The sequence below is a fragment of the Vitis vinifera genome, chromosome 17 (genome assembly GCF_030704535.1).
Source record: "Vitis vinifera cultivar Pinot Noir 40024 chromosome 17, ASM3070453v1".
Taxonomy (NCBI): domain Eukaryota; kingdom Viridiplantae; phylum Streptophyta; class Magnoliopsida; order Vitales; family Vitaceae; genus Vitis; species Vitis vinifera.
In genome coordinates this window covers 17542234-17614322 of record NC_081821.1, presented here as the reverse complement: position 1 = coordinate 17614322, position 72089 = coordinate 17542234, and the positions used below count along the sequence as shown (strand labels likewise).

Here is a 72089-nt window from a genome sequence, read left to right as displayed (position 1 = left end):
CGTGACTATCATGGCACCAGGTGCCTCAGTAGTCTCGGTGTCCAAATGAATCTGACCCAAGGCCTGCTGGATGTCCTGAATCCCAACTGTCTCTGGAATGTGAACAGTCCCCTCTATGCGAGGTGTATGCTCTGAACCCCTAATGAAGTTGTCGGCCAATTGGAAGGTGTATGGGCGGAGGGGATAATCAAATGGAATGCCAGACATGCGAGCCCTCACCCTATCCCTGCGCAGCTGTGACATATAACGCGCATCAGCCTCTGTGGGTATGTAACCTAATCCGTAGGGTATGTCGTGATCAACTGTGAAAGTAAACTCGTGGGGCCCCTGCTGGCGGCGACCCAATCCCATACCAGGCAAATAAGACATGCCTCTCATCATGCTGAGCACCAAAGTGTTGTTGTGTTGGTCAAATGACATAGGTACCATATCTCTGTTGCCATCCTCTAAGCTGACAACCTGGACCTCATCGAACGTAAACCCGGTTAAATGTAAGTCATCCTCACTGTGACTGATATGTAATACTGGCTCAGACGAAGTGATAATATCTCTATTAGATTGTATCGTGATAATGCGCCCCTCGTGTATGAACTTCACCTTCTGATGAAGGGAAGATGGTATAGCACCGGCCTCATGAATCCACGGGCGGCCAAGAAGCAGGTTAAAGGATGACTGAATCCTTAAAACCTGAAATACTATGGAGTAACTAACTGGCCCAACCATGACATGTGTACTGAGTGTACCCATAACTGTCCTCTGAGTCCCATCATAAGCTCTAACAGTCTGTGTAGAAGGCCCAAAATCATCTGGTGAAAACCCAAGCGCAATGGCAGTAACCAATGGACAGACGTTCAGGGCAGAGCCGTTGTCCAATAGAACAGACGGCACACGACGGCCTAAACAAGCAACATCAATGAATAAGGGTCGAACATGATTTGATCCCTCTGGTGGCAAGTCATCATCAGAAAACACTATACATGTAGCTCTATCAGCTGTCAACATGTGAATAAGCCCCTCTGAGGTAGTAGCAGTGTCAACCCTAATCTGGCCAAGGGCTCTGACTAATGCATCTCTGTGTGTACTAGATGAGGCCAAAAGGCTCCAAATGGATATGCGAGCCTGAGTAGTGCACAGCTGTCGTAATATCTCATCATCCTCTATCTGAACCTCCTCTCTAGCAGCTATACCAGCAAATGGCCTGTCAACGGGTGGAGGTTGTGCCACCCTTCCACTCCGTGTAACTATCTGAACATCTCTATGAGGGGGCCTATATTCCTCTGGGAACAGAATGAAGGGTGTCATAGGTGGCACATGCTGTAAGTATACTGGTGATACTGGAGGCGGCCCATAAATCCTGTCCGGGGTCAAACTGAATGGCCTGGGGATCTGCTGTCTAGGTATATATCCAACAAAATCTGACTCCTCATATAAACTGATCGGCTGAGGAGCCTCTCCATCCCAACCCATCATAAATATCTCATCCCCTGCAAACTCAATCAAATGTACCCCTCCCGGGGGTGGAGGTACTGCTCTAGTGTCATGTGTAGGTAGCGGGTCAGTGGCTACACCCGGACGCCCCAAATCAACCAAGCCCTGATCAATCAAATCCTGAATGGCATGTCTCAGTGCTGAACAACTGTTTGTATCATGGCCTGCTCTCTAATGGTAGGCACAGTAAAGATCTGTCCTGAATCCTGGGGGGGTAGGCTGTAGTGGTGGTCTAGGCGGTAGTGGGGCAATCAGTCCCCCCTCAACCAATCTCTGAAAAGCTCAGCTTAGTGGCATCCCAAGCTGTGTGAACTGTCTAACTGGCCTCGGTGGAGGCGGTGCTCTATACTGATGATGGAACTGCATAGGCGGCCTCTGGGGTGCCTGTGTAGCATATACCGGCTGTGGTGGCGGATGTAGATAAGTAGGCCCTACTGGCCTGATGGGAGCAACTGGTCTGTACTGATCATGCTGTATCATCTGATAAGGAGTGCCTAAAAACTGACTCTGAAACGGAGGACGACGTGAAGACCGGTGTCCTGTCATGCCAATAGTACCAACATCTGAGGGCTTGGGGCCTGATCCCGACTTCTTCCCCTTTGAGTCTGAAGGGGAAGAATCTGCCCATAAACCTCTAGATATGCCCTCCTCAATGCCATAGAGGGCCTGCACTAAGGAGCCAAAGTCTGTCTAAGGGAAGCCCATGAGATGCCTAGCAAAGCGGGGCTGAAGGCTGCGCATAATCATACTGATTTGATCGCGCTCTGAAGGTCTATCAATAATCTGTGCTATCTTCTCCCTCCAACGGGAGATGAATGAAGTGACTGTCTCATCCGACCCCTGCCTAAGGGCCTCTAATTCCCTCCGGGATACATCCACTATAGTATTGAAAGAATACTGTCTAATAAACTCCTGTCCCAAATTAGCCCATGTCCTACGTCTCGAAGGGTCCAATGAGGCAAACCAACGCTGAGCAGCACCACTCAATGACAGAGGGAATAACATAATCATTTGGGCCTCATCCAGTCTATGCCCGCGCATAACAGTGCTATATAACTGCAAGTGAATACGGGGGCACCCTATCCCCGTGTATCTCTCAATGTCCGGCATGCGGAACTCAACAGGCAAAGCTGCTACTGGCATATCATCATATCCATCCCAACCCATAATCCTATCAGAAACATGTAGTGATCTCATCCTCTGCTCAATCTTATCAATACGAGCCTGGGTATCATCAACAATCTGTGCCGGTGCCACAACAGAATGTGGCGTAGTCTCAGTCTGACCATGCAACACAAATGCTCCAGCCTGGGGAGCTGACTGAACCGGTGGTGGTGGTGGTGGTGGAACTATGTAGTCCTGCTGTATAGTAGGTCCAGATGGCCCAGATGGTGGTGGTAGTGGTGGTGGTGTGGTAGAGTCATGCAGGGTGCTCCCTGGAATCGGCAATGGCTGGGCCTGGTGCCCATCAATCCTCTGACCCAGTCCTAAGATAGCGTCCCTAAGTGACGCCATGGTATCGGTAATCTCAGCCAACTGGTCAACGGTAGCGTACTGAGGGTCCATATCTCTATGATCTGATATCTGCTCTAACTGGCTGGGTGAATCTGATCCTCTAACCAGTCTATCTCCAATCCGGATCCAAGCTCGGGAACCCAGGTCGATCTCAATCAATAATCCTATAAAAGGAAAGGGGTACGTCAGTCCCCGTGACTATCAATCCTGAAATCAAACTAGGAACGTATAACTAAAATCTTCCGAGAGAATGAACTGACATGTGATGTCAATAGCTAAACTGATATACGGTTCCACAGGCAGGAACGGGATTCTGACATGGTGATACCTCAGGGGTAATGTGGCTCAAAAGTAAAAAAAAAAGAGAAAAGACAAGTCCTAAAAGACTAGATGACTGTACCCACAGGGATACGCAACCTAAGGTCCTAACTAACAATCAATCAACAATCAAAGTGACATGCTGGCCACGCATGTATCCATGAAATCCAGCTCAGGGCTATACAGGTCTTCATTGCTCAGATATCCATATTTTCCATAGTGCTCCCAAACATCGATATAGCTCTTATGCTAGACCCTATTCCAAACCCCTAGCTTGGTCGAAGGCGAAAAATTGGGAATGACTCCCAAGAAACACAAACAATCCATGAGGAATAGTTGACCAAGACTAGTGATTCGGAAGTAAGGGGATACACACGTGCCCCACAAACACAAGCAGCAAGCAGTCATGCAAGGGAAGGAGCAGTCATACAGCAAATAGTCATGCACAAAGAGATAGCCTACCACACATCTACACGCAATCTAATCATCTAAGTCTAATCCCAAATGTCATAGCTAGATACCAATCAACGATGAGCAAGCATGCTAGAATCCAACAGGTGAACACACAAGCAACAACACATCACAGGTGCAAGCCACATACCAGCCAACTACATGATCATTAGTCATCTATGTAGCCTAAGAGTCTACTTATCAATGAACCATGTGCTCCGATATACCCAACTCAAGTTCAAGCTTGATCCTCTTATGAAACCAGAGATTCTGGGTTCGATCCCCAGTGGAGTCGCCAATTTGTGGACCCTCACCCGATCCACCGGACCGACGCGACTCGCTTTTAAAGGAAAAGAAAGAAAATGAAAAAAAGTTGGTGTTTTCCAGTTTTGAAAAACCCGCCCCTGGTGAGGAACGGTGTTGTTTGGAGTCGCCACTTACTTTTTATTTTTGTTTTTAAAATGGGGAAAATTAAGTAAGAACAAAAACCCCTAGTGACCCCAGTATAGAAAAAACGGTCTACGAAAACTAGATTATGGGTCCGGGGATCAGGTTACCCATTGGGAAGGTACCTCATGCGAGGTAGCACCCCTCTAGGCCCGAAACTCGGTCTCTACTAATGAATTGGGTATGTGGGAGCATATGGGTCAAAGGTCAAATGAAACCCTAGGCTAAATAGATGTCATGGATCACACAATCCTAATTGGTATTTGGCATGCATATGAATTCAACCAAACAAAACAATGGGTGCTTACCTGTGGTCCCTAGCCAAGCGCTGCATAAAAGGTCAGCCAAGCACAAGCAAACACATAACAAACATTCAAGATTAGGCACCATGCAAGCATATGAATTCAACAACCAAAGCCAACGATGCGTACCTGTGGTCCCTAGCCAAGCGCTGCAGCAGAAGGTGAGTCAGTCACGCAACATGTATTCAAAATCAAGCATCAAAGATTGTGCCAAAAAGGAAGATAGCTGGTTGAAATGAGGTAAGGGACTCCCCAAATGCCATACAAATCGAACTAGACTCATCTAGACCACACCACCCATAACTTCAAAATTGCCCATACTAACTGAAATCAAACACTGACTTAAACCTTCAAGATGGCTCACAAGTGCCCTATAGCAAATGGGTTTGAGCCCCCATGGATAAGGGCTCGAAAAATGCCAAAATCGAGGGCTACCTAAAGTCCTCCAGCAGAACAGGTTTAACTAGTTCTCAACTGGTACAACCTATTGAGAAGAATTCCAAAATTTTTCTAGAAAACTCCTAAATGAGTGAGGATTCAAACAAAAGAAATGACACTCAATCCCGAGCCCGGATGAGTGAGAACTAGACAAAGAAAGGCAGGTGTTCCTTATGGCTGAAAGAGGCAGCCAGCTATGGTGCTGAACCGATTGAACACCAGTTCATCCGGTTGATAAAAAACCCAAAATTCAGTCAGAGTGTTCCTAAGTGATTAAGGAAACAAACAAAAGAAACGGTTCTCAATTCTGAGCCCGGATGAGTGAGAACAAGACAAAGAAAGGCAGGTGTTCCTTATGGCTGAAAGGGGCAGCCAGCTATGGTACCGAACCGGTTGAACCGGTTCCAAACCGGTTCATCCGGTTGGTAAAAAATCCCTAATTTGGTCAGAAAGTTCCTAAGTGATTAAGGAAGAAAACAAAATAAGCGGTTCTCAATTTCGAGCTCGGATGAGTGAGAACCGGACAAAGGAAGGCAGGTGTTCCTCATGGCTGACAGAGGCAGCCAGCTATGGTGCTGAACCGGTTGAACCGGTTCCAAACCGGTTCCGCCTGTTGGTAAAAAATCCCTAATTTGGTTAACAAGTTCCTAAGTGATTAAGGAAGACAACAAAAGAAGCGGTTCTCAATTCCGAGCTCGGATGAGTGAGAACCGGACAAAGGAAGGCAGGTGTTCCTCATGGCTGACAGAGGCAGCCAGTTATGGTGCAGAACCGGTTGAACCGGTTCCAAACCGGTTCAGCCGGTTGGTAAAAAATCCCTAATTTGGTCAGAAAGTTCCTAAGTGATTAAGGAAGACAACAAAAGAAGCGGTTTTCAATTCCGAGCTCGGATGAGTGAGAACCAGACAAAGGAAGGCAGGTGTTCCTCATGGCTGACAGAGGCAGCCAATTATGGTGCTGAACCGGTTGAACCGGTTCCAAACCGGTTCAGCCGGTTGGTAAAAAATCCCTAATTCGGTCAGAAGGTTCCTAAGTGATCAAGGAAACAAAAAACAACAATCATGTGTGGCCTTTATTATCCACACCCAAGCAATACAATCTTCATATCAAAGGGAAGAAAAGATGATGAGGAAGGAGAAAAAAACATATGAAGACGAGGAAGATAAACTATAAGTAAAGAAAATTCATCGTGCTTACCTCAGAATCTCCACCAAATATGATCCGTGCATGCCGATGATGACTTCCAAAACTGAGAGGCTAGCACTCTCCTCTTCAAAAAAAAAACCACAGTGCTGAAGCTTCTCCCACACTCTCAACTCAGGAGATGCTACTGACCTTTTGTTCTTCTCACTAACAGGATTTCCCCTCTCCAAAATGTCCAAGGTCTTTTGCTCTCCTATCCTCTCACCTTTTATACTCATACCCCTCTTAGAATTTGAGCCTCCTGGGTTCCTTCCCCTTCAACACCAAAATTCCCTTCATCAGCATGGGAACCACACCCCTCATTACTTCTCTTAGACTTACAAGGCCAGCTCATTCCCTTCAGTTTGTTTCAACTTACTTCACCACCAAGAATCCATATGGATTCGTGGTGGGCTGCAAGGAACCCAAACCAAGGCCTAAAATGGACCCACAACATTGCCCAAAACCAATCTGGAGCTTATGGGCCTGAGCCATGTAGGATTTGGGCCTCAAAATGACTAGAATTAGTGTTTTACCTCAGCTGACTCAATGAACCGGCTGAACCGGCTGAACCGGCCGAACCAGATGCCAACTGGTCGACCCGATGGATAAAAATTCTGAAAATTTGACAGAATGTTCCTAGTAGAGTAAGGAATCCATTAAAAAAACGGTGCATGATTCCAAGTTCGGAAGAGGGAGATATGATCAAAACAATTACCAAAAATCAGTGTTCTACACCGGCTGACCTAATGAACCGGCTGCCAACCAGCCGACCGGTTGCAAAAAATTTTGAAAATTTTACAGAATGTTCCTGGAAGAATAAGGAATCCATAAAAAGAAACGGTTCTTGATTCCGAGTTTGGATGAAAGAGATACGATCAAAACAAGCCCGAGTGCTCCGAACCTCAACATGCCCCTATAAACCCCAACTAAGCTAAAACATCGGGATGACCCCACTTCCTTCCTATAGCGTGATGTGAACGGCTAAGAAAATGGCCATGGTGACCCTCCTAAATGAACCACGTATGCACCACAATGGACCATACACAAACCCACACGAGGCTCGGACACCAACTAAGCCCAAAAGGGGCCCTAGTGGTGTCATATGCGAACGATGGGTGGATGTGACGCCAGAAGGATAAATGCCAGTGTCGAGGGACAAAATTGAGGGTCTACAGTAACCAAAATAGAAGTGAAAGTGCCAGGAGCTCCGTCACTCAACTGCAACTGACGAACTAGACACTAAAGCTCAGTCTCCTGATCAACACTAAGTCCACGAGTGATTCTCTTTGAATGCATCTGTGCCTCTGGTGCCCTCACAAAATAATCTGCTAAGATCATCCTGTATGGGCGAATAAGATAGTCAAATGGCATGTGGAGCAAACGAGCTCTGATTGTTTCCTTGTGTAGAAGTGCCATGTATCTGTAATCAGCCTCTGTAGGAAAAAAACCAAGACCAAAAGGAGTATCATGATCAACTGTGGCAATGAACTCTCTAGAGCCATGCTGATAATGCCTTAAACCTAAGCCAGGTAAGAAAGACATAGACCTCATCATGTCCAAAACCATTGTACTACCATGCTCATTAAAGGGAAGCACCACATGATCTCTACTGAACTACTTAACCTCCTAAGTTTGTATCTCATTAAAGGTGAAGCCAGTCAGAAATAGGTCATCATCGCCATGACTAATTTCCAATACTAGCTTGGAAGTAGAATAAGTGTCTCCGGTAGAATGTATAGTAATGACTTTGCCCTCATGTATGAACTTCACCTTCTGACGAAGGAAAGATGGTATAGCTCCTGCTCTATGGATCCAAGGTCGGCCCAGTAACAGGTTAAAGGATGTGGGAATCCTCAAAACCTGAAATAAAGCAAAGAATGTGACTGGGCCTATCTACAAATCCAATGTTAACGTACCCAAAGCCTCTTTACGTGTACTGTCATAAGCTCGAACTGTTTGAGAAGATGACTCAAAGTCTAAAGGTCCGAAGCCAAGAGCGACTGCTGTAGCTAGCGGGCAAATGTTCAAGGCAGAGCGATTGTCTAAAAGGATAAATAAACCTCGATGCCTAGAACAACCAGCAAAAATGTAAAGAGGTAGAGTATGGTCAGAACCCCTAGGGGGTAAATCGTCAACAGAAAAGACAATGCATGTAGCCCTATCAGTTGTCAACCTATGGATCAATCCCTTAGGGGATGTAGATGTCTCAGCTCGTATCTAACTCAATGCCTTAACTAGTGCCTCCTAGTGAGAAGTAGATGATGCCAAAAGAATCCAAATGGAGATGTGGGCCTGAGTGCTCTAGAACTATCTCAAAATCTCATTGTCCTCTCGTTTTGTCTTCTCTTGAGTGGCATCACTCTCTAAAGGTCTAGCAACTATGGGAGGCTGCTACCGTACCACCCTACCTCCATAGATGACATACTAAAGATCCTGAGCAACCATCTCGTCAGGATCTTGACTCAGTATAAACGGAGACTGAATGCTATAGCATGGGCAAATCAACGACCAACTATAGTCAACTGCACTGGTAATGTGTTAGGAACCAATCTAAATGGTGCAAACGCTTGTGTGTCTGAGATCACTCCATCAACCTCATAGCTCTCATCCACTACTATAGGCTCTGGCTTAGAATCATCCCAACTTAGCATGTGAACGTAATCATCAGGCTCAGTGAAATCCATGAAATGTATACTGTCGGCTGGAGGAGGGACTACATGTGAAGTATGAGCTGGCAAAGGGTTAATGGTTACACTTGGCTGAACCAAGTGAACCAAACCCTGATATATCAAGTCCTGGATGGCGTGCCCTAAAGCAGTACAACGATCGATCTCATGTCCTGGCCCCTAATGATATGCACAGTATAGATCCATCCTAAACTATGGCGGAGTGGGCTGAGGCAATGGCCTAGGAGCAAGAAGTGTCAATAACCCAGCATCCATGAGATTCCAAAGAGCTTGGCTTAACAACATGCTTAATTGTGAAAATTGTCTAGGTGTTCTCAAAGCAAAAGGAGCAGATGCCTATGGTGCCCCGAGTCTAGGGTATAAAGATGGAGGTCTCTCTATGATCCGTGTTACATAGCATAGTTGTACTAGAGCAGAGTATGGAACTGGAGACCTCTTTGTGCCCAGTACTGCATAACGCGACTATACTAGTGTGGGAGATAGGTAAGTCGGATCATATGGATGAGGAGGTATTCGTGGCCTATACTGCTGAAGTGGATAAGAAGGATAAGTCCCAACAAGCTATGGAACTGGCTAATGACGCCTGGAAGGTCTCTGACTAGTAGAAGTAATTGACCTCTGCCCTCCAATGGGTTTCTTCCCCTTAGCATCAACATGAGAAGAATCATACCATAACCCTCTTGAAATGCCATCTTCCACGTCATACAATGTTGAAACCAGATATCCAAAGTCTGTAAAAGGTACTTTAACCACATGTCTAGCAATCCTAGGCTGTAGACTCCTTAAAATCATATGTATATGATCTTTCTCTAATGGTCTATCAACAATCTCTGCTATCTTCACTCGCCAACGGGAGATGAAGGAAGAAATAGACTCATCTGATCTCTTTCTCAAAGCCTCTAGCTCTCTCCTCGATACATCTACAACAATATTAAATGAAAATTGTCGCAAAAAACCTTAAGCTAGGTCATCCCATGTCCTGCGTCACGAGGACTCCAAATATGTGAACCAACATTGGGCACCACTTAGAGATAAAGGGAACATGGTGATCATCTACGCCTCGTTTAACCCATGGGCCCTCATCACAGTATTGTAGAGTCGAAGATGAATACAAGGACAATTAACGCCCGTGTACCTCTCAATGTTAGGCATCTTGAACTTGATCGATAGACTAGCCACTGGTATGCTATCAAGATCATCCCAAACAATTGAACTATCAGATACTCTCAACTGCCTGATACGCTGCTTGATACGATCCATGCATTTGTGAGTATCCTTAGGGACTATGGTGTGTACTGTTGTAAATGGGAAAACCTCAGACTAATAGTGTAATAAATAAGGCAAGGCCTATGACACTGTTTGATCAGGTGGTGGTGGTGGTAGCGGTAGTGAATCATGAGGCACCTCGTCCTGAGCTATAGGTTGTCTACTCTATTGACTACCCATCTCTTGTATGAGATTAGTTAAGACCTCTTGAATGGAAGCCATGGTGGTTGTGAACTGGTCAACTGTAATAGATTGTTGATCCATGTCTGATCTCATGGAAGTACGAACCAATCTGCCCTCTACTCTGACCTAAGATGGTGAATCCAGATTGAGAATGAAAAACCAATCCTAAAGAGCATGAAGGCCCTCAGATGCACCCATGTGTAGGAAATGAAATCTTAGTCAAAGGATCTATGGCTTTACCTACAAGGTTAAGGTGGCTCTAAAAAGAAAAAGGGTGAACTTTAAAGGATCCTTAACAAAAGCGATCATACCCTCATGCGGTGTACAATCCTTTGAAAGCCTCTAAAGAGACAGGGAGCTTCCATGCAAGGTGGTCATCACCTCCACACATGCACTACCTCAACATCCTAGGGGGTTTCCTATGGTGAAAGCTCTCACAACTCTCAGCACTTAGTAGTCAACTAAAGTGCACAGTGATTGGTGTGGGTGCATACGACAAACCTATGAAGTTAAAGTAGAAAAAGAAACACATTGGTTGCACAAATATCCATGAAACCTAGCTCTAGGCTATATAGGTTTTCAAATATCAAACTCTAATCAGCATCAGTATGTCCACCTTCTCCAGAATCCTCCCAAACATCGATATAGCTTGTCGCTAGACCTTACTCCTAACCACTAGCTTGATCGAAGAAACAAGTACACACAAGGCCTCACACTTGCAAATGTAAGAACCGAAATGAAAGAAATGATCAAAACCAGAGGGTTGGAGGTAAGAGGATAGATGTGCGACCCACATTGACAAACAACATGCAATCACATAGGAAAAAAGCATTCATGCAACAAGCAGTCAAACAGGGCGCAAATATATCATCCATGTCCACATACAAGGCAAACAAGAACATGAAAATCAAGATGAATGCAACAAGAATGGCATTCTCAAAGATGATCAAGATAATATACGAGCAAGATGGTCAACATTAAGACAAACAAGATATATAACAATATCAACATACATGTCAAAGTGAATAGGATAATCATGGCAAGAGCATAATCGATCAATATCATCAACATGCTAATGTCGCAAATGGATATAGCAATCAAGCATAGAAAATTGCCACGTCAAAACTCTTAATGTGCTATGATCACTCAAGCATAGAAAAACACAAAGAGAAGCATCAACTGACTAATCAAACGTCACATTTGCCTCAACTCGAGTTCAAGCTTGACCCTCAAATCTCCCCAGCTGAGTCACCATTTTGGGGACCCCACATTTTTGCGTGATGTTTACCCACTCGATGGTGTGACTCGCTGTGGACCCCGCATTTTGGCTCATGCGTTTCCCACTCAATGGCGAGCTCGATTTTGACTTTGAAAAATGATTTTATTGATTAAGAAAAATTGACTTGGAGTCGCCACTTATTTTTGTTTTATTTTTAAAGGGTAACAAAATAAGAAAGAAAACCCTAAGTGTGACTCCTTATTTTGGAAAAAGTGATCTGCGAAAAACCGGATCGGGCTCGGAGGTCAGGTTACTTATCAGGAAGGTACGGTTATAAACCGTAGCACCCCTCTAAGTCCCTAAAGTTGGGTCTCTACTAATACAATGAAACTGATGTGGCAATCAACGACAAAGTCAATGGATACTCACCTAAATCATGCACAATATGGGAATAAAAGATAAAAAATAAACATGCAATGGAGATTCACTAGAATGGGAGTGGATGCGTACCTCGGCCACGAGCCACAATGCGCTATCAAGAAATGAGATTAGTACACAATTAACGAATACAAATTATAGCTCATGCATATCGGAGTGCAAAATGAAGATCAAGTAAAATATATTAAGCACAACAGTTGACAATCAATAGGGATCAAACATAGGGCCCCATCACCAAAGCCCAATTTATTATTCACAAACTAGTCTCACAAATTCCGTGTTTTAGAATTATGAAGAATTCACTATTGCTTATATAAAATCAAGAATACTGGAAGATTATTTAGGAATTGAAATGGGATTAAAAACTATTCGAGTGAAAACCAGATTATTGGAGCTTATTTGAAAATTGGAGTGTTTGGAATTAAATTTTGAAGATTAGAGCTCCGGTGATTAAATTGGAATTTGTTAAAGAAAATGAGAAACGGAATTTAGGAAATTGAACTGCGAGACTATAGACTTGTGAAAATTGAATTTATAATAATGATAGTAATGAGGTCTTGAGAGGTTGAATTAATAATAATAATTATAAGGTTTCGAAAGTCTGAATTAATGATAATAATAACAATAATAAGATTTTGAAGGTGTGAATTAATAATAATAATAATAATAAGATTTTGAGAATTTGGATTAATGATAATAATGATAATAATAAATAGATTTTGAAAGTTGAGTTAACAATAATGATAATAAGATTTTGAGAGGTGGGATCAATGATAATAATAAATAATAATAAATAGATATTGAAAATGTGAATTAATAATAATGATAATGATGAGATTTTGGAGGTTTGGATTGAGGATAATAATAAATAACAATAAATAGATGTTGAAAGTATGAATTTATAATAATAATAAGAATGAGATTTTTGAAAGTTTGGATTAGTGATAATAATAAATAACAATAAATAGATGTTGAAAGTATGAATTAATAATAATGATAATAATGAGATTTTTGAAAGTTCAGATTAGTGATAATAATAAATAATAATAAATAGATGTTGAAAGTATGAATTAATAATAATGATAATAATGAGATTTTTGAAAGTTCGGATTAATGATAATAATAATAATAATAAATAGATTTTGAAAGTTGAGTTAATAATAATAATAATAATGAGATTTTTGGAAGTTTGGATTAGTAATAATAATAAATAACAATAAATAGACTTTGAAAGTTGAGTTTATAATAATAATAAGAATGAGATTTTTGAAAGTTTGGATTAGTGATAATAATAAATAACAATAAATAGACTTTGAAAGTTGAGTTTATAATAATAATAAGAATGAGATTTTTGAAAGTTTGGATTAATAATAATAATAATAATAATAAATAGATTTTGAAAGTTGAGTTAACAATAATGATAATAATAAGATTTTGAGAGGTGGGATCAATGATAATAATAAATAATAATAAATAGATATTGAAAATGTGAATTAATAATAATGATAATGATGAGATTTTGGAGGTTTGGATTGATGATAATAATAAATAACAATAAATAGATGTTGAAAGTATGAATTTATAATAATAATAAGAATGAGATTTTTGAAAGTTTGAATTAGTGATAATAATAAATAACAATTGAAAGTTGAGTTTATAATAATAATAAGAATGAGATTTTTGAAAGTTTGGATTAATAATGATAATAATAATAATAAATAGATTTTGAAAGTTGAGGTAATAATAATAATAATAATGAGATTTTTGAAAGTTTGGGTTAATGATGATAATAATAGTAATAAATGGATGTTGATAGTGTGAAATGATAATAATGATTAATAATAATGATAATAACAATGATAATAATAATTAACAATAATAATAATAATAGTAACCATAATAATAATAACAATAATAATAATAATTAATAATAATGATAATAACAATGATAATAATAATTAATAATAATAATAAATGAATAATAATAAATAATAAATAATAATAATAATAATAATAATAATAATAATAATAATAATAATAAATAGATTTTGAAAGTTGAATTAATAATAATAATAATGATAAGAAATGAACTTTGAGAAATCGAATTGCGAGAATATAGATTTTGACAGTTGAATTAATAATAATAATAATAATAATAATAATAATAATAATAGTTAATGATAATAATAATAATAGTTAATAATAATAATAATGGTTAACAATAATAATAGTAATAGTAATAATAATAATAATAGTAATAATGATAATAGTTAATAATAATAATAATGATAATAATAAGAATAGTAATAATAATAATTAATAATAATAATAATAATAATAATAATAAAGCCCAAACCTAGTCAAGTCCAAGTCCAAATAATAGTAATATTAACCTAGTTAAGCCCAAGTCCATTAGCAACCCTAATAAAGCCCAAACCTAGTCAAGTCAAGTCCATCAGCAACCCTCAAGCCCAAGTCCATCAGCAACCCTCAAGCCCAAGTCCAACAGCAAAAGGGCTTTGGGCTGCATCTCCATTATCAGATCACACTCCGACTCCACTCTCCATTCGAAGTTGGCATATGCATTTTCCGACATCACCACCGCGCCAGCTTCATCATCACAAACGGAACCTGGACTCGCATTCGAACCCGAACCCGCATCCGTCCTCCGGTGACGCGACACCACCCTGTTCATCGCAATCATGGAAACTAAAAGAAGTCCGTCGTCGTATCATTCCCCATGGTTGGCTGTGTCAAACGGAGTCGTGGTTGTCGACGGTGATCGCCTCCATGCAAGGCTTGTCGGAGCTTGTATTCTTCGGGGACCCCAGATCGCGCATGTCGAGAGTCACCTATCGGCTATCAAGGTCGAAAGTGGTGCCTCCGCTAACGCTCCGGATTCGGCTGCTCCAGTCGTGGGTGAACTAATTCAAAAAGCTGGTGAAGGATGAGCTCAAAATGGTGGGTAAGGTATGGGTTTCACAGGTATTGAAGATTAGGATATAGTGGCCTGTAGAATGAGGATGTGTGGTGGAATGACACTTGGAGGTATGAATATGGGAATGGGTGTAATGGATGACGGTGGGTATGAAGGATATTGGTCTTGTTTATGGGTGATTCATTTGCATGGAAACGTCTTAAACGCGGATTGCCTATTATTCCATTTCAGCCTGGAAGTCTCTTGGAGTATATTATAAACGGAAACTCCATTTTCATGCAACACAAATAGGTTCAAGAAACCACAGTAAAAGCAAATGGGGCATATATGCACACAAACATATTCAACAACTCCAACCAGTAATCTTTGATGTTTAAACCGATCAATAAAATCTCGCCCAGGAATATGTAGGAAAATGTAGTAGAATCACGTGAAAACGAGGAAAACATGAAGCTTGCAAAGACCCTACCTGGATGTCTCTTCCTGAGCACAGCTTTCCCGTCCCCCTTCTTCCTTTTCTGTTTCTTTTTTTCTTCCTCCCCTTCCTTCCCTCTGTTTTCCCTTTAGCTTCTTTTTCTTTGGCTTCTCCCGCAAGCCTCTCTACTGCCTCTCCCATCAGCCGCCCCAAAAGCAGCCTACTTCAGAGGCCCTCAGAGAAACAGCAAAAATAATCATCAAAGCTAGCTCCTGCTCCTCGGGGGAGGGGGGTCTACAAATATGCCCCTCTTCGGTAGAGTTCACGAGTGCAAGGAATATGAATACTGGAATGAAAAGAAAGTGTGAATAGTGAGTGTAATGAAGTGAACTCTATCGAAGAACGAAGGAGACCCCCAAAAGGACACTAGTAAAATAAGAACTCACTCAAGCCAACAGATGAACACAAAGGCTCTAACCCTAAAAGAAAAGCACATCTCAAAACGCCTCTAAGGTTGCACCAAGGATCCACACTCTCTCTAAGATGTCTCCAAAAGTGACCCAAGAGATCAATGTCAAAGATGAGTAACGGTCGAACCACCCTGGAGTACGAGCAAGAATGCGCCCAAAGGGGACTATCCTATGTGGACTACGAGATGAATAGGCGATAAGCACAAGATAACGAAGTGAGGAAAGCCGAGGACGAATGCAAAACCCTGAAGGTAAGATGCGCAATGCCAGTGGACATGAACGCCAGGAGTTATGACTCTGGATGACAAGACCGACTCTAAGTACTAAACTGAGAAAATAAAAGCTTTGGAAGCCAAACCAAAAAGCTAACTCTAAACACTAAACCAAGAAAATAAAAGCTTTGGAAGCCAAACCAAAAGACTAACCCTAAAAGCTAAACTATGAAAAAACAGCTATGGAAGCCACACCAAAAACTAACTCTAAAAGCTAAACTAGAAAATAACAGCTCTGGAAGCCTAAACAAGACGACAATGATGGCTCTGGAAGCCTAAACCAGACGGCAGTGATGGCTCTGGAAGCCTAAACAAGACGACAGTGATGGCTCTGGAAGCCTAAACGAGATGATAGTGATGGCTCTGGAAGCCTAAATAAGATGACGGTAATGGCTCTGGAAGCCTAAGCAAGATGACAGTAATGGCTCTGGAAGCCTAAACCGAAAATAGTGATGGCTATGAATGCCAAAACTGAGAAGCGATGATGGCTCTGAACGCCACACTGAAAATAGTGATGATGGCTCTGAACGCCAAACTGAAAATAGTGATGGCTCTGAACACCAAAACTGAAAAGCGATGATGGCTCTGAACGCCAAAACTAAAAAGCGATGATGGCTTTGAACGCCAAACTGAAAAGCGATGATGGCTCTGAACGCCAAAACTGAGAAGTGATGAAGACTCTGAAAGTCGAAACTGAGGATGCGACTCTGAATGTCGATCTGAAAACCGATGATGGCTCTGAACGCCGAAACTAAAAAGTAATGACGATGACCATGAACGTCAAACTGAGAAGTGATAACGACTCTGAAAGTCGAAACCGAGGATGCGACTCTAAATGTCGATCTGAAAACCAATGATGGCTCTGGACGCCGAACTGAAAACACGGTGATGGCTCTGAACGCCGAAACTGAAAAGTGATGATGGTGACTCTGAACGTCAAACTGAAAAAATAATGGCTCTGGAAGCCAAACAAAAAAACTAACTCTAAATGATAAACCGAGAAAATAATAGCTTTGGAAGCCAAACCAAAGAGCTAACTTTAGACACCAAACTAGAAGAATAATGGCTCTGGAAGCCAAACCAAAAAAATAACTCTAACTGCTAAACTGAGAAAATAATAGCTCTGAAAGCCAAATCAAAAGCTAACTCTAAACACTAAACGATAAGGCCCATAGGTGAAGACCTACGGTGGTGATAAATCTGAAACAAAGGGAGATGCCCTAAGCGAACTGACAGTAGGGGGATGCCTTAAACGAAATGATAGTAGAGGGATGCCCCAAACGTAAATAACAGTGGGGAGACGCCCCAAACGTAAATGACAATGGGGGGGATGCCCCAAACGAAATGACAGTGGGGGGATACCCCAAACGTAAATGACAGTGGGGGGATGCCCCAAACGTAAATAACAGCGGGGGGATGCCCCAAACGAGTGGGGGGATGCCCCAAACGAGTGGGGGGATGCCCCAAACGAGTGGGGGGATGCCCCAAACGAAATGACAGTGGGGGGATGCCCCAAACGTAAATGACAGTGAGGGGACGCCCCAAACGTAAATAACAGTGGGGGGACGCCCCAAACGTAAATGACAGTGGGGGGATGCCCCAAACGTAAATGACAGTGGGGGGACGCCCCAAACGTAAATGACAGTGGGGGGACGCCCCAAACGTAAATGACAGTGGGGGGACGCCCCAAACGTAAATGACAGTGGGGGGAGGCCCCAAACGTAAATGACAGTGGGGGGATGCCCCAAACGAAATGACAGTGGGGGGATGCCCCAAACGTAAATGACAGTGGGGGGAAGGCCCAAACGTAAATAACAGTGGGGGGATGCCCCAAACGAGTGGGGGGATGCCCCAAACGGAATGACAGTGGGGGGATGCCCCAAACGTAAATGACAGTGGGGGGACGCCCCAAACGTAAATAACAGTGGGGGGAGGCCCCAAATGTAAATGACAGTGGGGGGATGCCCCAAACGTAAATGACAGTGGGGGAATGCCCCAAACGTAAATGACAGTGGGGGGACGCCCCAAACGTAAATGACAGTGGGGGATGCCCCAAACGTAAATGACAGTGGGGGGATGCCCCAAACGTAAATAACAGTGGGGGAATGCCCCAAACGAAATGACAGTGGGGGGATGCCCCAAACGTAAATAACAGTGGGGGGATGCCCCAAACGAAATGACAGTGGGGGGATGCCCCAAATGAAAAGACAGTGGGGGGATGCCCCAAACGTAAATGACAGTGGGGGGATGCCCCAAACGTAAATGATAGTGGGGGGATGCCCCAAACGAAAAGACAGTGGGGGGATGCCCCAAACGTAAATGACAGTGGGGGGATGCCCGAAACGTAAATGATAGTGGGGGGATGCCCCAAACGTAAAGACAGTGGGGGGATGCCCCTAACGAAATGACAATGGGGGGATGCCCCAAACGAAATGACAGTGGGGGGATGCCCCAAACGAAAAGGCAGTGGGGGGATGCCCCAAACGTAAATGACGGTGGGGGATGCCCCAAATGAAAAGACAGTGGGGGATGTCCCTAACGAAATGACAATGGGAGGATGCCCCAAACGAAAAGACAATGGCAATAGGGGGGATGTCCTATGTGATAACTCATAAAGATCGACAAATGGGTCCGACAACCATAAAATCAACACGAGACACGGTAAACCCAAAGAGAGGGGGTATGCCCCAGTAGAAAAGCACTAGAGGGGATATGCCCCAGTATGACATCAGATGTACCCGATCTGTCTTAATGACCCGAGAATAACACCAATGGGACGCATAACAGATCTGATATGTACCCCTCTGGGATGATGATGCGGGAAATCTAAGCACCAGAGACAACTCCATCCAGGAATCACGACTATATCAAAGGGTATGAACCTGGCTGAATGACTCAAGAGAGGCTCCTCGGAGTATCCGGACAAAATGAAATCAAACATCGACCTGGCATGTATCTCATAACCGTGGATGATCATGTAAACCAGTGGGGATCTATAAATCTCGATCAAGATGGGGAATGTGCCCCAATGTGGCATCGAGAATGCAATACGTCGAAAAATCAGATGAGCTCAGGTCATCCATGCCTGGCTAGATGGCTCTCGATAGGCTCCACTAAGGAATCATCGTGAGGATAGCGAATATATCATCATCTCTGCATACATCTCGCCAAATAAGGATAAGCACGCGACTCGCTCATGATCTGTAAATCTCATCCGAATCGAAATATGCCCCTGTATGGCATCGAAATGTATGATAGGTCGGAGATCAGATAGCATGGAATCATCTATCCTCGAACATGTGACCTCTGCGAAGATCCATAAAGATCATCCGAAAAGAAATATGCCCCAGTATGGCATCAGGTGCGCGACAGGTCTGAAGAACAAATGTCATGAAAACCTCCATCATTGCACATGTGACCTCTATGAAAGTCCGTAAATCTCATCCGAAACGGAAAATATGCCCCAGTATGGGCATCGGATGCACGACAGGTCAGAAATTGAGCGATAAGAAATCATCTGTCATCGAACATGTAACAATGGTCGTCCGAATCCATAACTGAATCATGCACACATATCCAAAATGTATCTCCCAGATGGAGAGGCATGATGGCATCCAAGTGTCGAGAAGTGCGGACCTGGCTGGGTGGATCTCAGAGGCTCTATAAGGTAACGATCATGTCCACGTCTCGATGAGCATCCAGTAAGTGATGATCGCGCAAGTCCGTGAGGATCCATGAACCTCTAAATGAAATGGGATATGCCCTAGTGTGGCACCAAAGGTATGATAGGTCAAAAAAATCAGGTGACACCAAATCAATCATCATCAAACTCACGATCCTGGTAATCCGAACACAACTGAATCAGACCTACACATCAAAGAGGCGACTCCCAGAAGAAGAAGCATGGCGATATCTAAACATCAACTAGATCTCAATCACCTGTCCAAGTAGAGGCTGCCGAAGACGACATCTGATCCCATGGCCTCAGGGTGGTCTTAAGACACGGGACGTAACGTAGGCCAAGGTGATAGGGTGATAGAAATGAAAGGAAACTAGGCTCAAATACCCAATGATCCAAACTCAAGCCCTCATATATGAAATGCAACATGTATAGTGAACCCCATGAGCCATGGACCTGAGAATGCCTAACGTGAATATGATATCGATAAGGAGACAGATGAAGCAAAATGAACTGGTAGTGATGTGTGTAATGATGATGCGAAGTATCGAACCTGAGATGGGTCGCTGTAAGGAGAGAATAAGACGCGAAGGGAATGAGATGAATCACAAGCAACAATAAAAACAATAGCGAAACAATGAATACGTGAAGAAAGGTAGTGATCGACTCAGATCAAACATGAAGTGAAGTCACATCAATAATGAATGTAATGATGGGAAGGACAATGAATCAGAGTCCTTAGGAGAAGGTCACTCATCTCTCTCACAAATAGATATGACGAAGCAATACAAATAACATGGGATCTCGGAGAGCTCACATACGAACTCCCAATAATGAACATACTCGATAAAAATGACCCCCAGACATCAATATACATACTCAATGATCGAGAACACTATGCACATACACACATGTGCTAATAATAATAATAATGATTTTTTTTTTTTTTTTTTTTTTTTTTTTTTTTTACATATATACAAATACACATACCCTGAACATGAACAAATGAACCCCAAAGGTGATGTCGATAACGGATGGACACCGACCCAAGTGCTAAGGCAACCCGAAACTCTCTCTAACGAGATGACCTTCTCAAACTAAGAATCTCTAAACCAATGTCCGTGAGATAGATGGTGGAAATGATGTGACTATCCTCCATGTGATGAACTGAGGAGGCTCACCACTCAGGGTGGAGAGAATATGAGACAAACAAATAGTAGATAGGATAAGGAAGAAGAGATGAATAGCATAACCAATAAGATGAGATGAAAATGCAGAGGTGTAGTGATAGGAAAAGATAATGAGAAAAACATGCCCCTAGGTCCAAAGCTCATGAAACTACCAAACAATGCATGCATACATTAAAGGGCCCCTATCCCGGTGTGAAAATGTGAGCAAGGCGATAAGAAAGAAAGGTTATAATGCGTATGCGAGGCTCAATGGGCTAGCAACGGACTATGTATCAAAAGGAATAACAAGGTAATGGCTAACCGAAATAATGGCCACCCATCCTGCGACCATGGTCTCAAACATAGTACCTCTTTAGCTGATCCACATTGGTTGGCTCTGAGAATCGATTTCCATCTAAATCCATCAACCATGCAGCGCCTTCTGGGGTCAACTCCCTGATGAAATAAGGTCCGCTCCAGTTGGGTCTAAACTTCCCTCTAGGATCTCTGATCAATCCCCTGATGACTTTCAGAACCAAGTCACCTATTCGTAATGGTCTGGGCCTGACCCGCTTTCTGAAAGCGCGGGCCATCTTCCTCTGATACGCACGAACATGGTCTGCTGCTCTCAATCTCCTCTCATCTAGGAGATTGAGCTGATCAAATCGAGCATGAGCCCAATCTGCCTCGAGAATCTGCTGCTCTAGTGCTACTCTCAACGAACCCATCTCAATCTCAACGGGTAGCATCGCCTCCATGCCATATACCAAGGAGTAGGGTGTGGCACCTGTAGAGGTGCGAAAAGAAGTCCGATAAGCCCACAATGCAAATGGGAGCTTCTCTGACCAATCCCGAGAAGTCTCGACCATCTTCCGTAATATCCTCTTGATATTCTTATTCGCGGCCTCTACTGCCCCATTCGTCTGCAGCCTGTACGCAGACGATCTATGATGCCGGATGCTGTATCTCTGTACTAAGGTGTCAACCTCTGCTTTGAAATGTACTCCTCTATCTGAAATCAACTCATGAGGGACTCCATAGCGACAGATAATGTGTGATCTGATGAAACTAGCGACTCCAGCTGATGTCAACCTCACATATGAGGCGGCCTCCACCCACTTGGTGAAGTAATTGATGGCGACCAAGATGAACTCATGACCACTGGAAGATTTTGGTGAAATCTTCCCGATGATATCAATACCCCAGACAGAAAATGGCCATGGTGAAGTCAAAGCGTGCAGCTCGGAGGACGGCACGTGAATGAGGTCCCCATGTATCTGACACTCGGGACATCTCTGAACAAACTGGCAGCAATCCGTCTCCATGGTCAACCAGAAGTAACCGGTCCTCATGATCTTACGGGCCAACATATGTCCTCCCATATGTGGTCCGCAGACTCCCGCATGAACCTCTCTCATCACTCGATCGGCGGAGGCACGGTCCAAGCACAATAATAGCATCCCATCAGCTGATCGTCTATATAGGTCTCACCACAAATCACGAATCGGGCGGCTAACTGTCTCAATGCCCTCCTATCCTTGGCCATGGCTGCCTCAGGGTACACGCCAAGTCTCAAGAAGTGATATATGTCATGGTACCAGGGCAGACCATCATCTGGCTCTACATCATCGATCAGGCAACAGTAGGCAGGAGCAGATCTCGACTCGATCAACAAAGGTCGAACAGTGGCGTCAACGGGAATATCGATCATGGAAGCTAGAGTAGCTAAAGCATCAGCAAACTGGTTCTGCGCTCTAGGCAGATGGGTATATCTCAAATCATCAAATCTCCCAACCAATAGCTCCAAATATGCATGATAAGGCCTAAGCTTCACATCTCTAGTCTTCCACTCGCCCTGAATCTGTCTCAACACCAGATTAGAGTCACCAAACACCTCCATCTGTCTGATCCCGAGCTCGAGGGCTGTCTCTAATCCCAAGATACAAGCCTCATACTCAACAATGTTGTTCGTGGCAGGATGTCGATCCAAGAATGCCAACCGAACAGATCTGGGAATGTGATCACCATGAAGGGATATCAACAGGATGCCTAACCCGTATCCAGAATGGTTGGCTGCACCATCAAAGTACATGCGCCAACCTGACAGACTAGTCACAGCAGCGACATCCTCGTCTGATAATCATCGTCAATAGCTCTGGCATCAGAAACTGGTAATGAGGCTAGATGATCTGCTACAATGCTCCCTCTGATGGACTTCTGAGTGACATAATGGATGTCAAACTCAGTCAGAAGTACCAACCATCTCATGAGGCGACCAACCAGAGCGGGTCTATCAAACAAATATCTCAGAGGATCCAAGCGAGATATCAAATGCACGGAATACTCAGTCATGTAATGTCTAAACCGGCGAGTGGCCCAAACCAATGCCAAACAATAACGCTCAATCATGACATACCTCGTCTCATAGTCTAACATCCTCTTACTCAAATAGTAAATGGCTCGATCCTTGCCCGAATCATCGAGCTGAGCTAACATGCAACCCAAGGCCACGTCTGATACGGACAAGTATAAGAGTAGAGGACGGCCTGGTGTAGGAGGCGCCAAAACAGGAGGTGACAACAAGTACTCTCTGATCCTCTCGAAGGCACGCTGGCACTGGTCATCCCAAACAGTAGGTTGACTCTTCCTCAAGAGTTGAAATATGGGCTCGCAGATGTCTGTCAATCTGGCTATGAATCTACTGATGTACTGAAGTCTGCCCAGGAAGCCTCTGACCTCTCTCTCTGTCCTCGGCGCAGGCATGTCAAGAATGGCTCTAATCTTGTCCGGATCTACCTCTATGCCTCGTTCACTGACCATGTATCCCAAGAGTTTCCCAGAAGTCACTCCGAAAGTGCACTTCTTGGGATTCAGTCTCAACCTGAACTATCGGATCCTTTCAAAGAATCTCTCCAGAGCTGCTAAATGATCTGATCTACCTCGGGATTTCACTATCATGTCGTCTACATAAACCTCGACATCCCGATGCATCATGTCATGGAAGAGGGTGGTCGCTGCTCTCTGATAGGTGGCTCCTGCGTTCTTCAATCCGAATGGCATGACTCTATAGCAATAAGTACCCCACTCGGTAATGAAGGACGTCTTCTCCATGTCCTCTGGAGCCATCAAGATCTGACTGTACTTGGAAAATCCGTCCATAAAGGACAACATCGAATGACTTGCCGTACTGTCAACTAGCATGTCGATGTGTGGAAGAGGAAAATCACCCTTAGGACTGGCCTTGTTGAGATCTCGGAAATCAACACAGACTCTCACCTTGCCGTCCTTCTTGGGAACAGGGACGACATTGGCCAGCCACTCCGGGTACTCAACCACTGATAAGAATCCTACACTGAGCTGCTTCTGGATCTCCTCTTTCACCTGCAAGCTCCAACGAGGGTGCAATCATCTCAACTTCTGCTTAACCGGTCTGGCATGGGGCAGAAGTGGCAAACGATGCTGGACGATAGATGGATCAAGGCCTGGCATGTCCTCATAGGACCATGCGAAAACGTCCAAGTAGGATCTGAGTAGCTGGATGAGGCTATCTCTCTCATCTGTAGACAAATCCGATCCGATCCTCAACTCCATAGGCTGATCTGCCGTGCCAAAGTCAACAATCTCGGTGTCCCCTACAGCAGGTGAAACTCTCTGATAAACGGGGTCTGAATCGGAAGTAGAAGACGAGTCATCGTCTAAGTCGTGCTGCGCAATCTCATCATCAATGTCAAAAATCTGTGATGTGGGTGAAGATGGTGCAGATAAATCAATAACATGAGAGACAGACAAATACTCAAAGGTGCTCAAATCCATAGATGAAAAGTCAAAAACATAGTCATGACGGGAGACAAACCCCAAAAAACATCAAAGGTGAGAGGTGGGTCCACAAGGTTGGACACTCCCTCAACTAGGCCAACAGGGCCATCAAACAAATCAACAGCAACTATAACATCCTCGACGACCTCTGGAGTAGGGGTAACCTGGATCTCCTCGGCGATCTCGAGGACGGACACCCCGAAGAGATCAAATGGTGAAGCGAGCTCCGGTGGGGCTATCTCCTCGGTCTGGCTCAAGCTCATTGCGAGCATCTCATCAACGTACTCGTCGCGCGGCACGGCTCCATCCACTACGTCTCCAATCTCGGCAAAAGTCCAGTGATCATCAATCTCATCCGGGAAGCAAAGCGTCATAAGGCTCGTGCGATCTGGGGAGGGAGGAGCAATCAACACAGAAGCCGAAGGGCCAGGGGCTTCGTCACTCAACTGTAACTGCTGGACGAGGCGCTGAAGCTCGGCCTCCTGGGTGGTGCTGAGTCCTCCGATGATCCCATCAGATGGTGCGTGTGACTCCGATGCCCTCACAAAGTAATCAGATAAGCTCCTGATGTATGGGCGAAGAGGATAGTCAAAAGGCGTGTGGGTCAGCCGAGCCCTCACTCTCTCCTTGCGCAAACGCACCATGTATCGATAGTCAGCCTCGGTGGGGATGAACCCAAGCCCAAATGGTATGTCATGATCAGGAATGGTGATGAACTCGCTCGGTCCATGCTGACGTCGACCCAACCCCATGCCGGGTAGATAGGACATGCTCCGCATAATATCGAGCACCACTGTGCTCCCATGCTGGTCAAAGGACATGGCCACAAAATCCCGGCAGAAATCCTTTATCTCCACGGTCTGCACCTCATCGAAGGTGAATCCAGTCAGAAAAATATCGTCATCAGTGTGACTAATCTCGAGCACAGGCTCGACAGCAATGAACATGTCCCCCACAGACTGTACCACGACGACCTGACCATCATGGATGAACTTCACTTTCTGATGAAGTGAAGAAGGAATGGCTCCAGCTCGGTGAATCCACGGTCGGCCCAAAAGCAGGTTAAAGGATGTAGGAATCCTCAAAACCTGAAACACGGCGACAAAAGTGGCTAGACCAATCAGCAACTCGATCTCCAATATACCCATGACCTCCCTCCGAGTACTGTCATAAGCTCGGACGGTCTGAGTGGATGGACTAAAATCAGAAGGAGCGTATCCAAGAGCGATGGCGGTGGCCAGAGGACATACGTTCAGGGCCGAGCCATTGTCCAGAAGGACAGATGGAACTCGACGACCTGAAAAGCCAACAGATATATAGAGAGGACGCGTGTGGTCTGAACCCTCTGGTGGCAAGTCATCATCGGAAAAGACGATGCAAGTGGCTCTGCCGGCAGTCATCATATGGATCAATCCCTCGGGGGAGGGGGTAGTCTCGACTCGGATCTGGCTCAAAGCCTGAATCAGAGCATCACGATGAGTGCTCGAGGACGCCAATAGGCTCCAAATGGAAATACGAGCCTGAGTGCTCCGCAACTGTCTCAATATCTCATCGTCCTCGGCTCTGACCTCCTCGGGAGCGGACGTACCCTCAACTGGCCTAGCTGCCGCGGGAGGTGGCTGTCGCATCACTCTGCCTCCTCGAAGAACATACTGAATGTCCAGAGTCTGAGAGTCATCAACGCACGGAGCCTGGACCTCCTCAACATCCGGGATCAAGATGAAAGGCGTCCGGACACTGTAATGCGGCAAAATCAATGGCTCAACGGTGGCAGCCTGCACTGACGCCACCTCGGGCACTAATCGGAATGGAGCAGGCGTCCGAGGACCTAGAGTCACCCCACTCATCTCATAAATCACACCTGGCATGATGGGCTCTGGGTCTGAATCATCATCACTCAGCATGTGGATGTGGTCATCGATCTCATCAAACTCTAAGAAATGAATGTCATCGGCTGGTGGAGGGACTGCATGTGTGGTGTGAGCAGGCAATGGGTTCGTGGTCACACTCGGCTGACCCAAGTGTACCAAACCCTGGTCGATCAAATCCTGAACGGCATGCCTCAAAGCGGTGCATCGATCGGTCTCATGTCCAGGCCCCTGATGGTATGCATAGTGTAGATCCATCCTGAACTGAGGTGGAATCGGTTGAGGCGGCGGCCGAGGGGTGAGAGTAGTCAATAACCCAGCCTCTGTAAGCTTCCGAAGAGCCTGGCTCAACGGCATGCCTATCTGTGAGAACTGCCTCTGCGCCCTCAAAGCAAAGGGAGCAGAAGTCTGCTGAGCTCTGGATCGGGGATAAGACGCTGCGGGTCTCGCAGTGAACTGAGCAGCATAGCATGGCTGTCCTGTAGCCGTGTAGGAAATCGAGGGTCTCTTAATGCCCTGGGAGGCATAATAAGGCAAAGCCAGAGTCTGCGGAGTATATGTCTGATCATAAGCTGGATAAAGTGCCCGTGGCTTGTACTAATGAGATGCATAGGACGAATGAGGCTCGGGAAACTGGGGGATCGGCTGATGGCGCCTGAGAGGCCTTTGGCTGGAAGAACCGATAACGCTCACATCTGCTGGCCTCGATCCTACGAAGGGCTTCTTCCCCTTAATATCACTAGGGGAAGAATCTGTCCATAATCCTCTCGAGATGCCGTCCTCGACATCGTACAGAGCCATAACCAGAGACCCAAAATCTGTGAACGGGGTCCCTACCACATGTCTAGCGATCCGGGGCTGCAGGCTCCTCAAAACCATCTGAATCTGGTCCCTCTCTGATGGTCTATCGATAATCTCAGCTATCTTCCCGCGCCAGCGGGAAATGAAAGAAGAAACTGACTCGTCCGATCTCTGCCTAAGAGCCTCTAGCTCTCTCCTCGATATGTCTACGACAGTGTTAAACGAAAACTGTCGTAGGAACTCCTGGGCCAAGTCGTCCCATGTGCGGCGCCTCGAGGCCTCCAAAGATGCAAACCAACGCTGGGCCGCCCCACTCAAAGATAGTGGGAAAAGAGTAATCATCTGAGGCTCGTCCAGTCCATGAGCCCTCATCATGGTGCTGTATAATCAGAGATGGAGGCATGGACAACCAATGCCAGTATACCTCTCAATGTCAGGCATCCTGAACTTAGCTGGCAAGCTAGCTACCGGCACTCCATCAAAACCCTCCCAAGTAGTGGCTCTGTCTGAAGCCCTCAACTATCTCAAACCCTGCTCAAGTCTATCCATGCGAGCATGTGGGTCCTCTGAGGTCGGGGTGGGCACGGTGATGGGAGGCGGGGTAACCCCGGTCTGACTATGCAGAGTGAACGGCATGGCCTGTGGCGCTGACTGACTGGGTGGAGGAGGTGGTGGCACTGTAGGGTCATACTGGGCACCAACCGGGGGCGGGACCTGCTGGGCTTGCTGCCCATCTATCCTTCGGCCAAGGCTAGCTATAGCCTCCTGAATCGAAGCCATGGCCTCAGCGAACTGATCGACGGTAACTATCTGTGAATCCATATCCCTCTGATCTGATCTCTGGTCTAATTGGTCCGATACCCTAATCAATCTACCCCCAACTCTAATCCAAGAAGTCGATCCCAGACTGAACGTATCGGTACTCCTACAATAGTGAAAATACTAGATAAGGTGCGGGGTAAGGGAAACTTCACAAAGAATGTCTATCAAATGTGTCAAAAGGTAGCCTGGAAGCAAACAAACTGATATCCAACCCTGAGCAGATATATAAGAGACTACTGCGAAGGTAACCAAACCTGTTACTACTGAACCGGCTCTGAAGGCCCACGGATGCACCCACGTGTAGGGAGGGAGTCCTAATTGAAGGATCTACGACTCAACCTACAAGGTGAAGGTGGCTCTAAATGGATATGGGTGGACTTTAAAAGATCCCTAGCAGAAGCGATCATACCCTCCAGCGGTACGCAACCCTCTGCACGCCTCAAAAAGAGACGGAGTGCTTCCATGCAAGGTGGTCATCACCTCCACACATGCACTACCTCGACATCCCAGGGGGTTTCCTATGGTGAAACCTCTCAAACTCTCAACGCTCAATGGTCAACTAAAGTGCACAGTGAATGGTGTGGGTGCATCCAAAAACCCTAAGGATCTAGAGCAGAAGAGGAAACACACTGGTCGCACGACTATCCATGAAACCTAGCTCGGGGCTATACAAGTCTTCAATGATCGGACTCCAATTGACATCAAAGTGTCGCTCTCCTCCAGAATGCTCCCGTGCATCGATATAGCCCGTCGCTAGACCCTACTCCTAATCTCTGGCTCGGTCAGAGAGCAAGCACACAGAAGGTCTCACACTTGCAATAGTGAGAACTGAGATGAAAGGAATGACCGAAACCAAGAGAGTTGGAGGTAGGGGGATAGAAGTGAGACCCACATAGACAGACGACATGCAATCATGCAGAGGGAGGGCAGTCATGCATCATACAGTCAGGCAGAGCAGGATATATCACTCATATACACACAAGATAAGCGAGAATACGACAATCAAGACGAATAGTGATACAAACATCATGCTCAAAGACGGTCAAAACAGTATTACAAGTCAGAGAATCAACATGTCAAGTCGAGTGATATACAGTGGTGAGTGTATGCATGTGAAGTGATCAGAACAAGCATGGCAAAATCAGAATCAATGTGCTAATCAATGCAATAAGATCGATCATCGATAATCCAGCATGTCAAAATCTCGAATGAATACGACATCTAAGCATGCATAAAGAAATCCTCAATGTACAATGAAGAGATGAGCATCCACTGATCATCCAATCAAATGCCACGTTTGCTTCATTCTAAGTTCAAGCTTGACCCTCTAAAAAAAATCCCTAGTGGAGTCGCCATTTTGTGGACCCCGCATTTTGGCTCATGCGTTTCCCACTCGATGGCGAGCTCGATTTTGACTTTGAAAAATGATTTTATTTATTAAGAAAAATTGACTTGGAGTCGCCACTTATTTTTGTTTTATTTTTAAAGGGTAACAAAATAAGAAAGAAAACCCTAAGTGTGACTCCTTATTTTGGAAAAGGTGATCTGCGAAAAATCGGATCGGGCTCGGAGGTCAGGTTACTTATCAGGAAGGTACGGTTATAAACCGTAGCACCCCTCTAAGTCCCTAAAGTCGGGTCTCTACTAATACAATGAAACTGATGTGACAATCAACGACAAAGTCAATGGATACTCACCTAAATCATGCATAATATGGGAATAAAAGATAAAAAATAAACATGCAATGGAGATTGACTAGAATGGGAGTGGATGCGTACCTCGGCCACGAGCCACAATGCGCTATCAAGAAATGAGATTAGTACACAATTAACGAATACAAATTATAGCTCATGCATATCGGAGTGCAAAATGAAGATCAAGCAAAATATATTAAGCACAACAGTTGACAATCAATAGGGATCAAACATAGGGCCCCACCACCAAAGCCCAATTTATTATTCACAAACTAGTCTCACAAATTCCGTGTTTTAGAATTATGAAGAATTCACTATTGCTTATATAAAATCAAGAATACTGGAAGATTATTTAGGAACTGAAATGGGATTAAAAATTATTCGAGTGAAAACCGGATTATTAGAGCTTATTTGAAATTTGGAGTGTTTGGAATTAAATTTTGAAGATTAGAGCTCCGGTGATTAAATTGGAATTTGTTAAAGAAAATGAGAAACGGAATTTAGGAAATTGAACTGCGAGACTATAGACTTGTGAAAATTGAATTTATAATAATGATAGTAATGAGGTCTTGAGAGGTTGAATTAATAATAATAATTATAAGGTTTCGAAAGTCTGAATTAATGATAATAATAACAATAATAAGATTTTGAAGGTGTGAATTAATAATAATAATAATAATAAGATTTTGAGAATTTGGATTAATGATAATAATGATAATAATAAATAGATTTTGAAAGTTGAGTTAACAATAATGATAATAAGATTTTGAGAGGTGGGATCAATGATAATAATAAATAATAATAAATAGATATTGAAAATGTGAATTAATAATAATGATAATGATGAGATTTTGGAGGTTTGGATTGATGATAATAATAAATAACAATAAATAGATGTTGAAAGTATGAATTTATAATAATAATAAGAATGAGATTTTTGAAAGTTTGGATTAGTGATAATAATAAATAACAATAAATAGATGTTGAAAGTATGAATTAATAATAATGATAATAATGAGATTTTTGAAAGTTCGGATTAGTGATAATAATAAATAATAATAAATAGATGTTGAAAGTATGAATTAATAATAATGATAATAATGAGATTTTTGAAAGTTCGGATTAATGATAATAATAATAATAATAAATAGATTTTGAAAGTTGAGTTAATAATAATAATAATAATGAGATTTTTGGAAGTTTGGATTAGTAATAATAATAAATAACAATAAATAGACTTTGAAAGTTGAGTTTATAATAAGAATAAGAATGAGATTTTTGAAAGTTTGGATTAGTGATAATAATAAATAACAATAAATAGACTTTGAAAGTTGAGTTTATAATAATAATAAGAATGAGATTTTTGAAAGTTTGGATTAATAATAATAATAATAATAATAATAAATAGATTTTGAAAGTTGAGTTAACAATAATGATAATAATAAGATTTTGAGAGGTGGGATCAATGATAATAATAAATAATAATAAATAGATATTGAAAATGTGAACTAATAATAATGATAATGATGAGATTTTGGAGGTTTGGATTGATGATAATAATAAATAACAATAAATAGATGTTGAAAGTATGAATTTATAATAATAATAAGAATGAGATTTTTGAAAGTTTGGATTAGTGATAATAATAAATAACAATTGAAAGTTGAGTTTATAATAATAATAAGAATGAGATTTTTGAAAGTTTGGATTAATAATAATAATCATAATAATAAATAGATTTTGAAAGTTGAGGTAATAATAATAATAATAATGAGATTTTTGAAAGTTTGGGTTAATGATGATAATAATAGTAATAAATGGATGTTGATAGTGTGAAATGATAATAATGATTAATAATAATGATAATAACAATGATAATAATAATTAACAATAATAATAATAATAGTAACCATAATAATAATAACAATAATAATAATAATTAATAATAATGATAATAACAATGATAATAATAATTAATAATAATAATAAATGAATAATAATAAATCATAATAATAATAATAATAATAATAAATAGATTTTGAAAGTTGAATTAATAATAATAATAATGATAAGAAATGAACTTTGAGAAATCGAATTGCGAGAATATAGATTTTGACAGTTGAATTAATAATAATAATAATAATAATAATAATAATAATAATAGTTAATGATAATAATAATAATAGTTAATAATAATAATAATGGTTAACAATAATAATAGTAATAGTAATAATAATAATAATAATAATAATAATAATAATAATAATAATAGTAATAATGATAATAGTTAATAATAATAATAATGATAATAATAAGAATAGTAATAATAATAATTATTATTAATAATAATAATAATAATAAAGCCCAAACCTAGTCAAGTCCAAGTCCAAATAATAGTAATATTAACCTAGTTAAGCCCAAGTCCATTAGCAACCCTAATAAAGCCCAAACCTAGTCAAGTCAAGTCCATCAGCAACCCTCAAGCCCAAGTCCAACAGCAAAAGGGCTTTGGGATGCATCTCCATTATCAGATCACACTCCGACTCCACTCTCCATTCGAAGTTGGCATCTGCGTTTTCCGACATCACCACCGCACCAGCTTCATCATCACAAACGGAACCTGGACTCGCATTCGAACCCGAACCCGCATCCGTCCTCCGGTGACGCGACACCACCCTGTTCATCGCAATCATGGAAACTAAAAGAAGTCCGTCGTCGTATCATTCCCCATGGTTGGCTGTGTCAAACGGAGTCGTGGTTGTCGACGGTGATCGCCTCCATGCAAGGCTTGTCGGAGCTTGTATTCTTTGGGGACCCCAGATCGCGCATGTCGGGAGTCACCTACCGGCTATCAAGGTCGAAAGTGGTGCCTCCGCTAATGCTCCGGATTCGGCTGCTCCAGTCGTGGGTGAACTAATTCAAAAAGCTGGTGAAGGATGAGCTGAAAATGGTGGGTAAGGTATGGGTTTCACAGGTATTGAAGATTAGGATATAGTGGCCTGTAGGATGAGAATGTGTGGTGGAATGACACTTGGAGGTATGAATATGGGAATGGGTGTAATGGATGACGGTGGGTATGAAGGATATTGGTCTTGTTTATAGGTGATTCATTTGCATGGAAACGTCTTAAACGCGGATTGCCTATTATTCCATTTCAGCCTAGAAGTCTCTTGGAATATATTATAAACGGAAACTCCATTTTCATGCAACACAAATAGGTTCAAGAAACCACAGTAAAAGCAAACGGGCCATATATGCACACAAACATATTCAACAACTCCAACCAGTAATCTTTGATGCCTAAACCGATCAATAAAATCTCGCACAGGAATATGTAGGAAAATGTAGTAGAATCACGTGAAAACGAGGAAAACATGAAGCTTGCAAAGACCCTACCTGGATGTCTCTTCCTGAGCACAGCTTTCCCGTCCCCCTTCTTCCTTTTCTGTTTCTTTTTTTCTTCCTCCCCTTCCTTCCCTCTGTTTTCCCTTTAGCTTCTTTTTCTTTGGCTTCTCCCGCAAGCCTCTCTGCTGCCTCTCCCATCAGCCGCCCCAAAAGCAGCCTACTTCAGAGGCCCTCAGAGAAACAGCAAAAATAATCATCAAAGCTAGCTCCTGCTCCTCGGGGGAGGGGGGTCTACACTCGCTTTTTTATTTATTTGGTAAAAAAATTATTTTTAGAAAAGAGACTTGGAGTCACCACTTATTTTTGTTTAATTTTTTTAAAGAAAAATAAAATAAGAAAGAAAACCCTAAATGTGACTCCTAATTTGGAAAAGACAATATGTGGAAAACTAAACTCGGGTTCGAGAGTCAGGTTACCTATTGGAAAGGTACAGTGGTGAGCCATAGTACCCCTCTAAGTCCTTAAAAACGGGTCTCTACTAAATAAGGTGAAGCAAGTGTAACAATTGATAAGGAAATCAATGGATGCCAATGAAATGATCAAATAATAAAACGAATCATGCATAAGAATAAGCAAAATGGGAGTGAGATCATACCTTAGCAGCAAGTAATAGTGTGCTATCATGGAAACAAGGTTAGCTCAAGTATAAAATTATCACATGCATATCAAAGAGCAAGACAAAGATCAAGCAATATTCATTAAGCATAAGAATTGACAATCAGAAAAGAAAACTCATATGTAGGGCCTCCACCAAAGCCCAAATTACTTTTGCATGGATTGGTTCAATGAGTTCCACTATTTGGAACTATGAAGTTGATTCATGCTTATTAAAAAAAAAAAAAAAAAAATTAAGAACGGAAAATTATTTTAAAATCAAAGAAAATTTGTGAACGTGCCTAGAAGAAAACGACAGCAAGTTTATTAAAAACGGGATTTTCGGTGACCCTAATCCTTACGGAGGGAAAGAAAATTATTTGAGAACCGAAGTGAAATTAAAAGTATTTGAAAAACTGAAATTTAAAAATTGGAGTTTTGAAAATTGGAATTTTAAAAAATTATTTGAGAATGGGAGTTTTGAAAATTAAATTGGAAAATTAGAATTTTGAAAAATTATTTGAAAATAGAAGTTTTGAAAATTAAATTTGGAAATTGAAATTTTTAAAAATTAAATTGGAAAATTATTTGAAAATATAAGTTTTGAGAATTAAATTTGAAAATTGGAATGTTTGGAAGATTATTTGAAAATGGAATATATATTAACAAATCTTAAAATATCACACACGTCCCTTTCTCAATAAATTAAAATCATTATTCTTAAATTCACCTTCTGTAATTATGAATTATACCCAACTTATGATTTTCCACCTCACGAAAAATACTACCGTATTCGTAATTTAATTTACTACCTATTCTTCAGAAAGTATAATTTGACTATAATTACCTGAAGCATTTTTACTCTGAAATTCACTTAAAACATGATATAATTAATTATTAACAAAATTCAATTTCATAAAAAATGTCAAATACATAAAATAATTTTTTCGGCAACCAAGAAGTTGAAATTCGTAATAGCCCTTAACCCGTTAATTTTACCAATATTTATTTACCAACAAAAATTTAAGTAATATTCTAAAACTTAATTTCATAAATTAATTAATCATTCAATTTATACAAATCAAATTCTCAACCCTTTGGTATAACTTTATTTAATTTACTTCATTTGAAAAATTATTCAATCACATTAAAATTTCAAAAGTTAAATTCATAAAATTCACATTTAATTAATTTACCCATTTTGTATATCTTTTCTAAATTCACATATCATAATTTAATCTTAATTTAACTTCAATTCAACTCCATTTAATGTTTTTTAATTCTATAAAATTTAATTCCAATTACAAAAATTAAATTGATTCATTATAAAATTAAATTCAATTTCTTTTTAATTATCCATTATACCAGTTTGATATAATATAAAATTTTACCAAGTTTTTCTTACTACGATTTTTTTTATAATTACCCGATAATAATTAAATTAATTCCCATAACGTACTTAATATTCAAATTTTCAAAACCTAATTTCAATTATTTGATGGCTAAATTTTTCTTCAAATCTAAATTTAATTTCTAAAATTCCCACTCCTTACATCTGACATGGCAAATTTTTCAACCTATTGACTTTGGATCAACTTTTCCAAAATCTCTCCCAATTAAATACTAACACATAGATCTTCACGACTCTTTTTGACCATTTGACTCACAATTTTATGAAAGACTTTATGCCCCTAGAATCTGACGTATCTTTAAAAACCCGGGTATTACAAATCTTCACATGAAATCAAAATATATGAAAGAAGAATAAAACTGTATCAAAACCACAAAATAGCCTAGAATCATCAAAACATGCATGTGGCCTTAGTCATCCACACCCAAGTAGGTTAATGACATTCAGAGATCAACAGGAAATATAGAAGAACAATGAGAATCTGAATGAGTTAGAAATCCATAACATTCATACTTGGAAAAGCTCATTTCCAACTTGATCATCCGAGCTTCTAGCTCTCTTCTTTTGTTATGCTCTCTTCCTCTATGCTTCCCTCTCTGAAAAAAACTCCCCCTGTTTTCCTTCCAGATCCCCTCCCCCCTCCCCTAAAAAAAAAAAGCCTTCCATGTTTCTTACCCCTCCTCGAGATATTCGTAGACTCACCACTCTATTTTTTAGCTTCCCCTCCAAACCTTCACCCACTCTCACTGCTCCTTGTTCACAGATGTCTCTTTCCCAACCACCACCATGGCAAGGTGGTGATTTCCTCGCCACACGTCCCAACAGCTTGCTCCTATGGAAGTCGTCCCCACTCCAACAACATGCTGCCAACTTCTCCTAGGTGCTCCTGAAAGTGCATCATGTGTGCTCTCCAAAAAAAACTTCACCATTTTGGAAAAAGCCCATGGGAGCAAAAGAAAGGTTTTCTAAATAGGGGTATATAGTAATAAAAACTTTGGCTCATTTATATGTTAAAAAAGTAAAATTTTATTCATTATTCAATTTAAATAAAATAGTATTGACAATTAGTATTATTCATTTTTAACTAATTTTTTTTTTAAAAAAATGCAAAGATGTTAATATCCTTATGTTTTTAACATATAATAAAATAGTATATTTTCCACTAAAAATATAATTTGTGATTTTATTATAATATTACTATTTATGTTTTAATAAAAACTATTTTTTAAAATTTATTTGTAATTACAAAATTATTTTTATTTTCAATAAGACTTGAATTAAATTTAATTAATTAATGTTATATAAATTGAATTTAAAATGTTTTTACAAAATCAAAACAATTTTTTTAAATAATAATAATAATAATAATAATACTTTATTCAAACAAGTCTTTTAATTTTTTATTTTTAAAATCCTTTTGTAAAAACAACTTGCGAAATATCCTTATTTTTATAAAACATTTTAAAACTATTTTTTGGTTTTTTTTATTTAAAAAAAATTTCTAAAAATAAGCATAAGAAATCATGTTCAAACAAGAAATTAAAAAAAAATTAAAAATTAAAGTACTTATTTGACTTGTATTAAACATGAATATTAAAATTATTTTTATCTTATAGTAATTTTGTTTCATTAGAATAAAAAAAATTGTTTCATAATTAAAAAAAATTATTTATCTTTAACTTATACATAATTGTAGATTTAATTTTTTTTTGAATAACACTTAATTTGAATTTGATTTTATATTATTATAAATTAAATTTATAATTTTTTTATAAAATAAAAGTAAGACATTGCTTTTAAAACCAATACAAATTCTTCCATCCAAACAAGCTTTTTATTTTTTGTTTTAAAAAATAGTTTTTTAAACCATCTTGCTAAACACTCTTATTTTTAAAACCCTTATTGTTGTTCTTTGTTTTGAAAACAATCTTTAAAAATAATTTTTTTAAAAACAGCACCAAATGGACTCTTACTTTCTTATTTTATTGTAGAAAAGGTGGAGATAATTTGGGAATTAGTAGTAATTTTTATATAAAATATAAAATATCTTCTATAAAGCTAATTAAAAAAAATGAGGTGTTAAAATATTTTTACTTTCTAAAATTTTAAAATTTTTGGAAGTCATTTTTAAGGAAATAAATGTAATTTTTATTTTTTATATTAAATTGTTATTAATACTTTCAAAAAAAAAAATAGGACATATATTTAAACCTATTTGATTTCTATTCCTTGAAGAAGAGCATTTTTTTTTCTTTTTTTTTTCTTTTGCCTTTATTTTATTTATTTATTAAAAGAATTAGATGTGATGAAGGAATCTCTATGAAGGGTACGTTATGGTTAAGATTACCTCACCTATTCTATTATGAAATTTTCACTTTTGGGATTAGAAGGGTGAGGAGAAAGAAGCAGTAAATATTGCAATGTTGTTGAGGCAAATCCAACCACTTTCTTTGTAGCAAATTGGGAAGGAAACAAAAAAACATTTTTTTTTTATCTTTGGATGTTATAGAGATATTAAAAGACTGTTATTCTCATTTTCTTTAGATAAACAGTGAAAAAGTTTCAATAGAGGTATGTTTGTTTCCCGTAAAATATTAAAGAAAGAAAAAAAATTGTTAAGGAAAATGATTTTTTTCATATTTGGTTTCACCGTTAAAAATATAAAGGAAAATAAAATATAATTAAAAGTAATTTAAAATTTATATATTTTTAAATTATTTAATCTTGTTATAATAGAAAGAAATAAGTAAACTGAGTTTAAGAAATGTATAAAAATAATTTATTAAATTTAATCATATTTTTTATTTATTTTTTACTTTTTCTTTCCTTCAAATTTTGCTCTCTATTTTCTTTAATTTGTATTTTTCCTCAAATTTCAGAGAACCAAACATAGCCTAAGGATATTTTTTTCATGAATAACTAAATAAAAGAAAAATTTTATGCTTTTTTTTGTTATGTTTTTCTTTATTTTTTTTTATTTCAATTTTTTTTAAAACTAAACATAGTTCCAGGTTAAAAATGATGCGGTTTGTCCTTTTTACATGATTTAGTATATTAGTTCCTATTTTCCCAATATGTGAAAATGTAAGAGAAAGAAAATATAAAAGGAAAATAGAAGGAAATAAGAAACGAAGGAAAATAAAAAGTAGATTAAAAACCAATAAATTATTTTTATTTGTTATTTCAAACTTATTTTATTTATTTTAATTCATTCATATAAAGATTAAATAATTTAAAAATACATAAGTTTTTAACCAATTTTAATTATATTTGATTTTCTTTTATATTTTTCATAATACAACCAAATATGAAAAAAATCATTTTATTTTATTTTTTTTCTTTCCTTAGTATTTTTCGGAAATCAAACATAATAGTTTTTTCACTTTTTAACTTTTACCCATTTTAAATCATTAAATATTAATTATTAAGTTTTACCTATGCCATTTTGCTTACAGATCATTTTCTAATTCACTCTATCATTTCAAGTTGATCAACAAGAGGATAAACATTGGCCATGAAGTTGATAAAACATTTTTGGTTCAAATTTCTCTCATTTGTTTTTGTGTTCTCATGTTAAACTAATTCTCTCATTTACAAATTACCATATTCTCTCTTCTTTTTATTGTTTTTATCAATATAAATATGAATCAATGATTTAATTTTTTTTTAATAATATCATCAAATAAAAAAAATTAAAAGACATATCTAAAATACCAAATAAAAAAATAAAAAAGAATAATTTCAAGAATATATTATTTAAACAAAAAAAAAATGACAAAAGAAGAAGAAGAAGAAGAAGAAGTGATTTTAATGTAAAACATTAAGGTTGTGCTTGACAAAGTTGGAAATTAAATAATGAAAACCTTTAGTTCGGAAATTATGAATGTTGACTTAGTAAAAGAAATAAATAATATATTAGATTAAACTAATATTATTTTTAAGAAAAATATTGAAAATATAAATTAAGATTGGATATAATTGGAATTTTATTTGTTTATACTTGAGACCATATTTGGTTGAGTTGATATAGTATGAGATAAGATGAAGAATGAAATAACATCTTCCATGTTTGTGAATAGTTATGAAAATTATATCATTTTTATTCTAATGAGAGTCTTATGGTTAGGGTTGCAACTTGGACGGGTTGGCCAGATTGATGATTAACTCAAGTCCAATTTGAATTTAAAAATAATTAATTCAAGTTCAACCCAACCCGAGGTACTTAATACAAACCCAACCCAACGCAACCTTATTTTTCTAAATTTAAGTTGAATTTAGTTTGTTCAAGTTAAACTCAAGTTGATTAATTTGGTCAGGTTAGATTGGATTGATCGGGTTGTATAATTTAAAATTCATTTATAATATTTTTTTTTTAAAAAGAAAAACTTTTTAAATACATTTATATGAAAATTAAAATAGTAAGTGAAACAAAATTTCAAGATAACAACAAAAGAATAAATATAAATTTATATATTTTCTAAAAAATGAAAAATATATGATATGATATAATTTGATATTTTTTTTCTTCTAAAGAAATGAATATTATTATGTAGGATAATATGCATTATATATATTATAAAAATATTAAATTAGGTTTGGATTAGACTCAATTTATTTAAATCTTAACCCGACTCCATTCGAAATTGTGTTCGGATTGAAAAAACTTAATCTAAACTCAATCCAAATATTTAAAATATTGGAGCCCACCTAAACTTCAGGTTGGGTTGGAATTGGGCCGTATTGCCCAAGTTGCACCCCTATTTATGTGCTTCATCATAGAGTTCCCTTGCCCTTTGGGAAGAGGAGACAATATTTAATTTGGTTGTATCCATCATCATAAAGTCAACTAGAAATGACATTACACTTTTTTACTATCAATAAATATATATATATATATATATATATATATATAAATTTTGTTTGGCAACATTTTTGAAAATGGTCTTCGAATAGTTTTTAAAAATACTTGCTTTATTATTATTTTTTTAGCAATAAACTTTTGTTTGAAAACTTAAATATATAAAAAAATCTTGAGCTACATTGCAAAAGTTCTCAAAATATTATCCATATTTTCAATCATTTTTCTTAAAAATAATCTACTTTTAAAAAATTCTCAAAAAAAATTATTACACATATTTTATTTTTTAAATTTTAAAAATTATTTTATTCAAAAAATAGAAATTTTTTTTTAATAAATTTTCAACCAAACCCTTAATTTGCCCAAGAACTTGATGAAAGAGTGAACTTGCTAGTAACTACCACTTAAATCCATCAAAATCAAAATTTTTGGAGAGGCCATGATCTTGAAGCCAATTCCAAATTTCATTGATATGAACATTTTATTTGCTATCTAATAATTAATGGTAATTCTAATAACAACATTTTTATTTTGTATCTAAATCGTGTAAATAAAAATATAGAAATACAATTACATGGAGGAGAATGTGACGATAAATACAAGGATATGACTAAAATATAAAAAGAAAATCAAGATATAGAAAATATGACATGATCCATCAAGATATAAAATATGATTAAAAGGTAAAAAAGGTTATCTCGATCCAAAAAAAAATGATTATAAATTAATAATACTAAAAACAAAAGTGACTATAATATGAAACTTTGAAATGATTCAATTTTCGTAGAATTTTTGTTATGAAAAGTGATTATTGTATACCACATTTTCAATAATTCTTAAACTTCACTATCACATATGGAGTGTAATTGTCTATATTTATTATTATATTGTGGTCCACAATCAATTAAAAATATCCATGGAAAGCTCCAATAACGTGGGAAATATGATAAAAATAAGAATACAATAATTTTTTTTTCATTTTTATTCAAAACAATAATTTATGTATATATATTTGTATATTTCACATGGAGTGCAATTGTTTATTTTATTATAGACTATTTATTGTGGCCTACAATCAATGTGAAGCACCTTCTAAAAAAATAGTTTCATTATTTCTCCTGTTTTTTTCCTTGAAAAAAAAAATTATATATGGAAACATCAAATAATGTGGGAAACTGTGATTAAAAAAAAATACAATCATTTTCATTTCTTTTTTATTCAAAACCATTATCATTGTATTTTTAATATTTGGAAGTAAAGAGAAGAAAAAAACCTTTATAAAAGTTGTTTGATTTCCAATGTCTTTTTTAAGTAAAATTTGAAACAAAAAAACTAACACTTAGGACTCATTAAAAAAAATCACTAAACTCACAAAAAATCACTAGAAAATCATTAAGAAAAGGGTTTTTTTTTTCTTTCTTTTTTTCCAACATAGTATTATACTTACCCAATATGTTTAGTTTTATTATAAAAGTCCAATAAACAAAAACCAACGTAGAAAGATATAGAGAGGAATGAAGAAAACTAGAGAGAAGTGTTTTCTCTAGGATGTGTCCATCCACAGATCTCATAGGCTCACACTAAGGAATTAACAATTTAATTTTTCTTTTTCAATAGTGAAATGGGATTAAGGGGTCAACATTAACAATAAATAGTGTTGGTATATTAAGCTTTGTAATTTAAAGTCGATAATTTTACTCTATTATTTTGGTTTAGGACTTTTCTAGATTGTGCCTTATTCTTTATTGAAAACTATGATTATTGTGTGATCAGTTGGAAAGACACTAGTAAGTATAGAAAGGTCCAATAAAAATTAATAGAATTTATATAAGGTTTGTAGTAGATTAAAGGTTTTTTAAATTGAGCAAAATTATTTTCAAAATGATATTAAAAACTTTTAAGGATGCCCAAAAGCTCGTGGCAGAATTCCAATTTTGTGCAATTAGATTTTTGTTACAATTGTAATTAAATTAATTTTATAATTATAATTGGATTAATTTTATAATTTGAATCCACTAGGTATTTGTACCCTATCAATACATTGCCTAAAAAGGTTTTTGGGTTGATGAAAATGTTTGAGAAAACCTAATTACCTTCTCGTTCTTGAAACTCTCAAATATGTTTGGTTTTCTTTGAGTTGAGAAGATCTTCATCCCCTATTGCGCTCAGGTTAGATCTATTATGAGTAGACATGAAGTGTAGTATAGGTGTTGGCAAGTAAGACTTAGGGATAGCTTCTAGCAAGTGAGACTTAGTGATAGTTTCTACCAAGTAAACTTGTATACTGTATTTTTGAATAGTGGATGGATGATTAGAGGTTTTTTACCTCATGGTCTTTTCATCCACATGTTGTGTAAGTGTTTTTTTTTTTTTTACGTAAAATATCTCGTGTTCTTGTGTTGATGTCTTTAGTCTTCCTTGAATTGAAAAGAATCTATTTTAGGATTAAAAAATAATGAATTTTTTGGGTTAAAAGGTTTAAACATCTATTTGGCCCCCTCTAGGTGTTACCTAAACAAGATCAACGAACTTTCATATAGTTAATACAATGGGGTTGGTTAACGTTTGTAATGTGGTGGACATCCTTTATAACATTCTCCCTTAGATGTTTATCATGATAAGAAGAATATGCCTATTAGAAAAAACATGTGGGAAAAGATGTAGCAAGGAAAAAAATTACATTACTTTTGTAAATATTTAAATGATCTTAGAATGCCAGGATTGTATTGTTAAAACACTATCAGTAAAACCTAATGGGATAAAATTTGGACAAAGGAAAAAAGACTATAACACACAACATTTTCTCATTAATTTGCTCCCCCTAATGCTGATACAAGTATGATTTCTCCATTAATTCACCATAAAAGATCCTTGAGTTGACACATTCCAATTTTGTATATTAACTTCTTTAATGTTGCATACTTGAATATACTTATTGAACATGAATCTCATCACTCTTTTTGATAGATTTACTAGAATATAGAACCATATATACAAAATTTTGTTCCATTTGATAACATAATAATTATTTTTCCAATGCCCTCAATTGGTTTTCTAGAGTTTGATATTATTTAAACTTTTGCTTAACTAAGGTTAAATTCTAGACATATCTTCAATGCCAAAGAGTTGTGAAAAACCACCGAAAGTCCAATAGGAAACACCCAGAAGGGGGATGGTGAATGAGTGATTAAATTTTTTTAAATACATATCTAAAATATTATACCAAATTCTTTTAACCTAATAGATATCAGGGGTATCCTAAATAACTAAATGGGTTATGCCTAAATTTTTTAGATATATATATATATATATAAAACTGATTTTTACCTTTTAAAAATATCTTGTGATTAGTTGGGGATAAAATAATATAATTATTAATATCCAAAAGACAGCTTGAGAGATGTTAGGGAAAAGAATAATTGGTTATAGGTATAACTATCATAGCTCTCAAGATGATCAACTCAACAACCTCAGTAACAAGCTAACTAATCAATCAGAAGGTTATCAATATTATCAAACAAAATATAAGCATGAATAAAAAAAACATACAATGAGACACAAGATTTTTACATGGAAAACCCCCACAAATTAGGGAGATAAAAAACCATGAGGTCTAAAACCCACTAATCTAAATCCATTATTTGAAATTAATTTACACAGATTTAGCCAGTTGTTTTAACTTAAAGACTTACTTTCCAGTACCTATAACTTGATCCACGTCTACGACGCAATAATTCCTTGTTGCTCCCTAATAGATCATTTAGCCACTTTGAAGGGATTAAGGTTTTCAACCCACGATTCAAAGATCAAATCCTTGAATGAGAGATCGAGAATGGTGTGACAATTTAGGCTTTCACTCAAGGAGTCCCTTTCTTAAGAATGAGAGGTCTCTCAAACGATATATTTCCAATGTCTAAGATTTCTTAACCCAAATCTCTATAAGATTTATAACCCTCAAGGGGTTATAAAGGAGGTATTTATAAGCACAAACCCAAAGAGTTTTGTTATCTTAAGTTTCCAAAATAGACTTTGAGTGAAATTCATTCAAAATCCATCTCTAAACTCCGCAGGATTGTCATGACCGCTTAAGTGGACTTATATCACTTGAGCGGGTTGATCACTTGAGTGGGATTAACCCCTTGAGGAACCCATGCTTTTTAAAAAATTATTTAAAATCATTTTAAGTACAAAAATGATACCCAATCTTTTTGTACCTTAAAGGAGCCTTATATGCCACAAGCTAAAAATCTTTAAATGTACTTGTGACTTTTAGGTTGGATGAACAACCCTTGATCTTCAATGGAGAGCAAGTCATTATGTAAAAAGACTTCGATGGATAAACATGAAAAGAAACAAAATTGCCAACATCTAAACAAGATCTCCTCATTTGGCAATTTTGTGACAGAATATCATTACATAAACCTACTCGAACTCTCATAAAAAAAGTTTTAGGGAATGCTTTAATGTTAAGTTAAAAATAAACTAAGGGAATGCTTTGCATCACTTTGTAGTACTTATCTTCCAACCTTATAACCTGCACACATACAGAAAATTATACCAAAGGTAAAATAGTGTGAGGGAAAAAATAATATCAAGAAAGCAAAACATGATAGTTCGAGACTTTGTTTGATGCATTGTGAAATCATGAAAAATGAACAAATTCCTTTAGTGACATCAAGGTACAAATCAAAGCTCGAGAGGAAAATAGATGTATGCAAATCAACTCAACAGAATAGAAGCTAGATAAGACCCAATAATTTAACAATAAAGTGCAAGGGGTATTCACCAACCATAACATAAGCAGTGAAGACCATGGGAAGAAGCTTTTGTGACTAAGATTATTTCTAGAGAGATAGTCAATTCAAATAGAAATATTTTGTAGGAAACATCTGTGTTAGGTACCTCTTTAAACTATCTAGGTTATGCCTTTATCAGTTGATTTGGTTTACTCCAATGTCTTAGGTTCAATTTCTTATAATATTTCAATTAAATTCCCTTAATAAATGAATTGAATTGAAAAAAATTCAAAAATATTAACTCCCCTTAAATTAAGGAGTTTCTTTATGTCTATACTCACCTTAACTCCCCCTATTTATATATCCTTTTTTTCTTTGTTTAAGTGGGTTAAATATTTTATGATCTCCCCATTTTTGTCACAAAAATGGCAAAATAATTGAAATATAAATACAAGAAATCACATAAAAATGGCAAAGTAATTGAATTAAAAAGATGGGAAAACATATAAGAAATAAGGAGAAATGCGAGCATCATCTATATATATTAAAAATTGATTCTAGATACATATGGTAATCAATAAATGAGCATATAGATGAACAAAAATATATGAAGATATAAACAAGAAATAAACAACTATGTATTAGGTGGCTAAGGGGCAAAGCTCGAAGCGTGAAACCATTAAATGATCAAGAGAAATCCTCCACATGTGAAGATGCATATACTTAAACTCTAGATAGGGTAGTGTTGAAGTAAATGCAAATGAAGAACTAGCTCCACTCACCCTCCAGTGATGCACAATTCTTTCTTATAGATCCATCTCATGCAACAAAACTTGACTGAGTTGATCTTCTCTGACACCATATTTGTAGAATGTGATTCTATGAAGTTTTAGGGTTAGAGGGGAAATGAATCGTACAAACTCAAAGTGTCAACAATGGATAGACGAATAAAATTGATCTAGGGACTCCTGACAAAGTAAACATTCCATTGGTAAAGCCATAGGATCGAAAGCAACTTGAAGCAAAAACCATTAAAAGGGTGTGGGTGTCCCAGATGGGGTTACCTTCGCCATATATAAGGGAATATCAAAGGATACGAAAAATTGAGAAAATTTAGGAGAAAAACTAAATCTCTAGAAATACTCTAAACAAAGCGTAGAACAATACTATGAAATTGAAAATGCAAAAAATGAAGAAAACTAACCTCATATGTCAAAGAGACAATGTTCGAGAGTGCCTAATAGGAATAAGAAAACATTTGAAAACCAAAAGTCACACGAAATGGGATTTTATAGTCAAATGCAATGCTAAATACAAATTTGCACTCGAGCAGGATGCTCAATGGATGTGCCGCTAGATGCAACTAAGAGTGTTCGAGTGGTAATGTTGTTGGATGAGGGGCTTGAACGTTAGATGCAGTGCTCGAACGGTCTAAAACTAATTTTAATTATAACAGGGGATAAAAGACTCAACAAACTTACTTAGAAACAAGGGATGACAACAATTACAACAAATTTTTAATTATAAATAAAAATGAGCATATAATTAAGTAAAAAAAACTCTCAACATTAGATTGATCGATAATAACTTAAGTAAGTTACTTCAAATAATACACATCAATGCATCAAGAATGAGATTTCAAGATGAAAGGACAAAGTTAATCATAATCTTAGTTTTGAAAACCCAATGCATAACCATTTATATATAAGAGAGCCATCATATAAACATAAGTATTGATGTTCAAGGGAATATGACTTACTGTCTTATTCTATATTTCGAAATTGATCACTTAGAAGAGATCCAATCATACCTTTGGTCAAATTAAAGAACATATCCAGTCAATTTCATCTAAGATCACCATATTTCTATTTAGCACAACTTGACTCCCCCCTAATTTGATATCATTTTTTTTTCTTTTGAAAGTGAAGGCATTGTACACCATGATCAATATTGATTTTCATTTTTCTTTTCATTCATAGTTGCCTTTGTATCCACTTTGGGGTTGTTTCTAAATGTTGCAAGTGAGCAACATACCTTTAAGAGCATGAATTTTGGAAAGAGATAATAGTTATGCTTAACCAAAGATTCGATTTTTTGCATTGACTCACTTTGGGAAACAAATATAATGGTCATAGACAAACAAGGTATGTGGATAATAAGATTTGAGTATGGCAACAAATCCTTCCAAAGCAATCAAAGTCTACTTTATTGAGTTCCACTTAAGAAGTCTTCCTCTTGATCAAGTACAAGATGTAACCAATATTGAATTTCTCACATATAAAGACATTTAATTATTAGGAATCAAATACATCAATAGTGATTAACAAATGTCTATGATTCCATCCACATCAAATCTCATAGATATAGTATATTTCTCCAAATCACAAACTCAAGGTATTATGAATCATGCTAATATATCAAGTAAATAAACAATAATCATATGCCTAAAGTAAAATAAGGCTAAAGGAAACAAAAACACATCCAAACACTAAGCTCAAAACCTTTGAAGCCTATTTCTGAGATGATCAACCAAATAAACATATGCCTAAGGATTTCCTAAGGTGCTCAAACCTAAGAGAATCCAGAGGTTTGGTAAGAATATCTACCAATTGATGTTCAATAGGAATAAACTCTAGAGAAACAACCTTTTCTTTAACAAAATCCCTAATGAAATGATGACATATTTCAATATCTTTAGTACAAGAATGAAGAACAAGATTCTGTAAGACGTTTCTAGCACTAGAGTCATTACAATGTATATTCATGGTCCCTTGCTCAATTCCATAGTCTTCAAGCATTTGCTTCATCCACAGGAGTTACGTATAACAACTCTCAACAATAATATACTCAACTTAAATAGTGGATAAGGATATAGAGTTTTGTTTCTTACTAAGCCAAGCCACAAGACAATCACCAATAAAAAAAACAAACACTAGATGTGTTTTTTCTATCCTCAACATTTCCGACCCAATCAACATTTCCGTCCCAATCAATATCGAAATATCCAACAATCACAAAAGAATAATCATAGGGATACCACAAACCATAATCAAAAGTTCCATTTATATAACAAATTATTCTTTTAATAGACATTAAGTGTGACTCTTTAGGGATTTCTTGATATTTAGAACAAGCTCCAACGCTAAAAGATATGCTAGGACGACTAGCAGTGAGGTAAAGTAAGCTTCTTATCATACTTCTATAAAGATTTTGCTCAACATCTTTTCCAGATGCATCATTCTAAGCTTAGTGGTAGTTCTCATAGGTGTCCTAGAGTGTTTGGATGATTTTAGATTGAATTTATTAACTAATTCCCTAGCATACTTGGATTGAGCAAGAAGGATTCTATCTTATAGTTATCTAATTTGCAATCCTAGGAAGAAGATTAATTTACCTACCATGCTCATCTCAAATTCAGTTTTCATCTTCTCGGTGAAACTAAGAGCAAGGTCACTTGAGATAGCTCCAAAAATAACATCATCAACATAAATTTGACCCACTAACAATTCATCTTTGGACCTATTTATAAACAAGGTTCTACCAACTCTCCCTCTTTCAAACTTTTTCTCCAAAAGATAGGTTGTGAGCCTCTCTTACCAAGCTCTAAGAGTTTGCTTTAATCCATAAAGGGCTTTCTTTAACCTATAGACATGATTGACGAATTTGTTGGGATTGAGCCCTTAAAAGCAAGACATGATGTAACAAAGTTGGACTTAAGGATCCCCTTCCTATTTTTTTTGGTGTATTGACATTGATTTGAGCATTCAATCCATATCTCTTACATTGTACATGACTTGGGTACATTAGGAGTTGCATAGAAGATACAAGGCATGGGTTCTTTGTAAATAAATAAGTTGTCCATAGTTGGTTCATGGATTTAGGCAATCTAGTAGAGATTGTAGTGCACCACCTCCTAATTGGAAGGATGACTTGTCTTGGCCTTCGAGATGGGTTTCCCATGGTGAGTACACTAGTGTATGTGATGCACACTTGATAGGACCTACGATGAATCATGACTCAAGACTATCAACTGTCATGATTCACCAAGCTACTATTCTGAATGGACTCTCAACCTTGAGAGGATATTGAGTCTCTACCAAAATCAACATGAGGCTTTAACCTTTGGGTGAAACCTTAAAGTGGTCGTATATAGTTATGGATTGGGTCACTATTGATGAAGCCTAGTGGCAATAGTTATTCTTGGTACAAGCACCATGATATCAAATGAGATTGAGATAGTGTGTCCCCTTGGGTGATCCAAAGGACATGTGATCATAAAATTTGTGGAACCAGTAATTCTTTTTGTGAAATTTGACATATGCTCCTTAGAAGTAGAGTATGTTAATTGATCACATAATAAATAAAATTTGTAACTCAAGGATTTGAAAGGTAATCTTGATAGGTGATAACACTACCTTGTTAAATTGTAGATACCAATTCATGAGGAGTCTAGATGTAGTGGATAGTAGGTCACGAACCTGAGCACTTAGCGTCTCGTTGTTATTTATATAGGATACTAGAGTTCAGATGATTCTCTATAGTGGGATATTGAATCAATTTCATAATTGGATTATGAGAGAGCTAATACTCCTATGGTTCCCAATGGTCCATTCACTAAGCTCATATACCTTTTTTGACATGGATTATGAGGTTTGGGTTGGCTCTAGGTTCACTTTTGTGCATAAGGGCGTTTTAGTAGTTATGTAAGGTTGAACAGGGGTAAGTGAATAAGGTTTTTAGATTGGGCTAATTGATTAATTAGTAGGCTCTATTAGGTTAATTAATCAATCAGGACCCATTTTGGGCTAGATTAATTGACCTAAGCCCATATGGGCTCAAGTCGTTTAAGCTTAGTTAGGATCCCTATAAATACCCCATAAGGTTAGGATTTCTATAACTTTTGTCTTCCACCATGCAAAGAGAAAGAGAGTCATAGTCTCCACTCTCCTTTCCTCCCAACAAAATTTTGGATCCTCAAATCCCTTAGGTTGCTTAACATAAACTTCTTCACTCAAAATACAATTTAGAAAATCACTCTAGACATCCATTTGATAAATTCTTTATCCTCAAGGATAATGCTATTGCCAAAAGTATCCCAAAAGTATCCTTATTGATTCTAATCAACAATAGGCACAAATGTCTCTTCATAATAAATCCTCTCTTTCTGTGAGTGTCATTAGGCAACAAGTCTTTCTTTGTTTCTCACAATGACCCCATTTTCATCTTGTTGTTCTTGAAAATCCATTTTGTACCTATGACATGTTTATCTTTAGACCTAGGGACTAAGTACCATATGTCATTCCTAGTGAATTGATTTAACTCTTCCTGGAGTGTGGTAGTCCAAGATTCATCTCCTAAAGCTTCTTCCACATTCTTTAGCTCCAATTGGGAGGTATAGCATACAAGACCCATCTTGTTTAATCTTAATTGTCTCCTAGTAACCACTTGTTCATTAACATTTCTAATAACATTTGAGATTTGGTGGTTCTTAGGTATTCTGGATCTATGCTTATTCCTCATTTTTTCAAGAATGTCATCTAAAGGTACATCTTCATCCATGTTAGGGTCAATGTCTTTTTCAAGGATATCATTAAGGTTTTCTTTTATGATCTCCAAGTCTTTAGGGTTTCCCCAATTGATTCATGGGTTAAAATTTGACTCTCCATTACATCCTGATCATACTGTGGACCCTCACCCGATCCACCAGACCGACGCGACTCGCTTTTAAAAGAAAAGAAAGAAATGAAAAAGTTGGTGTTTTCCAGTTTTGAAAAACTCGCCCCCGGTGAGGAACGGTGTTGTTTGGAGTCGCCACTTAATTTTTATTTTTATTTTTTAAATGGGGAAAATTAAGTAAGAACAAAAACCCCTAATGACCCCAGTATGGAAAAAGCGGTCTACGAAAACTAGATTCTGGGTCCGGGGATCAGGTTACCCGTTGGGAAGGTACCTCATGCTAGGTAGCACCCCTTTAGGCCCGAAACTCAGTCTCTACTAATGAATTGGGTATGTGGGAGCATATGGGTCAAAGGTCAAATGAAACCCTAGGCTAAATAGATGTCATGAATCACACAATCCTAATTGGTATTTGGCATGCATATGAATTCAACCAAACAAAACAATGGGTGCGTACCTGTGGTCCCTAGCCAAGCACTGCATAAAAGGTCAGCCAAACACAGATAAACACATAACAAACATTCAAGATTAAGCACCATGCATGCATATGAATTCAACAACCAAAGCTAACGATCCGTACCTGTGGTCCCTAGCCAAGTGCTGCAGCAGAGGGTGAGTCAGTCACGCAACATGTATTCAAAATCAAGCATCAAAGCTTGTGCCAAAAAGGAAGATAGCTGGTTGAAATGAGGTAAGGGACTCCCCAAATGTCATACTAACTGAAATCAAACACTGAATTAAAACTTCAAGATGGCTCACAAGTGCCCTATAGCAAACGGGTTTGAGCCCCCATGGATAAGGGCTCGAAAAATGCAAAAATCGAGGGCTACCTAAAGTCCTCCAGTAGAACAGGTTGAACTAGTTCTCAACTGGTACAACCTATTGAGAAGAATTCCCAAATTTTTCTAGAAAACTCCTAAATGAGTGAGGATTCAAACAAAAAAAATGACACTCAATCCCGAGCCCGGATGAGTGAGAACCAGACAAAGAAAGGCAGGTGTTTCTCATGGCTGACAGAGGCAGCCAGCTATGGTGCTGAACCGGTTGAACCGGTTCCCAACCAGTTCAGCCGGTTGATAAAAAATCCCAAATTCAGTCAGAAATTTTCTAAGTGATTAAGGAAGCAAAAAAAAGAAACGTTTCTCAATTCCGAGCCCAGATGAGTGAGAATCAGACAAAGAAAGGCAAGTGTTCCTCATGGCTGACAGAGGTTGCCAGCTATGGTGCTGAACCGGTTCCCAACCGGTTCAACCGGTTGATAAAAAATCCCAAATTAGGTCAGAAAGTTCCTAAGTGATTAAGGAAGCAAATAAAAGAAACGGTTTTCAATTCCAAGCCCGGATGAGTGAGAACCAGACAAAGAAAGGCAAGTGTTCCTCATGGCTGACAGAGGCTGCCAGCTATGGTGCTAAACCGGTTGAACCAGTTCCCAACTGATTCATCCGGTTGGTAAAAAATCCCAAATTTGGTTAAAAAGTTCCTAAGTGATTAAGGAAGCAAAAAAAAGAAACGGTTCTCAATTCTGAGCCCGGATGAGTGAGAACCAGACAAAGAAAGGCAGGTGTTCCTCATGGATGACAGAGGCTGCCAGCTCTGGTGCTGAACCGGTTGAACCGGTTCCAAACCAGTTCATCCGGTTGGTAAAAAATCCTAAATTCTGTCAGAAAGTTCTTAAGTGATTAAGGAAGCAAACAAAAGAAACGGTTCTCAATTCTGAGCCCGGATGAGTGAGAATCAGACAAAGAAAGGTAAGTGTTCCTCATGGCTGACAGAGCCTGCCAGCTATGGTGCTGAACCGGTTGAACCGGTTCCCAACCGGTCCAGCTGGTTGGTAAAAAATCCAAAATTTGGTCAGAAAGTTCCTAAGTGATTAAGGAAGCAAAAAAAAAAGAAACGGTTCTCAATTCCGAGCCCGGATGAGTGAGAACTAGACAAAGAAAGGCAGGTGTTCCTCATGGCTGACAGAGGCTGCCAGCTATGGTGTGGAACCGGTTGAACCGGTTCCCAACCGGTTCATCCTGTTGTTAAAAAATCCCAAATTCGGTCAGAAATTTCCTAAGTGATTAAGAAAGCAAACAAAAGAAACGGTTCTCAATTCTGAGCTCGGATGAGTGAGAACCAGACAAAGAAAGGCAGGTGTTCCTTATGGCTGACAGAGCCTGCCAGCTATGGTGCTGAACCGGTTGAACCGGTTCCCAACTGGTTTATCGGGTTGGTAAAAAATCCCAAATTAGGTCAAAAAGTTCCTAAGTGATTAAGGAAGCAAACAAAATAAACGGTTCTCAATTCCAAGCCCGGATGAGTGAGAACCAAACAAAGAAAGGCAGGTGTTCCTCATGGCTGGCAAAGGCTGCCAGCTATGGTGCGGAACCGGTTGAACCGGTTCCCAACTGGTTCATCCTGTTGGTAAAAAAATCCCAAATTCGGTCAGAAAGTTCCTAAGTGATTAAGAAAGCAAACAAAAGAAACGGTTCTCAATTTTGAGCCCGGATGAGTGAGAACCAGACAAAGAAAGGCAGGTGTTCCTCATGGCTGACAGAGGCTGCCAGCTATGGTGCTGAACCGGTTGAACCGATGGAAAAAATTCTAAAATTTTGATAGAATGTTCCTAGTAGAGTAAGGAATCCATTAAAAAAACGGTGCATGATTCCAAGTTTTGAAGAGGAAGATATGATCAAAACAATTACCAAAAATCAGTGTTCTACACCGGCTGACTCGATGAACCGGCTGAACCGGCTGCCAACCAGCCGATCGGTTGCAAAAAATTTTGAAAATTTTACAGAATGTTCCTGGAAGAATAAGGAATCCATAAAAAGAAATGGTTCTTGATTCCGAGTTTGGATGAGGGAGATATGATCAAAACAAGCCCAAGTGCTCCGAACCTCAACATGCCCCTATAAACTCCAACTAAGCTAAAACATCGGGATGACCCCACTTCCTTCCTATAGCGTGATGTGAACGACTAGGAAAATGGCCATGGTGACCCTCCAAAATGAACCACATATGCACCACAATGGACCACAGACAAACCCACACGAGGCTCGGACACCGACTAAGCCCAAAAGGGGCCCTAGTGGTGCCATATGCGAACAATGGGTGGATGTGACACCCGAAGGATAAATGCCAGTGTCGAGGGACAAAATTGAGGGTCTACAAATATGCCCCTCTTTAGTAGAGTGAATGAACGAGTGAATTGTGAGTGCGAAGTGCATGTAATGCAAGAGTGAAATGAACTCTAGTGAAGAACCCAAATGACCAACAATTTTGTCCCCACCCAACAATAAAGAAGGCTAAGGGAAATAAGTCATGCTGACCGAATGGACTATGGGATCTAGGCACGATGCCGGGAAAGATTAGGGATTTGATCCGGGCAAGTACTGGAGAAGGGTTCGGGCAAGTACCGAAAAATGGTGGAATCCAGGCGAGTACCGAAAACAGGTAAGGGTCCGGGAGAGTACCGGAGAAGGGTCCGGGCGAGTACCGGAGAAGGGTCCGGGCGAGTACCGGAGAAGGGTCCGGGCGAGTACCGGAGAAGGGTCCGGGCGAGTACCGAAAACGGGTAAAATTCGGGCAAGTACCAGAGAAGGGTCCTGGTGAGTATCAAAGAAGGGTTCAAGCAAGTACCAAAAAAGCTCGGGCGAGTACCGAAGAAGGGTCCGGGCGAGTACAGGAAAATGGTGGAATCCAGGCAATCGAACTCGGGCACGATGCCTAGGAACCACCTAACTAAAAGGGGGTAGGGATGCCATTACTAAGGCTCAAAACACCTAAACAGACAAGGCATGCCTTAAAACAAAACTCAAAGCAAAATAGGGGGACTCAAGATGCAACCGCTGATATACTAACCATGATAACAAAGGGGTATGCCCCAGTATGACGTCCAGGGACTGCCAACAAATGACTCGAAGAAGCCAGAAATCAAACACCTTCATCATGACAAAAGAAAGGGGTATGCCCCGGTGTAACACCAGAAACTGTTGATAAATGACAAACGAGAAATCACAATCACCACTAACAAATGGAAAGAAGGGGTATGCCCCTATAGGACAAACTCACAAATGTGACCAAGGGTGAAAGGAAGGAGTTATGCCCCAGTCTAAGATATCAATATCATGTCAGAATCCCATAACCGCACATATGGTTAAAGCCAGAGAGCTGAAAATATCACAATCATCCATTTCTAAGGAAAAAACCCTCCACTCTAATCCACAACATCCAATATCCACAAAAACTGATAGGGGATATGCCTTAGTGTGTACATCTGAAACTCAAATATCTTAATGAAAACTCTGGAATACATCACTGAAGACCCACTCATTTGAACTAACAAACAAGACAATGAATGGGGTATGCACCCCTGCTGGGTCAATGAATACTGTGAATCTGATCTCAGGTCAGACCCTAGAAGCACTCTGCTATATGAAGAAACTGAATTGAATGCGGGTCTTACTCAAACTTTGATGTCCATAACATTGCTAGGCGAAACGGAATGCCTGCGTACATGTATAAAGAGCCAAAGCCAGCATGCAAGGATGGGGGTATGCCCTAGTATAAACGTGTCAAAACATCAGGCAAATGTGCCCTCAACGGTCCCAACTCTCTGTATCATCTATCTCTGATCATGGACCTGAGGCAAGTAAACTGAAGGGAAAGACAATATGTGACCCTCGATATCCCCTGAAGTAATGGAGACCTGTCAACATCCCATACTCAATCAGTAGACGAAGCCTGTCCAAATGAACCACATCGAAGCAAACACGAGATCTCATGGCCTCAAGGTGGTCTTACGACTCGGACCGTAATGTAGGCCAGGGGTAAAAGGTGAATGAAACGATGGGAAACAAAGGCCCAAATCTCCCAATAGATAATGCCAAACCCCTGTGTGCGCAATGTCAAACATCGCAGAACCATGTGAGCAAGGTGACTCAACCCTGCATCCAAATAAAAAAAACAAACAATAGGTGATACGCACCAAAGAACTCATCGTTCATGAAGTGAAACGACGATCGACGAGGATAGAAGCAGACGAAAAGGGATAAAATGAATGATGAATGGGTGTAGAAGAAAATGGAGAAACCAACTGGGATACAAATATAGCAATATGTGACAACGACGAACAACTCATCCTAAGAACGCCAAATCAAAGCAAGTCACTATATGATGGGAATGGTGATGTAGACAATGATCCAAGGGCCTAGTGCCAAGGAAACCCAAACCTCACTCCCAATGTGTCACCTAGATCCATGGTGAGAAGGATCGTACAATGCTCTCATCCGACTCTTAAAGGAAAAAGAAATCTCTCAAACCCAAAACCACATCTGATGATCCCAAGTATATCAACGAATACCAAACAAGCACAATTTTTCCCTTTTTTTCAATTTTATTTTATTTTATTTTTTCCTTTTTCCTTTTTTTTTTTTTTTTTGGGCCGAATTCCATACTATCACAATCCAACAAAAAGAACCCCAAACCTCCAATCTTGACCGGCCCCTTCAACCTAAGAATCCTGGATCAAAGCCTACAGGCGGAACGAAGGGTGTGACAAACCTGACTGGTAGCTTTGGGACGAGAGTGCATCATCATCACACAAGGGAAAACAGAAGCGAAGTGAATATAGATGATAGAAACTGGACTAATAGGTAGACGGTGTGAAGATGCAAAATGGAGACGAAAAGAAACAGGCAATGATGCAAGAAAGAACAAACGAAGAATGACACCATGCCCACAATGCTCATAGATCCAATTAATAAATACAAAGCGCACAAGGGTAGGCCCCCAACCTAGGTCAAAAAAAGTATGCAAGGCTGAATGAAAGAAAATGCCATAATAAACCACGTGAGGCTCAAAGGGCTAGCAATAGTACATATCAATGTATGGGTGTGCAATAGGGAATATGGCTACTCGAAGTGACGGCCACCCATCCTCTAACCATGATCTCACGCATAAAACTTCTTCAGCTGATCCACATTAACTGGCTCTGTGAACTGATTTCCGTCTAGGTCTGTCAACCAGGCAGCTCCCTCTCGAGTCAGATCTCGGATGACATAAGGCCTGCTCCAACTCGGTCTAAACTTGCCTCTAGGGTCACTGATCAATCCCCTGAGGACTTTCAAGACTAGGTCACCTCTCTGGAATTTCCTAGGCTTGACCCTCTTTTTGAATGCACGGGTCATCTTCTTCTGATAGGCCTGAACATGATCTGCCGCCCTCAATCTCTTCTCATCCAACAGGCTAAGCTGATCATAACGAGACTGGGCCCACTCGGCCTCGGATATATGCTGCTTTAGTGCTACTCTCAAAGATCTCATCTCAATCTCAACAGGTAGCACTGCCTCCATACCATACACCAAAGAATACAGGGTAGCTCCAATAGAGGTACGAAAAGATGTACAATAAGCCCACAATGCGAAAGGGAGCTTCTCTGACCAATCCCGAGAAGTCTCGACCATCTTTCTCAAAATCCTCTTGATATTCTTATTTGCGGCCTCAACTGCTCCATTAGTCTGCGGCCTGTATGTAAACGATCTGTGATGCTGAATGCCATACTCTTGAATCAACGTGTCCACCTCGCCCTTGAAATACACCCCTCTGTCTGAGATCAGCTCATGAGGGACCCCGTATCGGCAGATAATATGCGATCTGATGAACTTGGCCATTCTGGCCGCTGTCAACCTAACATAAGAAGCAGCTTCCACCCACTTGGTGAAATAGTCAATGGCAACCAAAATGTACTCATGCCCACTGGAAGACTTGGGCGAGATCTTCCCAATAATATCAATACCCCATACTGAAAATGGCCAAGGGGATGCAAGTGCATGCAACTCAGAAGGTGGCACGTGTATCAAGTCTCCATGCATCTGACACTCCTGACTTCTCTGTACAAACTGACAACAATCTGTCTCCATGGTTAACCAAAAGTAGCCAGTCCTCATGATCTTACGTGCTAGCATATGACCTCCCATGTGTGGGCCACAGACCCCTGCATGAACCTCTCTCATCACTCGATCTGCAGATGCACAGTCTAAACATAATAATAACAAGCCATCAGGTGATCTCCTATACAGCACATCCCCGCAAACAACAAATCTGGTGGCCAACTGTCTCAATGCTCTCCTATCCTTGGCCGAGGCTAACTCTAGGTAAGCGCCGCATGACAGAAACTGATAAATATCATGATACCATGGCAACTCAATCTGATCCTTTATCTCTCCAATCATACAATAGTAAGCTGGTGCAGACTTAGTCTCAATCAGCAATGGCCTAACATTCACCCCCGCAAGGATCACAATCAGAGAAGCAAGGTGGCTAATGCATCGACAAACTAATTCTCCGCCCTGGGCAAATGTATATACCTTAACACATCGAATCTATCAATCAACAGGTCCAAGTAAGCATGGTAGGGTTTCAGCTTCTCATCCCGTGTCCTCTAGATACCCTGAGTCTGCTTTATAACCAAGTTGGAATCCCCGTGGATCTCCAACTGCCTAATGCCAAGATCAAGTGTAGTCTCCAAACCTGTAATGCAAGCCTCAAACTTTACAATATTATTCATCAACCGGTGATGATCAGAAAATGCTAACCGGACTGATATGGGGATATGATCACCCTGTGGTGATATCAATAAGATACCAATGCCAAACCCTGACTGATTGGCGGCACCATCAAAGTACAACCGCCACCCCGTAATACTAGTCATTGAAACAATCTGCTCATCAGGGAAATCATCATCAACTGATCGGTCATCGGATATCGGCAAAGAAGCTAGATGATCTGCAACAATGCTTCCCTTTACTGACTTCTGCGTGACATAATGAATATCAAACTCTGTCAACAATACCAGCCATCTCATGAGCCTACCGGTCAGAACAGGCCTGTCAAATAGATACCTCAACGGGTCCAATCGTGAGACCAAGAGCATAGAATACTCTGTCATGTAATGTCTAAGTCTCCTAGTGGCTCAAACCACTGCTAAGAAAAGGCGCTCAATCATAATCTACTTGCACTCATACTCGAGCATCCTTTTACTCAAATAATAGATGACTCGCTCTTTTCCCAAATCATCAAGCTAAGCTAACATGCGTCCTAAGGCCATGTATGAAACTGATAAGTACAGAAGCAAAGGACGCCCCGGTGTGGGAGGCACTAAAACCGGAGGAGAAAGGAGACACTCCTTAATCCTCTCAAAAGCGCACTGACAATCATCATTCCAAACTGTAGGCTGATTCTTCCTCAAAATGCGGAAGATAGGCTCACAAATGTTTGTCAATCTAGCAATGAAACGACTGATGTACTGCAATCTACCTAGGAATCCCCTTATCTCTTTCTCAGTCCTCGGGGTAGGCATGTCAAGTATGGCTCTGATTTTCTCTGGATCAACCTCTATACCTCGCTCACTAACAATGTGTCCCAGCAATTTTTTCCAAAAGTCACCCCAAAGGTGCACTTCTTGGGATTCAATCTCAGCCTGAACTGTCTGATCCTCTCAAAAAACCTTTGTAAGGCTGCTAAGTGATCTTCCCTGTCTCGGGACTTTACTATCATGTCATCCACATAGACCTCGACATCTCTATGCATCATATCATGGAACAGAGTAGTAGCAGCTCTCTGATAAGTGGCTCTCACATTCTTCAACCCAAATGGCATAACTCGGTAGTAGTAAGTACCCCACTCAGCAATGAAAGAAGTCTTCACCATATCCTCTGGAGCCATCAAAATCTGATTATACCCAGAAAAACCATCCATGAAGGATAACATTCGATGCCCTGCAGTGCTATCAACCAGCATATCAATGTGTGGAAGGGGAAAATCATCCTTAGGGCTGACCTTATTCAGATCTCGAAAGTCAACACAAACTCTAACCTTGCCGTCCTTTTTGGGAACAGGGACGACATTAGCTAGCCACTCAGGATACTCAACCACTGACAAGAAGCCAACACTGAGTTGCTTTTGAATTTCTTCCTTAACCTGCAAACTCCATCGAGGGTGTAGTCTCCTCAATTTCTGCTTAACGGGCCTAGCATGTGGTAAAATAGGCAGGTGATGCTGCATTATGGTGGGGTCAAGGCCCGACATGTCCACATATAACCATGCAAATACATCCAAGTATGACCTAAGCAGGTCAATCAATCTACTCCTCTCATCAGGAGATAGAGAAGAGCCAATCCTAATCTCCCTGGGCTGATCTGGTGCCCCAAAATCTATCAACTCTGTGCTACTAGAAATGGGTGTTACTTTCCTATCCTCTGTATCAGAATCACACTCTGACTGACCACCCAATGGGTCATCTGTATCTCCCACATCATCAACATCATATATATGTGTCGTGGGTACTGGTGGTGCAATCAAAGGAAAATGTTGTGACACATTCAAGTACTCGAAAATACTCATATCATTATTACCATCAGAAATATCATCAAAGCGGGTGACAAACCCGGACATAGTGTCAAAAGAAAGAGGTGGGTTCACAGAGTCGGACGCTCCTTCAACAGAAGCAAAATCAGAAGTAACGACATCAAGGACTGACTCATCATCAAGTACGAAAACTCTAGATATGTCAAAAGTAGAAAGGAGCCCGCGTGGGGCTGCATCAAGGATACGACCAATGCCTATAAAATCCATATCATCAGTGTAGGCATCAGGAATAGAGTCATCCTCATCAGTCTCGAGTACAAAAACTCCGAACATGTTGAAAACAATATGGGGCCCGTGTGGCGCTGCATCGAAGATACGGCCTATGCCGATCATGTCCATCTCGTCAGTGCCATATCCCAAATCCATAGGTAGGTCATAGTTAGGGACCTCCTCGGGGAAACACATAGAGAACATACTAGCTCGGTCCGGTGATGGGGGCGTGACTATCATGACACCAGGTGCCTCAATAGTCCCGGTGTCCAAATGAATCTGACCCAAGGCCTGCTGGATGTCCTGAATCTCAATTGTCTCTGGAATGTGAACAATCCCCTCTGTGCGAGGTGTATGCTCTGAACCCCTAATGAAGTAGTCGGCCAACTGGAAGGTGTATGGGCGGAGGGGATAATCAAATGGAATGCCAAACATGCGAGCCCTCACCCTATCCCTGCGCAGCTATGACATATAACGTGCATCAGTCTCTATGGGGATGTAACCTAATCCGTAAGGCGTGTCGTGATCAACTGTGAAAGTAAACTCGTGGGGCCCCTGCTGGCGGCGACCCAATCCCATGCCAGGCAAATAAGACATGCCTCTCATCAAGCTGAGCACCAAAGTGCTGCTGTGCTGGTCAAATGACATAAGTACCCTATCTCTGCTGCCATCCTCTAAGCTGACAACCTGAACCTCATCGAACGTAAACCCGGTCAAATGTAAGTCATCCTCACTGTGACTGATATGTAATACTGGCTCAGACGAAGTGATAATATCTCTATCAGACTGTATCGTGATAATGCGCCCCTCGTGTATGAACTTCACTTTCTGATGAAGGGAAGATGGTATAGCACCGGCCTCATGAATCCACGGGCGGCCAAGAAGCAAGTTAAAGGATGACTGAATCCTCAAAACCTGAAATACTATGGAATAACTAACTGGCCCAATCATGACATGTGTACTGAGTGTACCCATAACTGTCCTCTGAGTCCCATCATAAGCCCTAACAGTCTGTGTAGAAGGCCTAAAATCATCTGGTGAAAACCTAAGCGCAATGGTAGTAACCAATGGACAGACGTTCAGGGCAGAGCCGTTGTCCAATAGAACAGACGGCACCCGATGACCTAAACAAGCAACATCAATGAATAAGGGCCGAACATGATTTGATCCCTCTAGTGGCAAGTCATCATCAGAAAACACTATACATGTAGCTCTATCAGTTGTCAACATGTGAATAAGCCCCTCTGGGGTAGTAGCAGTGTCAACCCTAATCTGGCCAAGGGCTCTGACTAATGCATCTCTGTGTGTACTAGATGAGGCCAAAAGGCTCCAAATGGATATACGAGCCTGAGTAGTGCGTAACTGGCGTAATATCTCATCATCCTCTCTATGAACCTTCTCTCTAGCAGCTATACCAGCAAATGGTCTGTCAACGGGTGAAGGTTGTGCTACCCTTCCACTCCATGTAACTATCTGAACATCTCCATGAGAGGGCCCATATTCCTCTAGGAACAGAATGAAGGATGTCATAGGTGGCACAGCTGTAAGTATACTGGTGATACTGGAGGCGGCCCATAAATCTTGTCCGGGGTCAAACTGAATGGCCTGGGGATCTGCTGTCTAGGTATATATCCAACAAAATCTGATTCCTCATATAGACTGATCGGCTGAGGAGCCTCTCCATCCTAACCCATCATAAATATCTCATCCCTTGCAAACTCAATCAAATGTACCCCTTCCGGGGGTGGAGGTACTGCTCTAGTGTCATGAGTAGGTAGCGGGTCTGTGGCTACACCCGGGCGCCCCAAATCAACCAAGCCCTGATCAATCAAATCCTGAATGGCATGTCTCAGTGCTGAACAACTGTCTGTATCATGGCCTGCTCTTTGATGGTAGGCACAGTGAAGATCTATCCTGAATCCTGGGGGGGTAGGCTGTAGTGGTGGTCTAGGCGGTAGTGGGGCAATCAGTCCCCCCTCAACCAATCTTTGAAAAGCTCGGCTCAGTGACATCCCAAGCTGTGTGAACTGTCTAACTGGCCTCGGTGGAGGCGGTGCTCTATACTGATGATGGAATTGCATAGGCGGCCTCTAGGGTGCCTGTGTAGCATATACCGGCTGTGGTGGCGGATGTAGATAAGTAGGCCCTACTGGCCTAATGGGAGCAACTGGTCTGTACTGACCATGTTGTATCATCTGATAAGGAGTGCCTAAAAACTGACTCTGAAATGAAGGACGACGTGAAGACCGGTGTCCTGTCATGCCAATAGTACCAACATCTGAGGGCCTGGGGCCTAATCCCGACTTCTTCCCCTTTGAGTCTGAAGGGGAAGAATCTGCCCATAAACCTCTAGATATACCCTCCTCAATGCCATAGAGGGCCTGCACTAATGAGCCAAAGTCTGTCTGAGGGAAGCCCATGAGATGCCTAGCAAAGCGGGGCTGAAGGTTGTGCATAATCATACTGATCTGATCGCGCTCTGAAGGTCTATCAATAATCTGTGCTATCTTCTCACTCCAACGAGAGATGAATGAAGTGATTGTCTCATCCGGCCCCTGCCTAAGGGCCTCTAACTCCCTCCGGGATACATCCACTATAGTATTGAAAGAATACTGTCTAATAAACTCCTGTCCCAAATCAGCCCATGTCCTACGTCTCGAAGGGTTCAATGAGGCAAACCAACGCTGAGCAGCACCACTCAATGACAGAGGGAATAACATAATCATTTGTGCCTCATCCAGTCTATGTCCGCGCATAACAGTGTTGTATAACTGCAAGTGAATACGGGGGCACCCTATCCCCGTGTATCTCTCAATGTCCGGCATGCGGAACTCAACAGGCAAAGCTGCTACTGGCATATCATCATATCCATCCCAATCCATAATCCCATCAGAAACATGTAGTGATCTCATTCTCTGCTCAATCTTATCAATACGAGCTTGGGTATCATCAACAATTTGTGCTGGTGCCACAACAGAATGCGGCGTAGTCTCAGTCTGACCATGCAACACAAATACTCCAGCCTGGGGAGCTGACTGAACCGGTGGTGGTGGTGGTGGTGGTGGTGGAACTATGTAGTCCTGCTGTATAGTAGGTCCAGATGGCCCAGATGGTGGTGGTGGTGGTGGTGGTGGTGTGGTAGAGTCATGCAGGGTGCTCCCCGGAATCGGCAATGGCTGGGCTTGGTGCCCATCAATCCTCTGACCCAGTCCTAAGATAGCGTCCCTAAGTGACGCCATGGTATCGGTAATCTCAGCCAACTGGTCAACGGTAGCGTACTAAGGGTCCATATCTTTATGATCTGGTATCTGCTCTAACTGGCTGGGTGAATCCGATCCTCTAACCAGTCTATCTCCAATCCGGATCCAAGCTCGGGAACCCAGGTCGATCTCAATCAATAATCCTACAAAAGGAAAGGGGTACGTCAGTCCCCGTGACTATCAATCCTGAAATCAAACTAGGAACGTATAACTAAAATCTTTCGAGAGAATGAACTGACATGTGATGTCAATAGCTAAACTGATATACGGTTCCACAAGCAGGAACGGGATTCTGACATGGTGATACCTCAGGGGTAATGTGGCTCAAAAGTAAATAAAAAATAAATAAAAAAAAAATAAAAAAAAAGGCAAGTCCTAAAAGACTAGATGACTGTACCAACAGGGATACGCAACCTAAGGTCCTAACTAACAATCAATCAACAATCAAAATGACATGCTGGCCACGCATGTATCCATGAAATCCAGCTCAGGGCTATACAGGTCTTCATTGCTCAGATATCCATCTTTTCCATAGTGCTCCCAAACATCGATATAGCCCTTATGCTAGACCCTATTCCAAACCCCTAGCTTGGTCGAAGGCGAACAATTGGGAATGACTCCCAAGAAACACAAGCAATCCATGAGGAATAGTTGACCAAGACAAATGATTTGGAAGTAAGGGGATACACACGTGCCCCACAAACACAAGCAGCAAGCAGTCATGCAAGAGAAGGAGCAGTTAGACAGCAAATAGTCATGCACAAAGAGATAGCCTACCACACATCTACAAACAATCTAATCATCTAAGTCTAATCCCAAATGTCATAGCTAGATACCAATCAACAATGAGCAAGCATGCTAGAATCCAACAGGTGAACACACAAGCAACAACACATCACAGGTGCAAGCCAAATACCAGCCAACTACGTGATCATCAGTCATCTATGTAGCCTAAGAGTCTACTTATCAATGAACCATGTGCTCCGATATACCCAACTCAAGTTCAAGCTTGATCCTCTTATGAAACCAGAGATTCTGGGTTCGATCCCCAGTGGAGTCACCAATTTGTGGACCCTCACCCAATCCACCGGACTGACGCGACTAGCTTTTAAAAGAAAAGAAAGAAATGAAAAAGTTGGTGTTTTCCAGTTTTGAAAAACCCGCCCCCGGTGAGGAACGGTGTTGTTTGGAGTCGCCACTTATTTTTTATTTTTGTTTTTAAAATGGGGAAAATTAAGTAAGAACAAAAACCCCAAATGACCCCAGTATGGAAAAAGCGGTCTACGAAAACTAGATTCTAGGTCCGGGGATCAGGTTACCCGTTGGGAAGGTACCTCATGCGAGGTAGCACCCCTCTAGGCCCGAAACTCGGTCTCTACTAATGAATTGGGTATGTGGGAGCATATGGGTCAAAGGTCAAATGAAACCCTAGGCTAAATAGATGTCATGAATCACACAATCCTAATTAGTATTTGGCATGCATATGAATTCAACCAAACAAAACAATGGGTGCGTACCTGTGGTCCCTAGCCAAGCGCTGCATAAAAGGTCAGCCAAACACAGATAAACACATAACAAACATTCAAGATTAAGCACCATGCATGCATATGAATTCAACAACCAAAGCCAACGATGCGTACCTGTGGTCCCTAGCCAAGCGCTGCAGCAGAGGGTGAGTCAGTCACGCAACATGTACTCAAAATCAAGCATCAAAGCTTGTGCCAAAAAGGAAGATAGCTGGTTGAAATGAGGTAAGGGACTCCCCAAATGTCATACAAATCGAACTAGACTCATCTAGACCACACCACCCATAACTTCAAAATTGCCCATACTAACTGAAATCAAACACTGACTTAAACCTTCAAGATGTCTCACAAGTGCCCAATAGCAAATGGGTTTGAGCCCCCATGGATAAGGGCTCGAAAAATGCAAAAATCGAGGGCTACCTAAAGTCCTCCAACAGAACAGGTTGAACTAGTTCTCAACTGGTACAACCTATTGAGAAGAATTCCCAAATTTTTCTAGAAAACTCCTAAATGAGTGAGGAATCAAACAAAAGAAACAACACTCAATCCCGAGCCTGGATGAGTGAGAACCAGACAAAGAAAGGCAGGTGTTCCTCATGGCTGACAGAGGCAACCAGCTATGGTGCTGAACCGATTGAACCGGTTCCCAACCAATTCATCCGGTTGATAAAAAATCCCAAATTCAGTCAGAAAGTTCCTAAGTGATTAAGGAAGCAAACAAAAGAAACGTTTCTCAATTCCGAGCCCGGATGAATGAGAACCAGACAAAGAAAGGCAAGTGTTCCTCATGGCTGATAGAGGCTGCCAGCTATGGTGCTGAACCAGTTGAACCGGTTCCCAACTGATTCATCTGGTTGATAAAAAATCCCAAATTTGGTCAGAAAGTTTCTAAGTGATTAAGGCAGCAAAAAAAAAAAACGGTTCTCAATTCCGAGCCCGGATGAGTGAGAACCAGACAAAGAAAGGCAGGTGTTCCTCATGGCTGACAGAGGTTGCCAGCTATGGTGCTGAACCGGTTGAACCGGTTCCCAACCGGTTCATCCTGTTGGTAAAAAATCCCAAATTTGGTCAGAAAGTTTCTAAGTGATTAAGGAAACAAACAAAAGAAACGGTTCTCAATTCTGAGCCCGGATGAGTGAGAACTAGACAAAGAAAGGCAGGTGTTCCTCATGGATGACAGAGGCTGCCAGCTATGGTGCTGAACCTGTTGAACCGATGGAAAAAATTTTGAAAATTTGAAAGAATGTTCCTAGTAGAGTAAGGAATCCATTAAAAAAAATGGTGCATGATTCCAAGTTCGGAAGAGGAAGATATGATCAAAACAATTACCAAAAATCAGTGTTCTACACCAGCTGACTCGATGAATCGGTTGAACCAGCTGAACCGGCTGCCAACCAGCCGACCGGTTGCAAAAAATTTTGAAAATTTTACAGAATGTTCCTGGAATAATAAGGAATCCATAAAAAGAAACGGTTCTTGATTCCGAGTTTGAATGATGGAGATATGATCAAAACAAGCCCGAGTGCTCCGAACCTCAACATGACCCTATAAACTCCAACTAAGCTAAAACATCGGGATGACCCCACTTCCTTCCTATAGCGTGATGTGAACGACTAGGAAAATAGTCATGGTGACCCTCCAAAATGAACCACATATGCACCATAATGGATGACAGACAAACCCACACGAGGCTCGGACACCGACTAAGCCCAAAAGGGGCCCTAGTGGTGCCATATGCGAACGATGGGTGGATGTGACACCCGAAGGATAAATGTCAGTGTCGAGGGACAAAATTGAGGGTCTACACATACCTAGTATCATTTATAACTACATTAAAAGACTCCTATATAATCTGTGAATTTTGATTATAAACCTTATAGGCTTTACTCATAGTAGAATAGTTTAGGGAATATACCTACATCAGATTTAGCATCAAATTTCCCAAGGTTCTTCCATTTCCTGAGTATGTGGCACTCACTGCCCAAAGTCCTAAAATATTTAAGATTAGGTTTTCTCCTAGTCCATAATTCATAAGATGTCTTCTTTGTTCCAAGCCTAAGAAAAATCCTACTGGCAGCATAACATGTAGTATTAATCGTTTCTACCCAAAATTGCATATGAGGTATTATGCATATGATCTTAGGATTGGGCCCCTCAAAGCAAGATATGATGTAATAAAGTTAAACTTAACTGTCATTTTGCTATCATATTGGTGTATTGACATTAATTTGAGCATTCAACTCATGTCTCTTACATTGTACATGATTTAAGTGTATTAGGAGTTGTACAAAAGATACAAGTCATGAGTTCCTTGTAAGTAGATAAGTTGTCCACAGTTAGTTCATGGACGTTAGCAATCTAGTAGAGACTGTAGCGCACCACCTCCTAATTTGAGGGATGACTTATTTTGGTCGTTGGGATGGGTTTCCCATGGTGAGTGTACTATTGTATGTGATCCACATTGGATAGGACCTATTGTGAATCATGATGCATGGCTATCAATTGTCATGATTCACTAAGCTACTATATTATATAGACTCTCAACTTTGAGAGGATGTTGAGTTTGTGCCAAAATCAACAAAAGACTTTGACTTATGGGCGAGATCTTAAAATGGTCATATATCCCTATGAATTAGGTCATTATTGATGGAGGTTGGTAGCAACAAGTATTCTCAATAGAGGCACCATGATATCTCATAGGATTGGGATAGTATGTCGCCTTAGGTGATTTAAAGGATATGTGATCATGAAATATGTGGACATAGTAATTCCTTTAGTGGAATTTGACATATGTTCCTTAGAGTTAGAGTATGTCAGTTGATCACATAATAAGTGAGATATGTAACTCAAGGATTTGAGAGGTAATCTTGATAGGTGATAACACTACATCGTTAGATTATGGATACTAGTTCATAGGGAGTCTACTTGCAATGGGTAGAAGGTCATGAACTCAAGCTTCGTCTCGTTGTTATTTACATAGGGTATTGGAGTGCAATTGATTCTCTTTAATGGAATGTTGAATCAACTTCGGAATTAGATTACGAGGGAGCTAATACTCCTATGAGTCCTAATGGTCCCTTCTTTGAGCTTATATACCATGATGACACAGTTTATGAGGATTGTATTGGCTCTAAGTTTATTCTTATGCATAAGGACGTTTTGGTAATTATTAAAGGTTGCACAGGGGATAATGGACAAAGTCTCTAAATTGGAATAATTTATTAACTAAATGACCTTATATGGTTCATTAATCAATTAGAACCTGTTTTGGGCTAGATTAAGTGATCCAACCCTTGATGGGTCAAGTCACTTAAGCCTAGTGAGCAACCTTATAAATACCTCCTTATAGGTTAGGGTTTCCTAGTGACTTTCAGTTAGTCATCTTCCATCTCCAAAGATAGAGAGAGAAAGAGAAAGAGAAAGCTTCCTCCCTTTCATTGCCCACACTTTGGAGTGCTAAGATCATGGTTCGAGTCATCGAGTGAAAAATCTTGGGTGTACGAGACCTTCGAACTCTTTAAGCTTCTTCTTCATTGAATGGATTTTGATTGGAAACATCCATATCATAGGTATGAATACTGTATCTCTAGATCTATAGTTAATAATGGTTTTTATAGCCATATGTTTCCGCTACGATTAATTTAGAGATGTCTACAGATAGATGCATGTACCTTATGAGATATAGGGCCTGAGAACGAAGTAATTTGGGGTTCCTAACATGTGAATCATCACCCTAGCCATTTATTATAGCACTATATTATTTCTTTCAACTACTCCATTTTGTTGAGGAGTTCTAAAGGCTGAAAATTCATGTTTAATTCCTTTAGACTTGCAAAAGTGGTAAACATCCACATTTTCAAACTGTCTCCCTCTATCACTCCTAATCCTTACAATTGGATGACTTATTTTCATTTTTATTCTATTGAATAAGGACTTTAATTTCTCTATGACCTCTAATTTCTCCCTAAAAAAAGTCACATTCTTCTAGACTTCCCCCTTCTACTACACATGACATAGTCCTTTAAGTTCACAACACATATTTCGGTCATGTTGTTGGGCACACTATGCTTAGCATTCTCATGTAGTACACATATAGGGTGATTCCCTTTGGATGCATTCTTTACTGTACTCACAGGTGGTTCGACTGTTACTCTTATTTGACATTGATCTTTGAGTCACTTTTAGAGACATCTTAGAGGGAGTCTAGGTCCTTGGTACGACCTTATAGGCACTTTGAGGGATCTTTTCTCTTAGGATTAAAGCCTCTTTTGTTCTTTTATTGGCCTAAGTGAGTTTGTGTTTTGCTAGTGTCCCTTTGGGGCTCTTCTTTGTTCTTCGATAGAGTTCACTTCATTCCACTCACTATTCACACTTTCTTTTCACTCTAGTGTTCATATTCCTTACACTTGTGAGCTTTACTGAAGATGGGCATATTTGTAGACCCCCTTTTTGGGTTTATTCTTTGCAGGTTATTTTTGCTAAATGGAAGAATCTTAGAGGGCCATGTGTCGCCTCAAGATTGGCCATTAGGAAATCATAGCAGTGGGATGAGAATGCAATGAGAGAACAACACGTGTAAGAGGAATATTCTGGGACCGTTCATGAAGATTTGGGGGAGATGTAGGTCGTTACAAGGGGCATGGTTGTTGCTGGAGCGTGAGGTTGCTTGATGGGCAAGAGGGTTGTAGGGGGGATAGAAGAAGAAAACCAACTGAAAGATAGAAGAATAAAGGAAGTGAGAGAAAAGAGGAGAGAGTGAGCTAGGAAATGATCTGGAGCAAAAGGAACTATAAGGAGGTGAGTTTGAGCTTAATAGAGGAGTGAGTAGGATTTTGAGAGGGTTTGAGGCTATGAAAATGATTTGAACAATGAGAAGAACAAAGGAAAGAAAGGGAGTGAGTTTGTTGTGATTTTGAGGTAAGCTTAGGAGAGGAAAGTAGAGCTTGAAGCCTAACAACTCTTTGCTTGAGGGGAGCTTTCCAGGTATGACTATTGTGAGCTTCATATCTCTACTTTCCACATTGATTTACTCTCATTTTCAGCTATTTTTTTGGGCATTGATTTGTTGATTGGTGTGGACATCAAGGGCCACTCATTTGCTTTGTTGGATCTACTCTTTATATGCATGCTCTGTTTTGGTCTTATTTGGGGTGTTTTTTATTTCTCTTGTAAATACCTAATGCTTTGCTCCTTTCTTGAACTTGATGTATCAAAATCATGCTCTTATTTCCTTTGGATTCCACCTACTCCTAGCTATTTGACAGTTCATGACATAAAACTAAATGCATACTCTATTTTTACATTTTTATTCTTCTCTGTTCATTACTTTGTTTCTTGTTGATGGTGAAGTGATATTGTTAATAGCAAAGTTGTTGGGACTGGAGGAGTGTGGTTATGGGGGCAAATGAACTTAATGGAGTATTTCTAATTATAAATATACTCCAATTGTTTAGTTAAAAAATATTGGCCACGTGACTATATTGGAGTCTTGGTATTTGGGATCACTTTGCCATCTGAGTTCATTAAGCTAAACAACGTCAATAAACATCTTGGTTCTGAAGTGTCATGTCAGAAGCCAATAAGTTTGGCAAACAATGGGTCACTTCTCTGATTCTCCAGACCCACCTTTGATTTTCTTTCCCAATTTGCATGGTAGATGTCTTATTCTCTCAGGTTTGATCGGTAAATGATTGCTTTCACTGAGAGAAATGAGTAAAAAGTGATCGAGAAATTATTTTAGGGGATGGCTTCAGTGGGCGTAGCACTTACCTCTGATTTGAGAGAACCTAGTGACCACTATGCCATTCTCAGGGCTTAGATATTCTGAAAGCAAGGTTGTATAATTCTATGATTTTGAAGCTTACAGAGGCTCATCCATTGTAGAGTCCTTACTTCATGTGTCTCTCTTAAATGGTGAAAATGATGGCCCTACACCGTATTCCTTTAGGTCCATTAAGGAGACTCCATATGATTATGGGTATCCTGATGCATCACACTACAAAAATAAACTACTACTAAAGGGTGGCAATGATGAAGCTTGTGTTACCAATGTTCCTCAGTCAAATGAGGTTCAATGCCACTCTCAAGGTGATCTTTGTTATCTAGAGGCAAAAAGCTTGAACTTCCATGAAAACAAGCCAGACAACAATATTATGCCTAGAAAGGTTAACCCTACTCAGTGTGAGGCTCTCACAATGGTCTGCGCTCATGTTATGGGAAATCACGTAGCTGCTAGTGTAGGTGGATCAAATGGTAATTTTGAACTGAATGTATTCAAGCCTCTGATTGCTAGTGGTCTTCTATGTTTGATCATATTGCTAAGCGATGCATTTGCTTCCTAGAAATAGAGTTGTTGGAGGACATGCAGTGGTAGCAAAAGGAGAAGATGACAACTGCAACGTCGAATCTTTGATGAAGCCTTGGACGCCATAATTTCGTGGAGTTTAAGCAATGACAGCTTCGTGATACAGGACACGACCAAGTTCAGTCACCAATTGCTCCCTAAGTATTTCAAGCACAATAATTTCTCAAGCTTCATGCGTCAACTCAATAACTATGGTTTCAGAAAAATTGATACAAATCACTAGGAATTTGAAAATGAAGGATTCATCAAAGGCCATCATCTCCCTCACCTTTTGCTTGGCCATGCATGGCCCCATCAAACCTTTGCAAAACCTACTACCCTTCATACCCACCATACCCATCACCGTTCATGCTCACCACTTCCCTATCTTCCATACCCACTAAACTCATTTCTCTCACTACTTTCCACCACCCCTTCCACCAACTACTTCTCATACTCATTTCCTTCAGCTTCACCCATCCACCAGTCCCCATCCTTCACACTTACCTAATCTGCCACCTAAACCTTCTTACACATCAAACTCATCACCCCGCAGACCTTTAAGCGTTCAGAATTTTCCACTATGGATCCTAAATGCATTGCTTCAGGTATTAAATACCATGCAGAGTTCAAGCCTTTGCTTTCCAGAATAGTTCAGGCTCTCTAAGGCATTCCCTACAATTGCTCAAAATGTTCATGATGCGCCATCCTAAACTGGAATGCTACATATGTTGGCTAAGGAAAAATGATTATGCTGTAAAACAAAACCCCGTCTTGAT

At 39.7% G+C, this 72089-nt stretch overlaps 2 protein-coding genes across 2 annotated transcripts in view; both read right to left on the bottom strand.

Moving 5' to 3' along the window:
• Nucleotides 1–3054, bottom strand: part of LOC132252788 (uncharacterized) — a 3063-nt gene extending 9 nt beyond the window's left edge. The window contains exons 1-3 of the mRNA XM_059733994.1: nt 2238–3054; nt 1810–2159; nt 1–1659 (exon numbers count right to left, since the gene is read on the bottom strand). The exon at nt 1–1659 is cut by the window's left edge and continues 9 nt beyond it. Coding sequence (XP_059589977.1) covers nt 1–1659; nt 1810–2159; nt 2238–3054 — 2826 coding nt within the window. The remainder of the gene's footprint in view (nt 1660–1809; nt 2160–2237) is intronic.
• A 53442-nt stretch (nt 3055–56496) lies between these two features.
• LOC132252787 (uncharacterized) lies at nt 56497–58493 on the bottom strand. Its single transcript, XM_059733993.1, has 3 exons — nt 58014–58493; nt 57043–57927; nt 56497–56874 (listed from the first exon to the last, which is right to left on the bottom strand). Exons 1-3 carry the CDS (start codon nt 58491–58493, stop codon nt 56497–56499), a joined length of 1743 nt encoding a protein of 580 aa, XP_059589976.1.
• Between the last annotated feature and the right edge of the window lie 13596 nt (nt 58494–72089).

Bases quoted from the DNA above. Each gene is read 5' to 3' on its own strand.
- LOC132252787 (XM_059733993.1), bottom strand. From the start codon at position 58,493: ATGACAGAGTATTCTATGCTCTTGGTCTCACGATTGGACCCGTTGAGG. The intron at 57,928-58,013 runs GTTATAAAGCAG...GTTGATTGATAG, and splicing joins TCCACGGGGATTCCAACTTG to ATTCGATGTGTTAAGGTATA. The intron at 56,875-57,042 runs GCAAATAAGAAT...CTACCTGTTGAG, and splicing joins CTAATGGAGCAGTTGAGGCC to ATTGAGATGAGATCTTTGAG.